Source organism: Dasypus novemcinctus, chromosome 14 (assembly GCF_030445035.2).
Source record: "Dasypus novemcinctus isolate mDasNov1 chromosome 14, mDasNov1.1.hap2, whole genome shotgun sequence".
NCBI classification, from domain to species: Eukaryota; Metazoa; Chordata; class Mammalia; order Cingulata; family Dasypodidae; genus Dasypus; species Dasypus novemcinctus.
The window spans coordinates 20,083,350-20,155,438 of NC_080686.1; the positions used below are offsets into that span (position 1 = coordinate 20,083,350).

The following is a 72,089-nucleotide window of genomic DNA, read 5'->3' on the forward strand; positions in this document are numbered from 1 at the left end:
TTCAAAGACAAAATTGAACTTCTGTTCAGTGGCTTCTAGCTGGCAAGAGAGTAGAAAACAAAAATGAAGGGAATGCATCCCACACTTAGGGGGAACCTGCCACATAGTCTTCCTACAATGTAGCTGGTACTAGGAACTGTGACACTAAGGGACAGAGGCTTGGGTCTCCTCAGGACCACTGCATCCCGCTGTTCACTTCTCATTGGATGTGGGGAAGTGGCGAGGCAGGCAGGAGGGCACACACGGGAGGTCGAAAATCCTTTCGTGGTCTTGGGAAAACTGATTAAAGAAGACCAAATGCTGGGGAAAGAAACTGCAAGTTTGACACACATACTTCCAGCATCTCAAACTTCCGGTAAATAAGGTTTCTTTGTGCGCTCTCTCTCTTAACCTAGTTCAGATCCAAATGGCTGATCCTAGAGTGACTTTCATAATTCCTGCTGGTTTACAACAAAGACTCTCCAGGTTAGATCAATAGATCTTTTGCTTAGACTCTTAATAACCGGCACCGATTGTTTTGAAATTGTGGTTCAGGTTGGTTTTTTTTGTTTTTTTTTAAGATTTTTATTTTTATTTATTTAATTCCCCTCCCCTCCCCCGGTTGTCTGTTTTCTGTGTCTTTTTGTTGCGTCTTGTTTCTTTGTCCGCTTCTGTTGTCGTCAGCAGCACGGGAAGTGTGGGCGGTGCCATTCCTCGGCAGGCTGCACTTTTTCTTTCACGCTGGGCGGCTCTCCTTACGGGCGCACTCCTTGTGCATGAGGCTCCCCTACGCGGCGGACACCCCTGCGTGGCACGGCACTCCTTTGCGCGCATCAGCACTGCACATGGGCCAGCTCCACACGGGTTAAGGAGGCACGGGGCTTGAACCGCGGACCTCCCATGTGGTAGACGGACGCCCTAACCACTGGGCCAAAGTTCGTTTCCCAAGGTTTTTAATAGGAATAAAGAGTCAGCCTTGGAGGAGGCTGGCACCATTCAGGGGAGTCCATGTGTAACATCAGGAGAGAAAACACTATGCAATAGTAGAGGGATGAGAGAGAGGCAAAAAAGGCTCACAAAGGAGGCATTGGCTCAATTGTTTGGGCGAACAGCATATCTTCATTAATGATCATAATACACAAGGTTTTAGAGGAACTTCCAGAAGCAACATTCTAGGGTGACATTTTCCATGTGATCTCCCTATTTATAATAGGGTTATTATGAATCCTGTGACTTCATCCATGGGAAAGTGCTGGAAAAAAGGCCCAACCACAACTAGCAAGAGTGTCTTTTGCATTGTGAAACTACCTTGGTGCTCTCTTTTCTTTTTGGACATCTACGAAACTATGGACAATCTGTGGTTATTTGCTCTGAATGCCTTGCCCTCCCTTCTACAGCTTTCATCCACCAATAGAGCCATGTGCGTAACTTCTCATTCATAAAACCTGCTAGAGCTATTACAAGCCTTTATAGAGAAAAACAAAATAAGTATTTTCTGTTTCTTATTGCAAGGAGTGGGCTCCAATTTCATAGCACACTGATCAGTCTCAGGCCCTTTCATCCCTCTTGACTTTCTCACCTTTCTTCTCCACCAGGATCCTCTGCCTGTTCCATGCCCACCCCTCTCCTTTCCCTACTCCCTCCCTAAATCAGGTACCCATAGACCTGGGTTTGAATTGTTTTTTTGCCATCTAGTTATTTACCTCTTTGGTGTTCATTTTCCTACTTCTGAACTAGAGAAAAGTGTTCCCGTCTCAAGGGTTGACACATTAAATGGGAAAATCCATGTAGAGTGGCGGATGGCGACTGGCACAAATTGGGTTCTCAGTGAGTCGTCTCTGCCCTCCTCTCTTCCACCATCTGTTCCTTTCCAAAACTGCTGGGAGGGAACAGGTGTGAAGCATCGGCCTGCCTCTGTGGATCCCACTAGCTCTGATTTCTACCCTGCTTTCTTGGACTCAAGGGCATGCTTGTCATCCTGGAGTATGCTAAGTTCCCTTCTTATCTAAACTTGGTGATGATAGTCTCATCAGATTTTACATTGGAAGTACAGCATTATTTTTTTTTTTAAATCTGCTTGGATTATAAAAGGCTCATCTCTTAAGACTTCATGCCTTGAATTCATGATTTCAGTTGCTGCCAAACTATTACACCAAGCATGTCTTTTCCACAAAAAGTCATTCCTTGTTTTTCCCCAGGACCTCCTTGTGCTTGAATTTTATAGAAAAGAGGCAAATCTCCCTGACTGTGGGTTTAAAGGCACACAATCACTTGCATTGTGATCATGGTGAACTGATATGGGGGCTCTTCTTTACCCCCATTCTCCTTTACTAGTTTGTTTTTCACATCATAATTGACAGGTTACATTGTTTACTTCCTTATTCGTAGATAGACTTCCCACTTTTAGAATGACACCTTTATCAGGGAAGGGATTTTTTTCCTGGTTTGTTCTCTGCTGTATCTTCAGTACCTAAAATAGTTCCTAGTCCATACTAGGCATCCAGTAAATATTTGCTGGAAGCATGAGTGAGTGACTCTGCCCCTGCTCCAATTCCCTTGTATTTTCAGCTCTAGTCAAACATAATCCCTACCTCTAGCCCTGAACTTGTAGCAAAGCCGCCTTATAGTTCAAGCAGCTTGACCTGTTTCCCACTGGCCCAGTCTATTCCCCTCTGGTTCATAATCTCTTTAATTTTTATAAAATGCATGTACTTTGTTCGTATTTCATAGGCCAAATATATATACATGTGTGTGTGTGTATGAAAAATAATGGTCCCATGCCTCTCCCCTGCTTCACTCTCTATTCTTTTCACTCTCCATTCTTTTCTCCATGGTAAGTTTATATATATATATAGTTATATATTAGATACTGTTATTGGCTTTCAAATTTTCAGTAATCTACTTACACGGGTGCCAGTCGTCCACTTCTTGCTTCTTCTCCATGACAAGGTAAGTTCACAAATGAGAGTGAATTTCAGAAACTCTTATAGTAATTTGGCATTAGTACACTAGTCCAGATCATGTTTATTTTTACTGTACTTTGAAAATGTATTGGCCCATGGTGGGATGAAAATTAAAATCAAAACAAAACATTAACAGGTTCTTTTTTAAGAAAGTTCTAAAGGCACAGCTTTTGGCAGCTGCACAATTGTTCTGTTCTCCTTTCACCATTGTCCTGGGAATTCCCTTCCCTTCCGATTTTGTGCTAGACCTATAGTTTCAGGTTCCATGTATTTCTTATTTTATACTTTTTTGGGGGTGGTGGTGGTGATATACCTCAGTAGCTTTCTGAGACAGGAACAGGAGCATTGGCGATAAACCTTCTTCTAGACATTGCTCTCTGGTATCTCAATTTAACTCACAGGCACGTGATAATTTAGCTGATTGGGAATTCTATTTTCAAAGTCATTTTCCCTAAGATTTGAAGGTGTAGCTATCATCTTCTATCCTATTAAAAAGCTCGATGTCATGCTTATTTCCCAAACTTAGTTTGGGACATACCCTTTTTTTCCTCCTTGGGAACATTTAAGGATTTTTTTTCATCCTCAAGTTTCTGAAATTTCATGACTTAGTCAGCCCCTCCAATCTGGAGGCTTGAGACTTTCAGTTCTAGGTAATTTTCATTTATTATTTTATTTTCAATGATTTTTATTCTTTTTTTTCCTCTAAGATTCCTTTCAGTTAAAGACACTGTATTAATATTTAATTTTTGTACCTTTTTTTTCTCCCATTGTCTCCCTGCTTATCTTGCTCTCCTTTCTAACTGCAGGCTGGAGGGGATCAGATCTCCTCCTTATAGACACTTTCAACCAATTCCAGTCTTTTCAGCCTCTTGCTTCCCTCCCAACTTCGATGGTGTCTTGTGATTCCAGTTCTCAATTCTCAAGACTAATCAGGTTTTGAGAGTTGAATTGCTTGTTTTATAATAGTCATACTATCTGAAAGCACATTTCAGTTGTTTACACTTTGCTAAGTCAGTTTCTACTCCTTTACTTGCTTTACATACTGTAGTTTGAGGTAACAGATATCTCTGTTTTTACTGATACTGGGAATTCCCTTTTTATATTATCTTAAAACCACTAGTTCCTTTTCTCTAGTTCATTTGAATCCAAATCAATGTATCTCTCCTAGGGGAAGCTTTCTTGATGGACTCACATTTTCTCAACACTTCCACATTTTATATGCCCTTATGCCTATCTATCTACACATACACCTACGTCTATACAAATATGGTTTTATTTTAATAATAACAAAACACATGTACTTAATCTTTATCTGCATTCCTGTGGATGGGAATTTATTTGGTGATGTTATTTTACTTGCAGTGAGGCCAATTGAGTCATGATGGTTGCGATCCATATAAATGGAGGAATTTTTAGTGAGAAGAAACTGGAAGCCAGAAGCCAGATAAAGCCACAGGGAGGAGTCAGAAGCTGGAGATCAGTGGAAACTGAAAGAGCAGCCACAAGGAGAGATGTCTGTTTGACAGGAGACAGAGATGCAAGCCAAGGAACTCCCAAGAATCGCAGAGTGCTACAGACTCCAGGGAGAAAGCAGGCCTACCAATGCCTTGATTTTGGGATTGAAAGCCTTTGAAACCATGAGATAATAAACGCTTGCCTTTTTAAAAAAGATCTATTTATTTATTTGTTTGTTTGTTTATTTATTTATTCCCCCCCTTGCAGCTTGTTCCTTTTTCTTTTGCTCTCTCTTCTCCATGTCCATTCGCTGCGTGTTTTTTCTGTATTTGTTTGTCTCCCTTTTGTTGCGTCATCTTGCTCCGATAGCTCTCCACGGCACATGGGCCATCAGCTCTCCTCAGCGTATGGGCCAGCTTTGCCTTCATAAGGAGGCTCTGGCTTTTTAAACCAGCCTAGCTGTGTGGTATTTGTCATAGCAGCCTGGCAAACTAGGACATATGCTAAAACTATTTTATAGTATTCTTCATTTGCCTACCTATAATTTTCTTTCTTCTTTTTCTTTCTTTCCTCTCTCTCTCTTTCTTTTCTTTCTCTCTCTTTCTTTTTCATTCTCTCTCTCTCTCTGTCTCTTTCTCTCTTCATTTAAAAAAATTTTTTAGGAGGTACTAGGGATTGAACCCTGCACCTATGTGAAGCAGGTGCTCAACCACTGAACTACACTCCTTCCCCTGATTTATTTTTAAGCTGCTTAGTAGAGACAAACTAAACTATACTTAACAAATAAACAAACAAAATAACTAGCCGAATTTGTTTGCATACAGTGGCCTGCATATTATACTTCTCTGACAGTGAATGATGCTAATAAAATAATGGGAAAGTGATGTTTTAAATCTCTCTCCTCATCTTCAGTAACTGGATTTCTTTTTAGTACATCTTCTTTTTCCCAGTGAAACTTCTTCCTTATTTGACAAATCATGCTAAAATTCATACTCATAGACATTCCATAGAAGGGTATTAAGAATGAATATTAATAAGATTTAACAATAAAAAATTTTTGGAAAATGCACATCTTTTGAGAAAAATGAGGTCATTATGAGTTTACAGAGCCAAGAAGGACGTACCACTGTCTGTTAATTGTTCAGTTGAATTAGCTCCTCTTTTGCATAAAGGTATTTAGGAGGTACTTTAGCTCTTTTAAGTCACCATGAAACCTGCTAATAAAAGACTGATTTAATGATGAAATGTTCTGTCATTAGAAACATGTTATCAAACACAAGACTCTTAAAATGATCATTGTTCAAGAGATGAGTAGCTGGGAGTACAGCAGTACTGTTTTTCCATTTGAGGGGGAAATTCTTGGTTCATTGCTCACCTGGCAAACACCACTTAAGTAGAAGTACAATTTAAGGGCCATTTCTTGTTTGAAGCCTTTTGTTTTTCCTTCACCTGTGTTCAGCTGACCGTTTCTGCTTATGGACCTCTATATACCTGTCAGTGCTTCACTGGATTTATGAATTTATGAATCCTGTCTCCCCTACTACATGGTAAGCCTTTTGAAGGAAAGGATGATGTGTTCTGATTCTTGTATTCCTAGACCAAGAACAAAATGATCACTTAATAAATCTTTATTGTGCAAATTACGGAAAAATGTCCCAAACAAGTATATTCAATTTATTTACAAGATTACTCCTTTCTTCAGAAGGGAAAGTTATAAATTAAAGGTTAGAACCAAAATGATCCTATTGGAGGTTGGAGCAGTTAGGCCTGCTATTTTTTTAATCATTTTTGTCCAAAATTCCTCAAAGTAATTTACAAGAACAGCTTTTTGATTTCTCAAGTGCATAATAGTTACTGTGGTTAAAGATTTTTCATCTTCCCCTAGGAAGTCTGTTTCCTTTAATGATAAAATCATCAGATCCCTATTGGCTAGTAATCGTGGCTCTATGAAATGAAATATGTGCTTAACTAGAATGAAGACTGAACAAATAATATTCACATATCTTAGAATACTCAGAAATGATGAATGGTAGTCTTGAATATATTACTTAGATTTTGGGTCACTTTCCTCCTTTTGGCTGTGCTTTCTATGAGGCATGGGTTCAAAGAAAATCTCACCAAGTCATATCCCTTGTAATATTTGCTCTGGCCAAGAAACGTTCTGTCAATATATTTTACCAGACCTGTGACATATACCCAAACCAGATTCTGATCCCACTGCCATCAAAGCTTGGGCAGGTCTGCTTCATGCAGATGTATGAAGTTTTCACATAGCATACCTGAGAGCTCTATCATTTACCCCAAAAATACACAGCTTTCTAAACACAGACAGTCATCTCCAAGGCAATAGAAAACTCCTCTAACAATGAAAGCACACACAAGTTATTAGCATTACTACACATCCAATTCTAACCACTTCTTCCAACCATAGCACTTGTGGTTCCAAACAAGAAGGCAGGGCTGAGAATGAAGTAGAAGACATTTTTTAATGTATCAGCATAGCTAGGTGCTATTAAGAGAACTTTTGTTAAACAGACTTATAGGGAGAAGTTGATGGAGATTGCTTGGGTTAAGGGGTAAGTATAGAGAAGATAAAATTTCTAACCAACTTTGAAAGATCTAGGTTATGTTAGGGGAAAGATCCCTCTACTACTGAAGTCTCTGGATGAACTAAATCTCCCTGTTTCTCCTTTGAAGGCAAGCCTGTTGAATATAATCTCTTTTTGCTCATTTTCCATTCCCACTGTGCTCTCCTTTCTTGCTACTAGAACTGCCTCTTCAAGGCCACCTATGTTCTTCCACAGGCTAAATCCAATGGTCGTTTCTCCATCTTTGTACTTTTGTTAACTATCCTCCATTCTGACTGCCCCTTCTCCCTCTTCTAGGAAGCCACTTTCCCCCATGCTCCTTCTACCCTAAAGTTTCCTCTCATTCTCCTCTAGGTTCCTCTTCCTTCATCCAGGATTTTCATATTGGTTCTCTCCCCTGCCCTTTTCTCTCTTAATTTTACACATACCTCTAGGCAAATGGTCCCTAAATTTGCCTTCAGAGTAGAATCACTTACCTTTAAAAAATTCCAATACCTAGGCCACAGCACAGCCCAATTAAATCACCACCTCTAGGGGTGGGGCATAAGTGTAGTTGGAAACACTCCCAGGAGATTCCAACCAGAAGACAAGTTTGGGAAACCATTGACCTAGGAGGGTTCCTCTCCTCTTAATAAACTTCAGATTGCTGATGCCCCATATGCTAAGCTTGTGCCTTGTCCATGGTCACTCATGTCTGTGACATATACTTAGTGATCCCTTCTTAAAACTCGCCAATATTTCTTAACTATTTCAAGATCAAATGAAATATTATCAACAGGACATTCAAAGGTTTCATGGTTGAATAGCTTAACTCTCAATCCCCTCCCTAGACTACCTTGTGCTCTAATTGCACTGGACTGCTCAAATTTCTCTCAGGACTTGATTCCTGCCCTTCCAACTGGAATGGCCCTCTCATCTGGCTAATTCCAACTTGTTCTTGGAGTACTTAGCCTATTAGGAAAACTCCTCCTCCCATATGCACTTAATGGTTTCCTTGATCACAGCTTTGACTCCATGTATACTTGTTTACTGGTCTGCCTTTTCATGGATTGGAAGTTATTTGAATATGGTATCTTTGCTTTTTATTTCTCTACCCAGATGGCATAGTGCCTGGAGCAAACTTGAAGTTAATGATTAATGAATGAATGAATACAAGAATATAATGGCAAATGATTTTTGCCGTGTTCAAAAAAGGTTTAACCAGATTTACTTCTTCAGGGAGAGAGGAATACCACAGAGCCACAAAGCTTCCACGTATCTACCCTGCAGATGCTGGCCTGTTCTTCCCTTCTCCGTGATCCCTCTGCGTCATCTGGAAAGTGGAGCATCTGGAAAAGCAGTACAGGTGGTAAGACAAACTTTCATGACACTTACAGATCTCACTGGACACCTTTTCCAGCAATTAAAAATTCAGCAAGACCTATGATACAGTTAGGGAGCTGTTCCAACAGCAGAACATTACAAGCAACCATCTGCTAGCAATAAGTGTGGAAAACTTTTTGGGTCAGGAAGGGAACTGCAATATATATTTGCCTCAGAGTATCTGAGTGCCCATTATTTACTAGAGACATATGAGATGATTTTAAGAAAAATTCCTATTCTAAGTGAGAGCAAGGGTTTGAACAGTTCCTACAACTATGCATTTCTATAAAGTTAATGTTAAGAACTGTCAGTGAAAACTGACATCAAAGCTACAATTTTAGAAAATAGTTTGGAGGTGACTATTCCACCTTTTTGCCCATTATAGTTTGGAACCTGAAACAAGAAGTTTTAATAGAAAAAATCATGATGAAAATGTGCACTTAATGGTTACAATGGCAAGGCACAATACTTATGAGTCATGGGTGTAGTTAGTGTTTCACCCACTTGTACTTTGTAAATTACCTTTGTTTTTCATATACTTCAGATTATCTTGGTAAATTATAAGTATTACAAAACAGAATATTAGGTCTGATAGAGTTTAGATGTAAGCAACTTTTCTATAATTATCCCACACCAACAAATAATTATAACAAAGAATGGGAGAGCATGGCATGATTTCCTGAATGGTCAACTATTCTGTAGCTACATCTGACTTGTTCTGCTGTTTTCCAGGAAATACTTCAGCCATCTCCAATAACATGTGGCTTCCTAGCCCTCACCATCAGTTAACCAGCTATGGAACATGATGCCATTTGTAGTTTGTGGTATCCTTTCCAAACTTTTTCCTGTTATTGAGGTGGAAAGTGAGATTACTTAAGCTCAGTCCTAATAAATTAATTTCATAAGTTGATGCTTGAAAGCATAAAATACAGGTGCTTATGGTCATAACAGGATGAAAGTTCTATGCTCATGCAGCTGTGCAAACTGGACAGTCTCATGGAGCCCCAACTCAGAGGGGCCACTTGCTTGGTTTAGCGTGACCATGCTCTGTAGTCGCCATCTTGAAAGTCATCATTTTAAAATAAGAGGCCCTACAATTTCATTTTGCACTGGGCCTTTCAAATTACAAATCTGGTCCTGCCTGTGATTCCTCACTAAACATTTTCTTGTGGGTGATATGTGAATAAAATCAGTAGCAAAGGCAGGATGAATGAGAGAAATGTATTGTGAATGGGCATCCTATTACCACGGGGGTGTTTTTGACTACATGAAATCAGCCCCATCTACCTTAACTCAGAAGATGGATTCTTTATTTAGATATGCATATAAGTCTCCTGTGGTTTTGACATCATCCTTTCTTTCTCCCTACTTACAATTTCTTGCCTAACAGAAACACAGGATCCTACATAAGATCCAGAGGGATTAGCCTCATATGCACAGGATGGTAACTTTAAGAGAGAGTTTTCCAGCTCAAAAATTATAAAAGCATGGAAAGCTTCAGTCTGGCTACTTTAAGCATAGAGCTAACATGTGAACATAAAGGCAGAATTAAATAATCCCCTTGCATTATGGTCAAGTAATTCACTGTGAGACTAAGTGGTTTAAAAGTTATTTAATATTTATTTGTGGTTTATTGTTTTCTTTGAAAAATTAAACTAGAATACTGATGTATAAATTTCTGGTTTGGATTCCTTATTACTCTTTACTGACAATTACCTTTGCTTGGAATTTGTACCTGTTTGGTAAAATGAAGATGCAGTTGGAATATGGATGGTCAGATAGATTGCAAAGAAAGAGATAAGAATGTTTTGTAGTTTAAACATTTACTGAATTTTCATTTAGATGAGATAGGAGGAGTCTGAGAAAACAGACAGCGAACCATTTTTTGCTGTAGAATGATTTTGGCTCAAATGGAAAACAAACGTTCCATAATGCAATAGCCTATCATCTTTTTTCAAGTGATGTGTGACACTAATATAAGCTTCAGAATCTATGTATCTTTAAAACTGAACACTTTCAAAATTACTCTACTTTTATGAAAAGGAGCACTTATGAAAAAACGTGTATTCCCATGTCCTACCCAGAATTACTAAATTTGGGACTTCTGCCAAGGATCTTGAGGAGCTGTATTTTAGTTTTTGTTTGTTTGGGTTTTTTTTTTTTTTGGTCTTTTTCCTTTAGGTCTGTATTTTAAAGAGCCCACTCCTTTGTAGAAACAAAGTCAAGTGTGGTCAGCCAAGTGAGGGAAACTCACCTTAGGTCAGTGCTTCTCAACACCCATCGACACAGTTGGAGGGTTTGTTAAAACTGTGCTTCTACCTAAGTCAGGTGTCTGGGGAGGCCCTGAAAATTTACATTTCGAGCAAGTTCCCAGGTAACTCTAGGGATACAGCACTGTAAGAACCATTGACCTCGGGGCTATTTCAGTATCTGCTATTACAACCTGAAAGGTTCAGGTGGCCGTCCGCCCAGAAGTTGTTTCCTCCCTAGTCCTGCTGCTCATCCCAAGCCCATTATATCCTCTCACACAAAGAGTTTATGGTGCTAATCACAGGGTGGGTCCCAGCTTGGTACCCAGAATGAGGACATCCCGTAAGACAAAGATAGTCCTAAGAAAAGTGCCAGCTCTTGTCTGATCCCAGAACACACACAAATAATAAGTATGTTAAGGATGGGGCGGGGCGGGGGAGGGGGGAGTAGTTAATTGTCACACTTGGTTGCAGACAGAGTCAGAGGAGAGACAACAGTCCCCAAATGGCATGGACAGTCTCAGAAGCTTTTGAATCAAACTGTGTTTTTTGCTTTGTTTTCAGAGAGGACATAGACTGGGAGATGGAAAATGGGCATTTCTGTTAGGACGTGTCTCCTTGAGGGAAGTTGTCAGTCCCCATGAGATAAGAGGTCTTCTGCTGGCAAAGAGTGGGATGTGTGTGCTTGCACAGATATGAGGATGGTGATTGACCAAGCCAGATCCTAACAGCCTTTAGTTCCCTCCTTCTTTCTGAACCGTCTCTTTCAACCATGCTTAAGTTCACCTGTAGATGCTGTGTTCTGATTTAAGTCACTTTCATCAGGGATAGTTACTTTTCATTGCCACCAGTCACACATGTGAACTGTGACTCTCCCTCTCTCGGAGCAGCTACAAAGCCTTTGACCTTTCTAGTTACAAGTCTTAATTCTTAAATAAAGCTGTGGTTCTATCACATGGACATGTTAAAACTAAAAGCAAAAACCAAAACCAAAAAAAACAAAACAAAAACAATTAAAAAAACCTGTAGTGTATTTCAGAATCCTAAACAGCATACTTCATAGATTAGCTTTTAGATTATGAAATTTTCAATCTACAGACCAATGATTTGATTTCAATAGCTGCAAACGTGCTTCCAAGGGGTAAGTGTAAAAAGCTGAGAAGCTGTCAAACAAATATTTTGCTTATGCATCATTTTTGTCACGTGGCTGCTTTGTGAGCTAACCAGATGTTTGTTGTACAAATATAGCATGACTTGTACAGTTCACTTGCAGCTTTTGACTGCTGAGTAATATGACAATTTCCTAACAGAAGGCAACAGCAAATGTAAATCCTAATCACAGCAAGTAGGAAAACCAGGATAACTCCATCTATACAGTCTTTGGCTAACAACAAATTCTCTAAGTTTTCCTTTGTCTGAGAATGTTTTTATTTCCCCTTCATTTTTGAAGGATATTTTCACCAGATATAGTTTTTGCAGCTGACAGTTCCTTTCTTTCAGAACTTGAAAAATTCTGTGTGCTTCCCTCTGGCCTCCATGATTTCGGAAAGCTTTGATTGGTGTCCTATAAGTAATGAGTCATTTCTACCTGTCTGCTTTCAAGTCTTTGTCTTTGCCTTAAGTTTCCAGAATTTAATTATGCTGTTTCTTGGTGTGGGTATCTTTGGCATTTTTCTCAGCTTCCTGAATGTGTGGGTCTATGTCTTTCACCAAATTTGAGATTTTTTTCTAGTTATTCTTTTTTTTTCTAATTAAGATTTATTCATTTATTTATTTCTCTCCCTTTCCCCCCTACCCCAGTTGTCTGTTCTCTGTGTCTATTTGCTGCATCTTCTTTGTCCACTTCTATTGTTGTCAGTGGCATGGGAATCTGTGTTTCTTTTTGTTGCATCATCTTGTTGTGTCAGCTCTCCGTGTGGGCGGCGCCATTCTTAGGCAGGCTGCACTTTCTTTCGCGTTGGGCGGCTCACCTTACAGGGCGCACTCCTTGCGTGTGGGGCTCCCATACACGGGGGACACCCCTGCGTGGCACAGCACTCCTTGTGCGCATCAGCACTGTGCATGGGCCAGCTCCACATGGGTCAAGGAGGCCTGGGGTTTGAACCGCAGACCTCCCATGTGGTAGACAGATGCCCTAACCACTGGGCCAAGTCCGCTTCCTTAGTTACTCTTTCTTTGAATTTTTTTCTCAGCCTCCATCTCTTTATCCTCTCCTTCCAGGACTCCAGTGATACAACTGCTAGCTCTTTGTTTATTGTTCCACAAGTCCCTGAAACTTCTCATTTTTATGGAGTTTATTTTTTCTGTTGTCCAGAGCAGGCATATTTTATTGTTCTTTCCTTGAGTTCACTGATACTGAGCTCTGTCATTTCATCTCCACTCTACTATTGAACCAATCTATCATTAAATATACATATATGAACATATATATGCATATCTGTGCTGTATGTGTATGAATACATTTACACATGTGCTATTTGAAATTAAAGCTTTGTTTCTGCTTTAAACAATGTTTATAGCAACATAGTCCAATTCTGTTTTACAGTTATTTTGTGTCCATAGCTAGAGCAAGCATTTTCTACTTATCTCTAGTATTATATAATATTATTTTTTAGGGAAACCAAAAATTGTTCTATGTTCCTATATTAGGGCACTGAAATAACATTTTTATTTTATTTCTTTCTTTGCAATCTCATATTTAAGACTTATGAAACTGAACAACTGTGTTGATTCACATCTAAGGTAGTATTTGACTTGAATCGAATGAATATTTTAAATGCTTTGATTCTATCTTTCCCCCTCTCTCTTTCTAAGGAAATAAATGTGAAAATACATTTGGCTTTTATGTCATGATGTATGTTCCTGCTTAAAGGTCACGGGACATTTAGAATCTCAAAAGATGAAATTTGTACTTTTTCGCTAGCCAAACATAAATCATATATAGACATTTTATTTTGCCTAATAGTTTTCAATCCCAAGAGTAAGGAATATATTTCTGGGTAACTATTCGCCATATAGTTTGTTCCATGAAAGAAAAGAGAGGGGACTTAGGGTCACAACCATTTTCCACTGTCTTACATGATTATATTACATGATTAACATTTGCTTTTTTTTTGTTGGAAATAACACCATAATTCCCTCTCAGGCCTGGTGACAGATGGATTTGAATAGGCCAGTGCGAAGAGATGGTGAAGATAGTGGGGGAGAATCTGTCTTAAATGAGATGGGTGTAGAAATAGGTTTGTGTGAAATTGGACGTGCCACAAAAGGCCTGGCCTGCGTCCAGGCACATAAGCACCTAACGTGACAGCAGGGGCCTTAGAGCTGGACCTCAAGTGAGGAGGCAGCGGTCAAGTTGGGGCTTCTATTCGCAAACTGGTCATTTGAGGGGAGACTTGGGGCCTGCAGTTATGGCAGATGGGCAGGGGACAGGTAATGTGGTTGAAGCTGGGTAGCCAAAGAGGATTGGGGAGGGGGGCGGCAGATGGATTTCTCTGGGAGAAACAAAGAATCTTAATGGTTCAACCAAAAAGTTCATCAGGTCAGAGCAAGACTTTCCTGTCTGAAGCTGAGCTGAGGTCATAAATTGCCTTTCTTCAAAAAACTAACCATGTTTCTAAACCCATGAGAGACTTTTCCTAAAAGAGTCATGGACATCCTTTAGGAGAAGCAGGGACTTCATATGATCAGGAGTTCAGTTTCTTTTTTTTTTTTTTTTTTTTTTTTTTAAAGATTTATTTATTTATTTAATTTCCCCCCCCTCCCCTGGTTGTCTGTTCTTGGTGTCTATTTGCTGCGGCTTGTTTCTTTGTCCGCTTCTGTTGTCGTCAGCGGCACGGGAAGTGTGGGCTGCTCCATTCCTGGGCAGGCTGCTCTTTCTTTTCACGCTGGGCGGGTTTCCTCACGGGCGCACTCCTTGCGCATGGGGCTCCCCCACGCGGGGGACACCCTTGCGTGGCACGGCACTCCTTGCGCGCATCAGCACTGCGCATGGCCAGCTCCACACGGGTCAAGGAGGCCCGGGGCTTGAACCGCGGACCTCCCATATGGTAGACGGACGCCCTAACCACTGGGCCAAAGTCCGTTTCCCAGGAGTTCAGTTTCTAAGAGAGAAGACTTTGAACACCAGGACGTGATAATGAGAGAAAGAGGAGGGATTGGACATGGGTCGTCAGTGGACATTTCAGCTTTGTTCACCATCCTCATTCCCTACTCTTACAGTGTCCTTTGCAAAGTTTAGAATTTTCAACACATGATATGAATAAGTAAATCTTTGTTAATTGATTTTACTATTTCCATTTAAATATAAATATTAAAAAATTCCCAGAATGATGACTTTCTTATTCCAAAACATCAGTTTTTAGAGGTTCCAAGAAATCTTTGTTTTCCCTTTTTTGTGTCTCTCAAATTATCTGTCTGATAATGCATTCTAGAACTTTTCTGGAGAATGATAGACTTCAAGCTGTGGGTTGCATTTTCCATATTTAACTTTTCTTTTTTTCCATGACCCTTCAAAAGTTAAAAATTAATTTCCCATGGACCCATTTGCATACATTTTAGATTTGGAAAGTGTGGCTGGTTGGGTCTTGGCAATTCGATCAAGGTGGTAATATTTTACTATATTATTTCCTATTTTGAATTTCAGTTACCCCTTAACAATATCTGTTTCCATTTTATTATTAAGAAAATGAAACCAAAATACAATTTAAATATAGAGTATTCGTGACATATACAGGGGATAAATATAAAACATTTTCATCCTCTGGATACAAGTTACAGAAAGTTTTTGTAGGTTTCTAGTTTTCTTTAGAATCATCATATTTATTGCATGAGTACTTCTTATGTCAGCTGGAGTTGTCTTTACTCCAAAGATCTAGAATACTTGACTTGGAACCCTGAATTGACAGAAACACAGAATCCTCCCTGGTGATTTCTAAAAAAAAAAAGAGAAGTTTTCTTTCTCTGGCCTTCTGGACTCTTTGCTCTTGTGTCTGTGTCTATCTCTGAGCCATTTTCCTTTGTCCCAAATATGAAACTCCAACTTGGCCTGAAAGAAGTCCCCTCCCTAAAACATTTGAAGTCAGTGAAGACTCTTCTGAAGAGGTACTGCAGGAGGTTAGGAAGATTTGCACCAAATTCCTATCAACAGCATTAATTACTATTCTAGGGCATCAGTATGAAAACACAGTTGAGACCCACTGGCTTCTCAGTTCATCATTTCCTGGCTGGACTTTCATGCCTTCCTCACTGCTACCGCACCTCTCCCTCTTTATCTCTGTCATCACGCTCAAGAAAAAACCATTAACTGCCTCCCTTGGTCCCATGAAGAGAAATTCTTCCCTCTTCTGAGGTCTTGCCATTAGGGACTTCTTGGCTCAAAAATCTCTCCCCTAGTGGGAATCCCTTATACTTTCAATGTAACTTTTCTGTAATCTAAAATCTCTTTAAAATAAAGTTTATTATATTAAAAAAAATGTATCCCCTAGGCAAGCTTTTACTACAGGCACCATCTCACTGGATGAATAACTCTATACTGGTAGAAATATTTATTGAACCAGATTTAAAAATATGTACAGAATACCTAGGGGGCTTACAGATGTCAGAAACCTGAGAAATTAGTCAATTTAAACTATTCTTATTATTTTATTTTCTACAAGGTAAACATTTCCTCTAAGCACCATAACATTTTTAGATTTCTGCACTTTTTTTTTTTTTTGCATCAATTCATGAACACCAATAGTTGATCTTGTTTTCAGGCTCATTCTGTTTGTGTTTTTACAAACAATTAGGTTTTTATATGTCATCAGTTGGTGCATTTGATATAAGGAGTGGAGAACCTCAAAGCTGCATTGAATGTGTGCTCTGTAAATATCTACTGGAGAAATGAATGGCTAAGCTTGTTCATCGACAAAACCACTCACTCTTGCACACAGTCTCAGACCAGGCAGAATTCAACAAACACCAAGTGTCTAACGTCAAGGCTGCCGTTGATGGCTGCACAGGTTGTGCATTGCCCGACTTCATGAGCTGCTGTGTACAACACAGACCTGGTTGTGAAAGGCCCTGCTGGTGTGGCATAGGGCAGGATGCTTTTCTACCACGCTCTTGTCTCTATCCCAGTTAATAGACCTAAAGTTTCCAAATACATTTTGCTTTTTAATAGGGAGGTGGAGGCAGACATGTTGAAAATATTTTTCTCATCACATTTTTCAAGAAATTCACCCTCTTTGAAGGGTTACTATTTTGACCCACTATTTAGTATTTGATTTTTGGTTTCCAGCCCTCATGTCAAATTTTGTCCATATCCTTCTAAAATGTGAGGAAATCAGAGAGCCTCCAGCAGAGTCAAACTGATTTTTTTTTTATTTTAAAAAATTTATTCTTCAATAAAGCAAAATATATATTGAATGAAATTTATTGATAGTCAGCATCTTTCAAATGTCAAATCACAGTGAGGCGCCGCTGACCTTTCCTTAGGGGCTCCACTTGGAATGGCATACAGAGCAAGCCTTCAGCCTCGATTTTCCACAGGGCATCTTCTGACTTCCTTTGTCTGGTTATTCTTCAAAAAAAGAGACGGGGTGGAATCCTGAAGAAGATGCTTCTGATCTTAGAGATAATGGTCATGACTACAAACATAAAACCTGTTTTATCCGTGAAAGTTTTCAATGTGCTATATGGATTATTTGTGCCTTGCTAAATATTCACCCTTTCCATATTTGCATCTCTTTTCTGACTTCCACTCTAGTCAAGATGGACTAACAGGGACTCGATTTATCCTCCTACCTGGTTACAATCAAAGTAACCAGAAAAAAATAATGTCTTCACTTGCCAGGACTATTATGACAAACATCACACAACATTTGGGTTGGCTTGAAGTACATGAATTTATTGTCACACGGTTTTAGGGGCTAGAAGCTCAAAAATCATGGTCTCAACAGGCCATGCCCACTCCTGCTGGTGCTGGTTTGCTGCCCCCCTTGGGGGTCCCGTGGCTTGTAGTTTCTGCCCCAGTCACATGGCAATCTCTCTCCTTGGTTACCTCCTGTGGCTCTCTCTGAATGACTGAGTTCAAATCATATGGAATAAAGCCCAGACTGATTCAATCTGGCCTCATCTAAATGGGATCTATAAAGATCCTATTCACAAATGAGGTCACACCTTACTGATAATACGTGTTTAAAGGTCCTGTTTACATTGGCAGGATATATGATGTCCTGCATCTGTCCCTGTGATATCATTCATGTAAACTATGATCCATGCTGTGCAGCAGTGCTCCAAAATGTATTCATCAAATGCAATGAATGTGCCACACTGATGAAAGAGGTTGTTGGTGTGGGAGGAGTGGGGTGGGGGATAGGGAGTGGGAGTATATGAGAACCTCTTACATTTTTTAATGTAACATTTTGTGTGATCTATGTATTTTTTTTAAAAAGCTAATACATTTGTTACTTATTAAAAATAAGAATTTAAAATGTTCTTTGCAATGCTGCAAAAAATCCAATTTTTATGCCATATCATTTTCTGTTAATGGTATAATTCTTACAGAAGTGTTAATGCCATAAGTCAAAACAAAATATGAAGAAACTTAAAAAAAAAGTTCTGTTTACAAATAGGTTCTCACAGGAGTGTGGATTAAGAAGTGAACATTATCTTTATGGGGGGGCATCATGCAAATATATATGAAACTTTAATTTTCAAGGCAAGTGGCATTAGGTGATAAAAGCTAGTGAACCCTGAGAGACAGGAAGCAAAATAGGTGAGCCTGCAATTGCCTCGCTTTACCGTGCTGAGGAGGTTTCCAGGCCACTGTGCAGGGAGGAGGAATCTCCAGATCCCAGCTGGCTCTGAGTTGAGGGCAGGACGCTGGTGACCAGGAAGGCCAAGGCAGCTAGATGAGCCTCTTTCAAAGAAATCATGTAGGTGGTTCTGAGAATTTTTGATTTGCTAAACTATTTTCTAGCAAAAAATTTCAGTTTAGACATAATGGATAGAGTGTGACAATACCTCATATCATGGTACATTGGACATGTGTTTTGTTTGCTTGCTATTTATGAACTTGTTTGTAATCTTGTGTTTGTTCTCTTTTACCCTATATGTTTCCCTTAAACGTATATACCAACTCTAGAGTTCCTTACTGCTGATATTATTGTAAAATTGAATATTCCCAGAAGATTGGCTAGTTGAAATCTCATAAAAATATAGGATTAGAATCAGTGCTGTTTAGATAATTATTATAATCCTAAATGTTCCAGTAATGGAATGCCGAATAATGTCAGAAAGATTAATAAGTTGCACAGAGTTCATTTCCACAAATAGGCAATCGCCCCTATAATTTAAAGTTTATGACCTGGTATTGGTAGGGTTTTAATGTGAGCCACTTAGATATAAATATCATCTAAATGTTGCCCTTAGTTCCTTAAGCCTAATTCCAGGGCATAATTATATCCTCAAAGCCTGATGTTCAGCATTCATAAATTACCACCAATGTCACTGATGATAAACTGAACAGAAGTGAAAGATGCATAAAGCCATCCATCTTTTCATTCATTCACGCATGAAATCAATTTAACTTTGTGCCTGGAGAGAAATATTGTTGGATAGTACCCTTGGCTTTGCAAGTGGTTCAAAGGTGGCATGTCTCAGACTGGACCTCAGGTTGGTCTTCCCACCCAACGGCAGCTCTTGAATGCTGCTGGGAGAGGGAGGGAATCACGAGAATTAACTCAGCCCCAGCGCATGGGGGACAGTTATTGTCGAAACGTCCCGAAACGGAGCCCGTGCCATCCTGCTCGGCCTTCACGTCACGCCTCTACGTCACAGCCCCTTCTCCGCCCCATGCCCCTTTTCCATCCCCAAACACCCCCTCCTCCATTGCCCGTTGTGGACTTAGCTCACATCTCAGTCCACTATAGGAAGCAGGCAAGGCTTATATGTGCAAAGAGGGCTAGGAAAAATGAAATTAAAACAACAAAAACTGAATGAGCATGCTATCTTTTAAAGATGAAAAAGAGCATACTTTTGATTTTTTTTTCAAAGTGATGGATATTCTTGATCTTCTAAAGCAACTGCCAGGGTATATCTATCCCTTGCGTAGGTCTGCAACATTATTTTTTTCCCTTTCATTTATTTATATTGATTTCTACCCCTTAATTTGTCTCTGCAGCAGCTGTCCCTCCTTTCCTGTCCTCCCTTCTCATTTCTGCATTTCTTTCTATCAAAGCGTCTTCTTTTCTATTTTCTAGCTTCCATTTATCTTTTAATTAAATCACTGGGTGGGGGGAGCCATATCAAAAGTCCTTAGGGGTCCCTTAGAGCTGGGGAAATGGACAATTCTCTTGACTATCAACTGAATGTTAATTTAAACAAAGTTTGAAAACTATTTTCTCCCTAAGGCTTAATCGTGCATTTCTTGTAATATCATCTTTGGCATGTATATTCTTGAGAGATAAAAGTATTTCATAAAACATTTAATATACTATTTCCAACTCATTATCGCAGGTCCCTCATTACTGATTTGAGGGTGTCTAATTAAATAGTGAAGAATGGTCTTTGATTATGAAATCAGAGTTTATTATCCATGGTCCTGATAGTCTCAGTAAATTCCACGTTTGGAACTACCAGCCCTGCGATGTCCGCCTACGCCAAAAATAAAGGACGGTCCACAGAAGTTCCCCCTTCAGTGGTCTGTGCGGGTCAATTAGCATAGATCAAGCGAAAGGCTCATCAGTATGCTGCAGTGTCTCATCGGAGCATCCTCATGCCCAAGTTGATTCTAGAGAATGCACTCTGGTGGCATCCGAGCCGCCCGCACTCCACAGCAACCTGTGCCCAAGCTCTCTCTGGAAGGGTGGGGACCTGAACCATCACCAAGCGAATAATGAGGGAGTGACCTCATCTTAGTCGGAATGGAGTCGACTTTAAATGAGAGCAGAAAACGTACCATCGTCTTTATATTCCACCAAGCCTTCAGCAAAAAGTGCCCAGCACATGATTTACACTCAGTGCTTAGTTGTGGTTTGGTGTCTGCCCCAGAGCTCATCCTCCGAGTCCCAGTGGCAGTGTGCTACCTTCTCTTCTTCGGATATTTCTCCTCAGCACAAGTTGATGGACTTAGTTATGTGGTGGGTGGCTACGTGGGTTAGGAGAACAGGCCAGGCTTTGCTCCTGGACCTGCCACTCTCAGCCACATGAACTTGGACTGAACTTCCTGGGCCAATCTTGGAGAACTGCAGGGACATTAAAGCTGTTCACTTTCTGTAGAGCAGTCTTCCCAGTCTCTTCATGCAGACACCTGTTCTCATACTTCAAACTCAAATTAAAGGGCATTCCCTGACCCAGAGCCCTAAGGAGCCCATGGAGTCACAGACCCGAGTGTCTATGAGGTCAAAAGGCAGCAGCAAATGTAGAGGGTCACAAGCACGGCGTTTAGCTTGCAGCAGACTGATGCTTTAGAAAGAAAGACAACAGATTCTTTCACATCATCCCAGTACCTTTTACACCTCTCCTTTGTGGCCAGAAAGGAGCTACAACCCCAATTAGCTGTGAGATCTTTTTGTGTCTTTTTGTGTCTCCTCCACTGAGTTTATGTTCTGTGAGGGCAGGAGCTACATTCTCAGCTCTGTCCCCAGGACTGGCTTAGATCTGGTGCATAGGAGGCCTTTTAAAACAAATTTGTTGAATGAATCTAAATACCCAGGTATTGGTTCTTGTGAGGGCTACAGAAACCCACAGTTCCTATGGTCATGGCAGATGGAGTTCAATGCTATGTCACTTGGCCCTACTTCGGAGTTTGTGTTCCTGAGTGTGATGGAGTTGGACTCAGATGTGATCTTTGTTCACAAGCCTCTTCTGTCACTTTTACCAGACCTGTGGTTGGAGCTGGGGTGTAGTGTATACTCAGGGGACCTGAATCTCTGGACTGTCTGTGTGATAGCCAGGCCCTGAGCCTCAACAGACTTGCAACTCCTACCCTCTGGTTTATTGGGCTTTCCCCAGCCAGCTAACAGAGAGGTGAAAAAGGTCAACCACCACACCAGGGACACAAGAGTGCCTAAAATTGCAAGCAGGATAATTGTATCCATCATCCAAGTGGAATTTAAACACCCTCTCGATACAGAGGTGGAATGGACATAACCATCCCAGGGTCCACAGAAGGGAGGAATAAAGTATGGACTAGAGAGGACTTACTGATATTCTATTCTGGAACTATTGTGATTAGTAATGGAAGTAAAGGTAGCATTGAGATGAAGAAAGTGGCCATGGTAGCTGCTGAGGATGGGGAGTGGGAAGAAAAGATGTGATGTGGGGGCATTTTCAGGACTTGGAGTTGGCCTGGGTGGTACTGCAGGGACTGTATGTCCTCCCATGGCCCACTGGGTGGACTGGGGGAGAGTGTAAACTATAATGTGGACCATTAACCATGTGGTACAACAGTGCTAAGAGATGTATTCACTAAGTGCAATGAATGTCCCATGATGTTGGAGGAGGTTGTTGATATGGGAGGAGTGGGGGGCGGTATATGGGGACCTCATATTTTTTTAATGTAACATTAAAAATTAATAAAGACAAAGAAATTGAAAAAGAAATACCCTACAGATAAGTTAGTGTCACTGTTCCTGCCTGGTTGTGAGAAAACTGCTCTGATGATAAATCGTACAGCCCAGCTCTCAATACAACCATTTAGAATTCTATGCTTCGCTTGACTAAAGGGAAGCCTTTGGAATCCAGATAACCCTTCCATTTCTCTCCTGATGTTCAAGGCTATTTCCTTGTTGTATGCATGTAGGTATATATATGTATATTTAGAAACTCAAAAAGCTAAGCACTAACCTCTTATTCCAGGCTATATCCATTCCTTTTTTCTGTGCAATGGCAGGAAACTTTGGAACCATGGAATTTGGGGGAAAATGTCTCAAAATATTTTTCCCATTATAGTAAGATATGATTAGTCAAGTGTTGGAAGGCAGGGATGTTGGACACACAGGAGGTTCACTATCACACATGTAGATGTGTCACGATGAGACCAGTCATTTGCACATTGTTAGAGAGAGGAGATAAATCCGAAGAGAAGTCAGAGAAAATTGCTCATTCTTTGCTTAGGTCAGATTTGTCCAGAACATGTGAACAAGTATAAATGTGGTCTAACAAGATGTCCTGTGAATGATTGAACATGTGAAGGATTAAATGGGGCTTCATATGGTTGTGTTGCTTCTGACCCCATCTAGGGGTTCTGCAGCACAGGAGCTAAGTGTGTGTATGGTATATATCCTTTTCTGACACAACTAAAGCTTTGACCTAATTAATAGGTGCTAGGTCTTAGGTAACAAATACAGAAAGCAGAGTTGTTGGTTTTGAAGGTGTTCTCCTATGATGATGCTAGAGTTGCTTCTGAAAATTCTCCTAACTGGCACTGAAAATATTACAGCTTCCCTACTCACCCCTGAAGGTTTCTCGTTCCATCTTACCAAGATGGAAGATTCCTTGCTGCTAATCATGCTCTGTGAGCAGCATGATTGCTAAATGATCACTGTATCCAGGCTACATGTAATAACAGAAATGTGTGGGGGATTTGGCAATTTTTTCCACCTTTTGTTGTGTGTCCTAAATTCTGGTGTCACTCCAGTCCCTTTCCTGAAAGTGAGACATACCTCAAAGCCTGATCTGATATGATTAATGATACTACCAGTGTTAAAGGGTTCAAACACATGCCCCTTTGTTTGATCATTTGAAGCCCCAAATTATGCTTCAAGCCTAAGGACAGCCCTGTCATCAAGTCTTAATTTTCCTCTGTCAACACAATTTAGCGTCACTCTCTGATTTAACAATGTGTGTGGCGAATCCGTTATTTGCAACCAAGAACCCAGACAGTAAACGGAAAGCATCTCTTGACTGTTTGCATGGACTGCAGATTGGGTGCAAACCCCAAAAGGGGCCGAATAGTTCAGGGTGCATTCTTCCTGGAACTGTTAAAGTTTGTCCAACCCAGAGATTAAATTCTCCAGTGTTCCTCACCAGCATTTGGCAGTGCACTAGTTGTGTGCAAGAGAAGTGAAAGGCAGTTCATTCACCATCTTGAACCCAGGCCCTTGCTGAATGCTGATGCAAAATGGAGCATGTATTTTTCCATGATGTCTACAATCTGAATGGGAATATTCATAGAAGACTAACCTGTGATTGGAAACAGGCCAGTAATTTACAGAGGCAATTAGGGGAGATTTTAGGTAGGCTTTGAACATGGTGCCTATTGGATTAGGCAGCTATTGCTAATAATACCAAACATTTGCCTTGCATTTTATGGTTGTCAAAGAGCCTTTAAATGTACCATATTTGTAGATTTTAACTAGGTTCTGTGAAGCTTGTCAGGCAGATAGTATTACCCTAATTAGTAGATGAGGAAAAGAAGGTTTAAAAAAAAAAGAGAGTAAAGGTGAACAAAATTGCCCATTTATGCGTCTAGTCAACTACTACAATAATCAAATCACTATGAACTTAATTAAACTGATAAACAAAACATTATCAAAAAATGAAGAATGTAATATTCATAACTTTAAGCGATTAAAATAATTATTCCTTAAAGAAAAAAAATAAGCCAAAGTTGCGCCTCAAATTTTCCATATAGTTGAGGTTTACATGGGTATGAAATATAAAACTTCAATATTAAGGCTCAGACAAGAATTAATTTTGAATTGTGTGTGGCATGTTCTATAGAAAATAAATGTAAAGTAATGTAATAATAGAAACTGAAAGATGATGAAATAATACTTCAGAGGAATGCAATCAAACTTAAAGAAAAATGCAAAGCTGCCACTTAAAATTAAAACACAGTATAGTTCTCATACCTTAAAAAAAATTAACTCAAGATGGATCAAAGATCTAAATATAAGAGCCAAGACCATAAAAATCTTGGAAGATAATGTAGGGAAGCATCTATAAGATCTTGTATTAGAAAATGGTTCCATGAAATTTATACCCAAAGCAGAGCTATGAAAAAAAAAAATAGATAAATGGGACCACCTCAAAATTAAAAATTTTTGCACCTCAAAGCAGTTTGTCAAGAAAGTAAAAAGGCAGCCTTCTCAATGGGAGAAAATATTTGGTAACCATAAATCTGATAGGGGCCTAATATCCAGCACATATAAAGAAATCCTACACCTGAAAATAAAAAGACCAACAACCCATTTAAAAAATGGGCAAGTGATTTGAACACACACTTCTCCAAAGAAGAAATACAAATGACTAAAAGGCACATGAAAAGATGCTTAACATCACTAGCTATTAGGGTAATGCAAATCAAAACTACAATGAGACATCATCTTATACCCATTAGACTGGGGGCTATCAAAAGACAGTATACAAGTGTTGGAGAAGATGTGGAGGAATGGGAACCCTCATCCACTGCTGGTGGGAATGTAGAATGGTGCAGACATTGTTGGGGACAGTTTGGCATTCCTCAGAAAGCTAAATATAGAACTGCCATATGATCCAGCAATTTCACTGCTGGATATACACCCAGAAGAATTGAAAGCAAGGACACAAACAGAAATGTGCACATCATGTTCATAGCAGCATTATTCACAATTGTCAAAAGTTGGGAAAAACCCAAGTGTCCATCAACAAATGAATGGATAAACAAATTCTGGTATGTACAAACAATGGAATATTACTCAGATGTAAGAAGGAATGCAGTATTAATACACAGGATAACATGGATGAATCTTGAAGACCTTATGTTGAGTGAAGCAAGCCAGGAATTGAAGGACAAATATTACGTAACCTCACTGATATGAATTAATTAAATTGAGCATACTCACAGAGCTAAAGTCTGGAAGACAGACTTACAAGAATTAAAAAAAGAAAGGAGGTTGTGAGTCAATGCTCCTATGGGCAAAATCCATGATAAGGTGTAAGTGTGTAGTTGTGCAGTGTAGAAGCATGACAATGGTGCATTGAAACTTTTGGGATGGGTGGTGCTGGTTTGTCAGGGGGTTAGGCTGGGAAGGGTGGTTTGGACTGTCCATGGAACTGAGGGGAGGTTTGGGTGAGGGAGCTGGTGAACACTGGAGATTGGCAGGTATGTGGTTAAAATTACTCCCCTGGAATTTTCTTTTGACAACATGGCTGGGAAGGGTTACTGGTTTAGGGTGTTGCATGTGGAGGGCATTCAGGACGGAGCGCACCTGGGGCAGGCTTCTAGGGAGTGTGTGAGTGCTCATCCTGTCATAGTGTGTTATATCAGTGGGTGGAGACCCATACAATGTGTGGGGAGGCTTGATGTTCTCAAGCAGAAGGGAGGGTGTCTCTTGGGAGCATGGGTGGCTCCCAGGGGGGAGGACAGACTAGTGTGTCAAGCTCTCAGCATTGTTGCAAGTGTCTATGAATCTTGTCATTCAAGAAGTGAAGCTTGGGTATCACTGTGGGCCCCAATGGGAGGTAGGGAGAGGAATAGAATTGATAGAAGAGGGGGTAGCTGGGGCACAATGGAAGAATTCTGCATGATTGTGCAAGGATTGATTCAGACCATGTTAAATTTCACCAAAAATTTGTAAAAGTGCATAGTCTAAAATGTAAACCATAATGTAACCAAAAATTTATAAAAGTGTACTATCTAAAATGTAAAGCATAAGATAAACCATAATGTAACCATGGTTGGCAGCTATGTTTCAATATTTGTAGATCAATTGTAGCAAATGTAACATCCACATGTAAAAAGAGCATTGCTGGGGAAGGGGAAAAAGGGGGAGGATGTTGGGTATATGGAGACCCCTATATTCGATATGTGACTTTACTGTGATCTAAAATTTTTTTGAAGACATAATAAAAAAATGTAAGACTCTGAGGAAGAAATGGAATAAATTGCCTTGTCACTGTACATACAGGACAACACCCATTATAGTGATAAAAGGCAAAACATCCAAAAATTTTTATGATTTTTTCATTTTTTAATACCTCAATTTATTTTTTACTTTATTTCAGTTTTCCTAAATTACTATGTATTTTATTTCTAATTGTTAAACCTATCATTACTAATTCATTTTCCTATTAATTGAATTTGGAAATACATTCAGCTTCATTTCTGAATAAGTTTTGGATTACAGAGTGATTCAACTATGGCGGGGAGGAACACTGATGTAGGCTGTCATTGTTGGGGGATGCATGGGTGGGGGGAGTGTGCCAGGGCTTGCATATAGGGTATATAGATATGTTCAGATGTTTGTTGGGTATTAACATAGCGGGTAGAATTTCACACGACAACTGAGGGAGTGCTGGGTTTCCATCCTGGGGAGCTCTGTTGCATTCCCCAAAGGAACAGCAACATTCCCCAAAGGAACAGCAACAATCCCCGAAGTGCAAGGGCAAAAACCAGTGAAGAAGGATAATCCAATGAGAATCCCTTGATACTGATGACTATACTTATGAGCCTGTGTGCTTGAAATTTCAACTAGGCCTAGAGCTGCAGGGTGCCTAAGAGTTACCTTCTGAGAGCCTTCATGTTGCTCAAATGTGGCCAATCTCTAAGCCAAACTCAGCATGTAAATGCATTACCTTCCCCCTCAGCATGGGACATGACTCCCAGGGATAAGCCTCCCTGGTGCCAAGGGATTACTACCAATCACCAGCTGGTGATGCAACTAGAAAAAGACCTTGAATAAAAGGGGGAAATGGTAAAAACAAATGAGTTTACATGGCTAAGAGACTCCAAACTGAGTCAGGAGGTCATCAGAGGGGTTGCGCTTATGCATGTCTCAGGATGATGTCAGAGACAGCCAAAGTTTACAGCCCCAGGTAGTGGTGCTCCTGAGGACTATGGAGACATCCAGGTCCTAAGGTCATTGCAGATGGCTCTGGAGTTTGATGCCTTGCCAGTGGGCCCTACTTTGGAATTTATGCTCCTGAGTGTGATAGAGTTGGACTCAGATGTGACTTCTCTAACATGCCTCTTCTGTCACTTTTATTGAAACCATGGTTGGACCTGGGGTAGGGATATGCCCAGGAGGCGTGAATCTCTGAGCCATGTGCCAGCTGGACCCTGAGCCTCAGCAGAGTTGACACACCTACTCTCCAGGTTGTTGGACTTACTCATGTCAGCTAAAAAGGAGGTGAGGGTGATCAACCATCACACAAGCAACTGAGAGAGTCTACAACTGCAAGCAGGAGAATCCCATCCATCAGCTATGTGGGATCAAAGCCCCCTCTTAATTAAGAGGTGGACTGGGCATCACCATCCAGGGTCCACTGGATGGAGGAATAAAATATGGCTTAGAGGGGCCTTACTGCTATTCTACTATAGAATTATTGTGACTCTAGCAATGTAAGAAAGTATATCACTGATGTAGAGACAGTGGCCATTGGCATTGCTGAAGGCAGGGAGAGGGAAAAAAAGGTGTGATATGGGGGCATTTTTGGGACTTGGAGTTGTCCTGAATGATATTACAGGAACAGATGCAGGACATTATACATCCCACCATAACCCACTGAGTGGTCTGGGAGAGAGTGTAAACTACAGTGTAAACTATAATACAGGCTGTGTAGCAGTTCTCCAAAATGCATTCATCAAATGCAATGAATGTACTGCACTAATGAAAGAAGTTGTTGATGTGGGAAAAATTTGGGATGTGGGGAATGGGGCATATGGGAATCTCCTATTTTTTTAAGGTAACATTTTGTGTGATTTATGTATCTTTTAAAATATATAAAAATATATTTACAAAAAGCACTATACATTATGATCAAATGGGATTTACACTTGGAATGCAGGAGTGGTTCAACATAAGAAAATCAGTTAATGTGTTACACCACATTAATAGAATGAAGGAGAAAAACCCCACAAAATCATCTCAATTTATGTGGAAAAGGCATTTGACAAAATCCAGCACACTTTCTTGATAAACGCTGCTAGAATATAAGGACTTGAAGGAAACTTCCTCAACATGATAAAGAGCACATATGAAAAATCCAGAGGTAACATCCTACTGAATGGTGAAAGACAGAAAGCTTTACCTCTAAGATCAGGATTAAGATTCCCACTGTTGGGAAATGGACTTGGCCCAGTGGTTAGGGCGTCCGTCTACCACATGGGAGGTCCCCGGTTCAAACCCCGGGCCTCCTTGATCTGTGTGGAGCTGGCCCATGTGCCGCGCTGATGAGCACAAGGAGTGCCACGCGACACAGGGGTGTCCCCCACGTAGGGGAGCCCCACGCACAAGGAGTGCACCTGTAAGGAGAGCCGCCCAGTGCAAAAGAAAAGTGCAGCCTGCCCAGGAATGGCGCCGCCCACACTTTCCGTGCTGCTGACCACAACAGAAGTGGACAAAGAAACAAGACGCAACAAATAGACACAGAGAACAGACAACCAGGGAAGGGGGGGATTAAATAAATAAATAAATCTTAAAAAAAAAAAAGATTCCCACTGTCACTACTGTTATTTATCATTGTACTAGAAGCTCTAGCCCAAGCAATTAGGCAAGAAAAAGAAATAAAAGGTATCTTAGTGGAAAGGAAGATGTAAAACTTTCCTTATTTGCAGATAACATGATCCCATTGATAGAAAATCCTGAAAAATACACAAAAAAGCTACTAGAGCCAATAAATGAATTCAGTTAATTGGTATACAAGATCAACTCTGAAAAATCAGTTGTGTTTTATGCACTAGTAATGAACAATCTGAAGAGGAAATTAAGAAAAAAATTCCATTGAGCAACTAAAAGAATAAACATCTGAGAAAAAAAATTTAGCCTAGGAGATAAAGGAATTCTACGTGGAAACTATAAAATATTGCTAAAGTAAATTAAAGAAGACCTAAATTTGAGCTACAACCACATGACTCATTACAGAAACAAGGACTATAATTGTTATGAACATTTCTTTTTGTTTTGTTATGAATAAATTTGTATTTATACATAAAGCAAATAAAATATCTTTGTTTTCTTCTCTATAATACCTCTTTATAAGATAACATAATTTGTATTAACTTTATGTCCTAGTATTTAAGTTATAGGAATTCAAGTTTAAGAGTGAATATTACCCAAGGACTTGCACCCTCTTCTGGGGAAAAAATTACAATTTTATGCAGGAGAGTTGAATATCTTCAGTGAAAATATGACAGTTATTGTTTTAATTTAGAAATTAAGTATGGTTTAAGGAGATATTTATGTGTACTAAGTTGACAAAGGGTGTACTGTGATGGTCAAGTTCACATGTCAACTTGGCCAGGTTATGATGCCCAGTTAATTGGTCAAGCAAACACAGACCTGTTATTGTGAGAATATTCTGTGGATTTAAATCCTCAGTTTATTGCATCAATGGCTAATTACATCTACAATCAACTAAGGAGATTGCCCTCAACAATGACAGAAGTCTCATCCAATCAGTTGAAAGTCTTAAAGGGAAAACTGATGATTTCAACAGTGAGAAGGAAGAATTTCCATCTTTACTGCAGCCAGCTTTTCCAGGGGAATTTTTCAAAACCTCTTATTGGAGTTTCCAGTTTGTGCCCTGTCCTGTGGAATTTGGACATGCCCATCCCCACAGTCACATAAGTGAATTCCTTTAATAAATCTCATGATGTTTAATAATACACACACACACACATATCTCCTGTCATTTCTGTTTCCCCAGAACACTGAACAATTCACCTGGCAACTCCACTACTAGGTATATATCCAAAGTTTTAAAAGCAGAGACTAAAACAACTATTTCCACACTGACGATCATTTAGCAGCATTATTCAAACTTGCCAAAAGAAGGAAGTAATACAAGTGACCAATCAACAGATGAATGGATAAACAAAATGTGGTATATCCATACAATGGAACATTATTCAGGTGTGAAAAAATGCAATTCTGATACATGTGACAACATGGCTGAACTTTGAAGACATCATTTGAGTAGAATAATAGCCAGACCCAAAATACAAATATTGCATTATCTCACTGGAATTTAATAATTAAAATATGCAAATTCATTGAGTCAGAAACTAGAATAAAGGTTACTAGGGGTCAAGTGGGGTAGAGAAAAGGGAATTAATGCTTACTTGGTACAGAGTTTGCTGTCATGGAAACATTTGGTCATGGTTAGCTGTGATGGTAGCACATCACCGTGAATGCAATTAACAGCACTGAAATACACATTTGAATATGGCTAAATGGGGGAAAGTTTTGTTTGTATATATGATACTAGAATAAAAATTTTTTAAAGCATAGCCCTGTACAACACAGTGAACTCTAACATACTCTGTGGAGCACAGCTAGTAGTATAATTACAATAATATTGTTTCATCAATTATAACAAATATACCACACTAATGCAGTGTTAATAATATGGAAAATCATGTGCATGAGGGGTGGTATAAGGGAACTCTATATTCTGCATGATTTTTCTATAACCCTACAACTTTCACAATTAAAAAATACATTTTTTAAAAAGTGAATTTAACATATCTGTACATGCTAATTAGGAAACTATTGCACTTACCTCAGATCTATTCAGCTTGGTCCTAGGGTCAGCAAGAACAAAATACCCTCATTAATATGCCCAAACTTGGTTGTTGAGAGAATTACCTACATACTTAAAACATCACACTGTAATACAAATTAGGCTATTTCAGGCAAAGTAGTATTTCATCCTTAACAGCTCCTCTGCTTGGCTTGATGGCAGTGCCTCAGCCTGCCCTGGGATGGTTTTCTCTCCTTCGCCCCTGGTAAGTCATGCGTAGTGCACTTGGCTTTCTTCTGTGTTCTCCTGACTCTGATGGCTTTCAGGATCTAAAATAAGGTACTTTTGCTTGCATCAGTCCTTGTTGATTTTGGCCTTTTAAATTTCTGGAATCTGATTCTGAGCAGATAAAAGTATGAGAGCATTTAACATAAAATGTCATATTTTGCTATCTTAAGTAATTGAGTAGAATAGAACAGAATAGAACAGAACAAAATAGCATAGAATAGAATTTGAATTTTTCCGATTTTGATGTGTCCTAAGCACTTGAAAAGAGCCATGTTGGAAACACTTAGAAATCTTCATACATAAACAACGTGAAGTTGAAAATTGTCCACTAAAGTTCAGAAAGGTGCACTCAACATCTTAAGTGAATTATAGATGCTTTATACAGGTCTCAGGAGTTGGCAACAGCCCATGGCTTGTGGCTTAAGGAGGACAAAGTCCTATAAAGGGTTAATTTAGCAGCCTGCAAAGGTAAATGTGTTATGAGGCAGTTAAATAGTTGAATATTCTTTTATTCCTGACAACAGACATTAGCTGGCAATATATGTATGGAAACATGAGCCATAAATGGGTAAATATGTAACTGTTACATTGTCTTTCCATATTCATCCCTAATACGCACCAGAAAGAGCTGTCTGTCATAATCAACTATATTGGAACAATAAGAGAGGAAAACAAGTGAATTCAGTGAAGTAATGCTGCTAGAGGTATTGGTTTTGCTTTTTACATGTTTTTATTATAATACAATTTTGTTAATTCTGACAAATTGTGACACAGAGACTAGCAAAATAAAAGTGTAGGATTAAAGAAATGCTTCATAATTCAGACCTTCAAATGTCTTATGTTTTGCATACCAACCCAACTATGTCTAAAGTACTTTTGAGGGTGCTCTTTTGGTGGTGGGAGGGAAGGAGGAGTCAAAGCAAGAGGGATGGTGGTAGTTCTCTTGAGTGTATGAGTTGAGGGTGGGGATTGGTGAAGGACAGTTTGGTTTCAATCTTCTGGATAGCTGGATCAATTCTCTGCCTCAATTTCTTAATATAGTATTAAATGCAATGTGACTTTCTGTGTTAATTTTTATAACCATTTCTCTGCTGTTAGATGCAATCATGTTGGCAAAACTGTCTACAACCCATTTTGTGCTGTTCTTTTATAAAGTTAAACCAGCCAGTCATAGCACATTCAGATGTGAACACGGTTTGTAGATTCCTGTAAAGTCATGTATTAGTCAACCAAAGGGGTGCTGATGGAAAATACCAGAAATTGGTTGTATTTTACAAAGTGTATTTATTTGAGGTAGGAGCATACAGATGCCAGGCCATAAAGCATAAGTAACTTCCCTCACCAACGTCTATTTTCATGTGTTGGAGCAAGATGGCTGCCAACATCTGTGAGGGTTCAGACTTTCTGGGTTCCTCCCTTCCAGGTTCTTGCTTCTCTCTGGGTTCAGGGTTCTTCTCTTCCCAGGGCTTGCTTCTTTCTGGGCTCAGAGTTCCTCTTTTCCTGGGGCTTGCTTCTCTTTCCTCTGTGAGCTTACTTCCTGGGGCTAAAGCTTAGGGTTCCAACTTCAAAAACTCTTAACTCTGTCCTTTGTCATGCCTTTCATCTGTGAGTCCCCACCCACCAAAGGGTAGGGACTCAATGCTCTACTGGCACAAGAGGTTTACATAATTACTTAATCAAGTAAACCTATGAATCCAATATAATCTAATATGCCCAGAGGAAAGAATCAGTTTACAAACATAATCTAATATTTCTCTTTGGAATTCATCAATAATATCAAACTGCTACAAATTATTCTAGTTACATTGAAGTAGATGGATAATGACTGTTTGGCTGGACCAGAGCCAGCTGAGGTGAACCCAAATATTGACAGTGTTTGTCTTCAATTCTACATCTTCTTCTGTTCTTTTCTTTTTGTTCTTCATCTTGCTTCCCAAGCCACCAGTCCCAGGAACCAGGATCTGTTTTTTGTGTGTGAGTGTTTGAGGCAGTATGTTATATTTGTTATAATTCCTGAGAGAACATTCTTACTATTAACCATAGTCCATCATCCACAGTGGGGTTCACTGTGTTATACAGTCCCATATTTTGTACAACGGTATCTGATTTTTTGAACCATCTCTTGAGCACAACAGATTGGGCTGTTGAAGTTTCCATGTTTTAGAGAATTGTGCCATCTGGCACTTTGGTGACTCAAGAAAACTTTAGGATGATAAATGTATGGAGTGTCATTCCATAAATTAGCTCCCATCCTTCCTACCTGTTCAGGCAAAGGTTCAAGATTCACGGCATCTAGACTCCAGTCCCAATCACCACTCTCTAGCTGGGCCTCGTAGCTCAGGTGTGTCAAGCTTATTTTCTCACCTGTAAAATGGTAATAATGGATATTTCAACAGATCCTACCTCACAGGGTGTAAAGAAAAAGAAAGAAAAGTCTGAACAAAACTATAAAACTTTTAATAGATATAATAGTAAAGATCAAACAGTATTTAAAATCCTTCCTCTAAGAACCCCACAAGAATTGAGTTATATTGTCTCTGGTCCCCAGAGAACAATTCCTGGCTCTTTCCCAAACCACTAGAAAGCAAGCTACACATTTTATTAAGAGATTATGATCTGGTCAGGAGATAAGGCCAGGATTAAAGGTTTGGCTAAAATGTAACATCAAAATATTTCTGAGTATGAATTCAGTGAATACTGCCTTCTACTCTTTTGTGTGGGTACATCTAGATGAGTAACTGAAGCACAGTTTTCAATGACCGTACTTAAGAGTTTTTCCTTCCCAAGAATTTTCTGGAAGTGTACTGACAGGGCAAGATTTCCCTTAGGATAGAACGATACACCTTGTTCTAGAAACGGGAGCGGTCTTTCACATTACCAGCAAGAGAGGAAGGCTCAAGTCCTATTCCAGGAGAAATAGGGTGGGTGATGTGGGTACTGTGTTGAATAGTGTTCAGTCTCTGTTAAATAAAAAACTTTAAATAGTTTCAGGGGTACAGTGAGTGGGAAAAGTTGGCTGTGGAGATAAAGAAACCAAGCCAAAATGACCTAAGATATAACATCACCTGACTTGCAATAAGAAATGTTAAAGTACATTTAAATAACAAGTCAGATTCTTCTCACGGTTTAAATTGTTCCTTGCATAAAATTTTACACCCCCCAAAAATGTTACTACACTTCAACATCACAATAACTTACAAACACAATGCAAATAAGTCTCTGTCATTTTGCCTGCGTTATATTCCACTGTGACCCTCTATTCAAAAAAAAATAATTAAGCAAATCAAGAATCAAATCACCTTCCTTAAGAATTCAAATAATTGTGATGTTTGCTATACTTCTGGTTAACTGTCTAAGTAAATGACTGATTTTTTTCTTGCATGAATTAAATACAGTGATGCTATATTTTCCTGTGATGCAGGTAAAGCATGTGCTAATCTTATTTCTAAGTTCTTATTTATTTATTTTTTTAGGAGGTAGCAACGATTGAACCCTAGACCTCGTACATACAATGCAGGAACTCTACTACTGAGCTACACCTGCTCCACCATACTCATGTTTTTAATGCTTTTGCTAATATGTAATACAGTCTGATAACCTAGAATCACCAAAAAGTCAAGTGTTTTTGATAATCACAATTTAAGTCCCCAATAGTTGAAAATTTCCGTGTTAATGCATACAAAAATCAGATAGGTTTTCTCAACTTTGCAGATTTTCACCTCCTCTGTTAAGATGCATTTCCCAAGTTTTCCCTAAATTTATTATCATTGTCCCTGGGATCTCTTATTTTCAAAGTCCATATCACTTCCTCATTATAAATAAAGAGCAAAGGTTCACTAACCTTTTCTAGTCACTGGAGATTCAGAGCACAGATTTCATTCATTAAATAAACAGCTGTTGAATACATTTCATGGGATAAGTCCTAGGGTCTAACCCTCTGTTCTCAAGTAGAAAACCCAACGGGCTGGGATAGGAGCATGGGAATGTAGACCAGGGGCTGGGGAACGTGGGATGGGGTGTTCCAGCAAAGGAGACCTGTCCCACAGTTCTGGGGTCAGAGAGGGCCTGCTGTGTGGGAGAAAGGGAAGTGACTCAAGATGACCAGAGCTAGACCCCAAGGCACTGGTGGCAAAAGCTGTGCTGGAGAAATCAACAGGGGCCAGAGTTTGCAAAGACCTCATTAACCATGTTAGAGAATTTGAATCATTCCCTGGGAACTTCGGGGCGAGCTTTGGATTGGACCCACTTTCCACTCAGCTGCCTTAGGGCAACTTATTTATCTTCCCTGAGACAGTTTCCTCGCCTGCAAGGAAGGATTCCAAGATCCGGGGAAGATGAGGCAAGACAAGAGAAGAATTTTAAATAGGCAAATTGACATTGGGGTTTGCAATTTAAGAAAACCACTGTGGTCATGTGAATTCAGAACAGGTTCCAGTCTGATCCTGCTCAAAGAACTGAATGAAGTTCTCAAATCCCAGGACATTTTCATTGAACTGAGATAATATTAATGTGCCATAAAGCACTATCATTTGATGATAAATCAAGTAAACCAAGTCTTGATCCGTCTGGTAGTTTGAATTATCTTCAGATAAGACGCAGCTAAAATTAAAAAAAAAAATCACACACACACACAAAGCAGCTGTCCTTGAGAAGCTCATGGTCTTGATGCAGAGAGGGATGACAGAAAAATATATTATTATAATGTTAGGGCTGTTCCAGGGCTCTGTACAGAAACCCCAGGAAGCAAGGAGGAAGACAGACTGCCTCCTCTGTGGGAGAGTAAAAGAGGACATTTCATTTGAAGGGTTACCTGGTGGGACAGGGAAGAACAGTGAATGCATTTGGCCCACTCAAATAGTGGAGGAGTTTTGCATGGCTGAGCAGGAGGTGCTGGGTGGAGGCTGAGAGGACACAAAGAGTTAAGTCGAGCAGAAAGAATGAGGTGAGACCTAGGAAGCTTCTGGTCTTTATTTTATTAGCCAGCAGGGAACCTCAAGGAGTCTTTAAGGAGGGCAACCCAATATAGTATTGGACCCTAAGTTATGCTGCAGCAACGTGGGTAGAATTGCACCTTCTGACTCTCCAGACAATAGTCTGAGTTTTCTGTGGTCAAAAAAAGTTATGAGAGCCTTAAAATTATAGAACACATCCTGAAGCACATAAAAATAGATTTATATGATTTTAAAATGTCAACATAGGAAAAGGAAATTTGTCGATATTTCTAAATTTTCCTGCCCTCCTCCTCCTGCCACATCCAAAATAAAGTGTCTAGGTGTAAATATAGCCACTGTCATATGTTCTTTGTTGTTATTTATGTCATTATAGTCTCATTCCCTTATATTAAAATAGATGCTCATCTCAGTTCATCTTTTTATAGCAAATATAGAGGGCTTCAGTAAATCTGTGACTATAAACCATAAACCTAAATTATGATACAAATGTGCAAATAGTTCTGAAGTTGGTCCTCTAGCTAAGGATTGAAAATGGTTTGAAAGAGGTAGTAGTTATAAAAACAGTGGGTTTATTTAAAGCCTTCTGAAGCCAGTTTTACTCTCTGCTCTTTGTCCATTTAGTTTGGAAGTCGTTTGGCAATGCCATAATTTTAACTTCTTCTCATAAATACAGCCTTTGCTTTGACACTGCCTTAGTCCTTCCTTGCTTCACATTTTCCAGGCATTTCCTGCCTGCCAAGCCAAATTTTCTCGTGCTTTTTTTTCCTATCGTGGAATTTTACTGCCAGATATCTCTGGGGTTCGTTTACAGTAAGTCCCTTTTTAGGTACCATAACAGTTCTTTTGAGTAACTTTCTCTCTGAACTGTGAAAGAGTAACTCAGAGATTCTGGAGTTCTGGGAAGCGAGTGTAGGGCAGAATATCACCTATGTTATAAATCAAACCGACAGGAAGTTACCGGCGGGGCTCTGGGATGACAGGAAACGTATAACGTTTGGAAAACGTCCTCAAAGTTCCCATCACCTATTTTTTTCACCAATATATGTTCAGAAGTTTGTACTCGAGACTAAAGGTTTAGAAAAAAAATGTTTTGGAACTTAGTTGAACTAAATGGTTCCCAAGCTCTAAATTTCCTCTGGGTGATGGATCGTATGTTTACGGTGAGGAGGCAATGATAGTGATAACTTCAGAAATCAAGAGGGTGTTTGAAAAAAAAATTTTTTTATATTGATTTGTAAGAGATTTTTGTTAAAATTAACCTTCTGTCATACAATGCGACGCAACTCTTTTTCACAGTTTATTGTATTTTGACTTTTGTTTTAGTGTTTTTATTACATAGATATTTTTAAATTCTTGTCAAATTTGCTTACTCTTTCTTTATGGCTTCTGGGCTTTTTGTCAAGGTTAGAAATTATAGGTGTTTTAATATTTTAAAACGTATTCACATCCTTAAGGGTCTTTATAATGATTTTTATATGGACATCTTCACTCCATCTGAAGTGTATTTTATTACAAGGTGTCAGCAGTCCAGCTTTCTTTTAAACGAGTTGACAGTTGAGCCATAGTTTACCTGCTGATTTGAAGCTTCAAAATTATAATAAAAGTTTTCATATGTTCTTGCTTTATTTCCAGACTTGTTTTGGTCCATTGCTCTGCCTCTATATTTCTGCAATGCTTAATTTATCTAGTTACCATAGCTTTATAATTGTGTCCCTATTAATTATTTGGGCTGGCAGTCCTTGTTGCTCCTTTTTTTTTTTTTTCAGATTTCTCCTGCTATTTTTGCGTGCTTATCCTTTTGGTTGAGCCAGCCTTTTGATATTATGTTTGGGATCCCATAGAGTTAATAGACTATTTCATGGAAAATTAACAGCTAAGAAAAGCACTATTGAGTGAGGAAGGGAAGTGATTGGAATTAGAGAAAAGACCAGTGTGTTGAAGATGAGCTAAAGAGAAGGAAGTGTGGCATAGAGTTAAGCCCACTCATTTGAAGTCTGAACTAAAGGATATTTAATGCTCCTAAGAACAACAAAGACATAAATAATGAGAAATATAAGCTTAAAGACCTGGATGGGGCATAAGAAATAACCTAGTCTAATGCACTCATTTTATAAATGCAGAAGCTGAGGCTTGGAAAGATTAGGACATGTGAAATTTACATAGCTAATAAGTGGTAAAATTAAGATTACATCTGATTCTCAGCCCTGATAGAGAGGTTACCTGCGAGCTCATCATAGATTCTTGAGTATGAAAATAACATGATAAAAAATATTAATTTGGCTGCTATGAAACGATGGACTGGAACAATGCAGTGAGGTGGCGCCAACACGGGGACACATTGAGGGGAAATGCTGGCGTCTGACCACGCACAATACACATCTACGTTAGCGTCAGAGGAGGAGAACAGCAGTGCTGAGCGGCCAGTGTGGAGATGCAAGGGCGAGTGCATTTCCTTCCCAATGAAGTCAGACCTGGAAGATATCAGCATGGAACGTGTGATCATGTCTTCCCCAAGAGTATATATGAATCATATTAAGATAAAACTGGGTTAAAAATCCAGCAAGCTATGACATACAGAGTGATGCTTACTTATCTGTACTTTTAAAATCACACAGAGGAGAAACGAGCCTACTTCACATTCTTACTTTTAGAACTGTAGCTAATATTGGGCCAATCTGTTCTTCAAGTTGACCATTTAGAGAAGGGTAAATATCAAAAACAAAACCTAAAGGAAGCCAAAGAATTCCCCACCCCCCCGAAAAACAGTCACTGAGAAAATGTTGCAGGCATTAAGTCTAAGAGTTGTGTTTTTAAAATATGAATTAAAAGATATCCTTCAAGAAAAAAAATTAAAATTGGTGTTGCCTCAGGAATCCAGACCGAGTAATGAAATGGAATATGCCTGGGAACTATGGCAGAAGGATTCAAGAGAAAAGAAAGACAAGCTTTCTAAAATATATATTTACCTGGTGACTGGTGCTGGGTTTTTGAAGAAATAATGGGTCAGATAAAAAAAGAAAAAAAAAGAAAAACAAAACAAAAAAAACATTTCTGCAATCAAGATTTTTCAGGGTTGAGTTCTTTCTCTCGCCTAGAGAATGGAAGTCAGGATGGACCTGGAGGGGTTGTGTGCCTTCCCTTCAAGCTCTTGCCTGTGGCTCTCCTTGTTCTCGTGACTCCTTAACTCCCATACTTGGCGTGGGCTAAGCCCTTCCCCGCTGTCTAAGCTCAGTGCTCCTGAATGCTCCATTCACCCAACCATAGCAGGCACCTGCAATGCCCTTCATGGAGTTGAATGTGGTGACCTTTAGGAAAGATGTTCATAAAAGACAAGTTTCGGCTTTGAGAGACTCCTACCCCGCAAGCTTCCATCCGCCTGACCTTTTCTGTAGAAGTTGCTCTCCCGCTTGCTCCCAGAATCTCAGGTGGAGTCAGAACCCAGCCTGTACTCCCTGGTGAGTGTGAGCCAAGCTATTCCACAGGTGCCTGAAAGATGCCATCTGACACAGCTTTTTAGTTCCTGCAGAACTAGCTGAATGCAGAGCCATTTTCCTGGGGTCATCTTCCCCAGACCTTTGGCGTGCTTGAGTTCTACTACTATAACTACATACAATTTCACGGCTCGGTTACCTTCTTTCTCCTCGAACCCATAAATGACAAGGATGATGGGTCCCTCCAGGGCTGGAGATGTGTGGGGTAAATGCGTGGATAGTGCCTGAAGACAAAAGAGGGAGATGGGGAGAATATTAACTTCATAATGATTATGAGAATGCAAAAAAGCAAGGGAAAGGACAAATACTTAATATTTCACAAAGGACTGTGGGACCAGGAAAACGCATAAACATATACGTATATTTGTACACACATCCACACATCACGTGCACATATACATTTATAGAGATAAATGAAAAGCCACTAATGATGTAAATATTAGACTATCAAACTAAAAATTATTTCAATGTTTTATTGTATGTTTTTGTTTGCTTTTAGTCATTTTGAAATCCAAACCCAAAGAAATACATACATTTCCAAAATGTATATGATCTCCAGTGTTTGTTACAAGGAAAAAGTTCCCCAGATTGCTTTGTCAGTATTTTCATAGTAATCAAGTTATCCATGCATGAGTTAATAAGGCAAAACAAGAACCCTTAAAAATGGACTGATTGGGGAAGTGAATGTGGCTCAACTGATAGAGCATCTACCTACCATATGGAGGGTCCAGGGCTCAAAACCAGGGCCTTCTAACCCATGTGTTAAGCTGGCCCATGTGTGACGCTGCCACATGAGAGGAGTGCCATGTCACCCCTGCGTAGGGGTGTCCCAAGCGCAAGGAGTGCGCCCCACAACGAGAGCTGCCCTGCATGAAAAAAGCACAGCCCACCTAGGACTGGTGCCACACTCACGGAGAGCTGACACAGCAAGATGATGCAACAAAAAAGAGACGCAGTTTCCCGGTGCCGCCTGATAATGCAAGCAGACGCAAAAGAACACACAGTGAATGGACACAGATCGCAGACAACAGGGAAAGGGGAGAGAAATAAATAAAATAAATCTTTGGAAAAAAAAAAGAACTGATCGTAGCAATGTTTTTGGTATAGGAGAGACTCTGTTAATATTTGTTCAGAACTTAGTGCTTAAAATAATTCAAATTGGTATAAATTCAACAATATGTGGAATTAAATCTGAGAAGAAGTTAGGGGCAAATTGATTCTCTATAATTATTTACATCTTTTAAGTCATTTCCTGAAACAATGTTAAGCATTTATGTTGTAATATTTGCTAGTAAAGAAGCTCCCACTCATCAGGTAACAGATACAAGTGTTCTGAAACTCGTCCTTGCTCCATCAGCCTCCCTGTCTTGAGGAGCCAGCAAGTCCCTCTGAAGATCTTCTTGGCTGTTGATGCATCACTTCTTTCAACATGACAGATGTTGTCTTTAGAGTGTGTTGTATTGCTATTTGGCAAGCATTATTCACTGGTGGTAGGTTCTTAATACATGAAGATATATATATATATATATATATATATATATGTGTGCATTTATTTGTCACTTTCATATGAAATCTAAGAGTAATAGTATAGTTTGGATTGAATTCACTTGATCTTGTTAAAATAGACTAAAAGATACCATATTCTTTGGGGGCATGTGAATGTTACCTCTGAGAACAGATCAAAATTGATGGCATAAAGGTTGTGCTCTAGGAACCCTACCAAGGAAAAGATGGCATTTATGGAATGCCCACCACATATCCAAGCATTTCCACATCCTATTCCATTTGTTTTTCACACAGGCCTGTGACCTGTGTGTTTTATTCCTTTGGCAGATGAGGAAGCTGAGACTCAGAAGAATGAACTAACTGCCTTGCCCAAGTCGATCCCACAGCTAAATGACAGAGCTGTGATTTGACCTCATATCTCTCTAGTTCCAATGCCTGTGTTCTCTGCTTCCTCGAAGCACATGTGCCTATTAAGCATGCAAATTGTTTGTCCACTCCTCCAGCACCCCTTTGAAGTCACTAATATGGATCTACCCTTACTGAGATGTTAAAAAAAAAAAAGATTCCTTCTATTAAAACAAAGATATTATTATTCTAGCAATGGAAGAACATGTATCATTGATACAAAGGCAGAGACCATCAGAGGTTCTGAGGGGAGGGAGAGGGAAGGATAGGTATAAAATGGGGGCACTTTGGGTGGAATTATCCTGCATGACATTATAATGATGGATACACGCCATTATACATTTTGTCAAAACCTATAAATTGTGCAGGGCAGAATAAAAACTATAATGCAAACTATAGTCCATCGTTAGTAGACATGCTTCAGTATGTTTTCATCAATTGTAACCAATGTACCCTAAAGAAAGATGTTAAAGGGGGAAAGTGTGTGTGGGAGGGTGGGGTATATGGGAATTCCCTATATTTTTGATGTAACATTTATGTGATCTAAAGCTTCCTTAAAAATAAAAATAAAAAAGAAGAAACTACTGCCTAAAAAAAAAGATAATTGGATTTTCATGTTACTTCTAGAAGTTCGAGAGTTTATAAGTGCATGGTGGTCATTAGTAATGGACTCTTTGAGCTTAAATGAGCACAGAGAAGCTTTTCATATGGAAGACAGCACCCAAGTAATCGATCTCTTTATTCACCAACTCTTTAGTGCATAGGGAACTTAATACTGGGAAGTTCCCCAATTAACCATATCTGTGAATGAAGGACAGTTACTGGGGAGGAGTAAGGGATGGGAGAAGAAGAGACCAACAAGAAGGATCTTGGAAGTTGTCTTTGCTATTAGGCCAAATTCATTTTTTCTTAGAAAGTGTGTCAATCAACTCTATTTTACAGTTTTTTGGCCTGTAGACAGCATCATTTTCACAAAGAAAGTATTTGATGAAGAAGCAAAATCACATGTCCTTATCCCTGTTAGCTGGAGATATTAGGTGTACATATGACCAAAATCTAAAACATCAACCCGTAATTACGTCATTCATGTAGATACTATTCTGATCCCCTCAAACAGATATATGTTATACCCTTCTATGAAAGGGGTATTCAAAGATTATATTAAAGATATTCTGCCAGTTCCATTGCTAATTTTTTCCTCACACAACTGGGAAATTTCCCTTTTAATATCTACAACACCTTGGAAAATATATCTGGTGCTCACAGATATTGTAATATTTTGAATTCTCATTCTACAAAGCAGCATGGTATGGTCAAAAGGACTCTGGATTTGGTCTTGAGTTGGAGTTCTGGCACTTTTTAATCATGTCACCTTGAGCATGCCTCACAGCCTTTTCAAAGCCTGTTTTCTAAGCCTCTATCTTGATCTGCTTATTCATGAGCAGATGCCTGAACTCTACCTTCCATAGCCTCTCAAGAGATGCCACAGCATAGGATGACCAAGCATGTGGTCTCCAGAGCCAGAATGCCTGGGTTCTCTTCTAGACCCACCAATTACAAATGGTGGGCCCTGTACCTCATTTTTCCTCATCTGTAAAACAAGCCAATATCGGCTGCATTAGAAGGCTGGCACGAGCTTCAAATGAGTTACTATTTGATAAGCGCTTGGACAAATGCCTGGAATATAGTAAGTGCTCCCTGAGTGTCGGTTAATAACTAACTTCTGTATCTTGACCCATCTTTCCCTGCCTCTCTTTTCCTCTTCTTCCTTTCTCTGTGTTGTATCCAACCTTGCTGCTTCTCTTGTGTTTCTTACCATAATCAGTGGCATCATTTTAATTCGCAACCCTAAAAGTCATTCTGTAATTTTTCCATTTTATTATTTTCATTATCCACTTGTTCTACCAATTCCAATTCTGAACCCAATGCACCTCTTATCTCAATCACCACAGCTTCTGCTTTGGCCAAGGACCTCCTCAAAGCTCATCAGTTTATGGCCATAAGCTAATTTTAGTTTCTTTCTTTCTCAAACCATTGTCCTCACTGCCACCATAATTATGTTTCTGAAATCATAATATTTGCAATTTTGACTGGTATAACTTGGTACACTATGCTTCAGAGTTTGAATTGCCATAAAAAGCAATGGAAAGTCACAAAATTACTTAAAACAAGAAATGACATAATTTGATGTATGTTTAAAACAATTTTACTCTGGTTGCTGTCAGGAGAGTGGGTTTGAGGGTGCCAAATGTGGGGCATGTACCAGCTCAAAACTCTTTCAATGGGTAGATGATGGTAGTGGAGATAGAAAAGAGATACAGTTTCAAAATAATAAAGCCTGGACAACATAGTAGCAATGAAAGGCCTATGATTGATTGATTAAGGAAAGCATCAGATTAACCTGCTAAATTTTATGCAAATGTTATTTATCATTCCCTGGACAGTCTTAAAGAAAGTGTCAGTTGAAGAGTTAATTTTAACTTCTATTTATTGTGTTCGATACATACCTTAGCATACTATAATTAATTTTTCTGCATCATCTCATCTCCACCACAGCATTTCTCATGCTGGAATATGTTCCAAACAAACATGTTCCAAAGAATGCTGGAAAAAGCCATACCAGGTTGAATTTCCAAGAAAAACCTTTAAAAAGCATACAATACATGCCAGCTTCTGAATGGAAAGCATGTACTTTTTCTTCTTCCTTTCCCTCTTTATGGTAGGAGATGTCTGCACATGGAACATCAGGTGAATGGATGGAAAAATGTCTTACATTTTACATGTCTAGAACCAAAGATCCCTGAATCTCCACAAAGCATCAGAGGAGACAGTGTATCAGCAAGCATTTTCATTCAGAAGGATGCCAGCCCTCATGTGCGTTGGAATGGATGCAGCCCTTTTCACACGTGGTACATTTCAAATGTAGTCCTTCAAGAGCCACTGTTTGTCCAATTATCTCTGTATGTCCCCTTGTCTGCGGAGAATTCAGCTTTATGGGAGCAACCCCTCTCTACTACATTCAAGTATTTCTTTTCCTTCCCTCAGAGTCAAAGGCTCTACATAGTAAGAGTGGACACATTATTCAACGAAACACCACTTTCTTCTTTCTGCCCATGCTTTCCTATATCTGTCCCATTTCATTTCACATGCTTTGCCACCACCCTTTTTTGAACATCCTCAAGCCTCCACCAGTTTCCATGAGCATGGAGTGTGGATGGATGATCCCTCAGGATTTTATTGTTGGCAATTCATTAGAAATGATTTTCTTTATTCAGTCAGTGATGATGCATAGGCTGAACGAGCCACCGTGGGGAAGCTAAGATTTTCTAAGCTTCAATTCCTACTTTCAAGGCATGTGGAGGTCACTAAAGGGAAAGATCACCCCAACAAGGTGCCATAAGTCCGGTGCAAATACTCTCCCCCAGGAGCCCACAGAGCCACAAGATCTGAGAAGGACCAAGTCTTCATGGAGGAATTTGAGCTGGGCCATGAAGCACCGGGACACCCAGAGATGAGAGCGAAGGAGAAGAAATGAGTGAAAGACATAAGGAACATAAGAGAACATGAGCTGATGCATAGGGCCTATTGAGTCTAGGAGGCCTATTAAAAGGCATATTTCTTCAGTTAGCGACACACTTTATGATCAGTTTTTTTGCACTGGCCCCATGAGAGGAATTTGAATCTACACATGGTGGCCATTTGGGTTAAAGCACTTATGTCCTCACTGCTTATATAACATTTCATCATGAATTTTCATTAGTTCATATCTTCACTGAGACCCTATAGACACAAAGCAATACTGCCAAAGAATGTTTAGACATATGATAACGACAAAATGAGCACTTTCACAAATCTTCTTGCTCAATGAACACAGCCTAGTTTTAAATGGTGGCACATCTCAATTTTGTGAGAGGGTTTTCAGGAGGGACTTTACTGAAATATTACAGAAAAGAGGAGTGCTGTTCCACAATTACATTTCGTCTGTTATGGAGAAGCTGGACCTGTTAAGAGCTGAAATGAGAGGAGAAACACCTGTCAAAGAGCAAGGAAACCAACAAGAATCCGTTTATTCTTGAAGTAGAATATTTCAGACCAGGAAAATTTCACTTCCTTTTGTTTTAAAAGGAAAACAGATATATATGCTTGAAACATTATCTATTTCCACTTTTTTCTTTTTTTTTTTTTAATTAAGGACTGCGCTTTCATAATTATGTTTGTTTTGACCTGCCACAGCAGTGGGAAGCCATGGTGCAGGTCTCATGTGGGCATCTGTGGAAGTATTTTTAATTTATATGCAATATTAGTTGAAACATATCCATATTAAATTAATGTACTTTTACTGGCATTATTTGAAGAGCTTGGAACATTAGCTTGGCAAATATCACAGAACCAATCCCACTGCATGAAAGCCTGGATTGTGTGGGAGAAACACTGAGGCAGGATGATTCTCTCCTGGTCCTAAATCTGAATATCATCTGCCATTTTTGTCCAGCTTCTCCCAGGAGCCCCGAGAGTTGCAGCCTTTCACCTGGGAACAGCAAAACAAGCTGGCAGACGGTCAAAGGCTTGTGGCAGTACCAAGAATACCTCAGGCATGAAAACTTTGGCACCATAATCAGGTGATGATTTTTATTTAGGGTGACACAGATTATAAATATTTTCCTATTTTCCCCCTATTTTTCCTATTTTTTTCTTATTATAACTATTTTATGCTATTTTCCTAGCCATTGTTTACTAGTACTACCCTTCACTCTCAAAAGTGCTCTAATATGTATAATAAATTATATAGGGTCATCCTAACTCCAGGGTCATTTATCTTCTGTTGAGGCATCTTCAGGGCTATCACTGGGAAACGTTCAGATGTATGAGACTCATCACCTCAAGGTAGCTGTAAATTCCTACCTCTCTTGGGGGTGTGTAACCTGAGTTTGATCAATCAGAGTTCCTGCCTGAGACTTTAGTTTTGAAGTGAAGAACTGGTGGCTGGCGCCTCCAGGAAGAAGCCGGCGGGGACGGGGTGGAAACACTGCAGGGTGCAAAGTGGCATCACGTGGTAGCGAGCACAGCAGATGTAGAAGTCCGCGCAACCGCGGTGGAGCTTCTCATCAGGTTGGTTCTGAGGTTTGGGATTTAGACATGCCGTGGTAGGTTGGCCTCAAAGATGTTCTCCAGTCCCCCCGATAACTCTGTGTGCTATTCAATATATTTTAATAAATGTTTTTTTCCCCCTAGCTAATTAGCCTGTTTCTGTTGCTTACAGCTAAGGACCGTGACTGAGCCATGGGCGAAGCTGAACTTTTTGAATTCATAGGACACTTCAACTGAATGCTTGGCCTGCAGGACCCACATCCAAAATGAACATCTTGTAGTACCGAATTCTCCATGCAAGCCTCTTTCAAAGAACAACGTCGTTCCTGAAAAAGGACTACTTATCTGTTACAAAGTTATCCAACGACAGGAGTTAATGTTTTTTCAAAAGATAAAATGATAAACTTCCTCCAGACATGTCAAATGGAAAGAATGTCAAGCCTGGCATTTTTAATCTGATGTTTTCTTTACTGGCTTCAGTGTTTTTTCCGAAATGTTGTGCTCTCTATAATGCCCACTGTGACAATCAACCAGATGGCCTCATTGTCAATAAAACTACCTGAATAGTGTTTAATTAGCTTTCTTCCCACTGCCAACTCACTCCTGCTTTGATGAGCTCATTAGAGAACGTAAACAGCAGCAGCTCATAAAGCTAGTTAAAATACACAATTAAATTCTTTATAACAGACTTCTCAAAGATCTCAGGTACCTTTCAATGACCAACAGATGCAGCCCATGACAGGGTGGTAGGGACAATATTACAATTTGGAAATTGTCATCATGTTCAGATCTAGAATTCTTTATCGACCCTATGATATAGTCTTTTTTCCCCCTGGGTACTTAGTAGTTGTCACTTTAAATGAGCATAAAAATCTGCACACATTTGGGCAAATGTCTTCACACTTATATTCCATTCTTTGCTATGCAATGACATTTCTCTTCGATAATAATATGCATGGGAACATACCACAGTGAATGACAAAATGTTTGAAGGCCAAGAGAACTTGGTAAATTAGAAAAACAGTGACCATCCCTAGTGACAGCACAGAGTGGTATCTGGTCTCCCATGGACGTGTCGCGATACCCTGTCTGGCGGTGATCAGGGCTTTCCACCCTTGTAGCTTCACCAGGGCCACGCTTACCCTGGACGCTGGTTTCTTCACCTCAGTGATCATGTTCTCATTGCCCGTGTAAGCACAAATGTACATGGAGGTGTTTCTACTTAAGGAGGCATGAGTTCCATTTGAGTAAACAAAAAAAAATGAGATTTGCGTCTTTAACAAAAACTGGCAATGGAGAGAATTTGCAAACATTAGCCAAGACTGTTCATAATTTCCATTATTCTAATGAACACGTAAAGGGACTTACTTTTCTCTGAACCTGGTATCTGAAAGCCCCAATCCCCCACGGTTAGGTCTTGAGAAAAACTATGATCAACTCGCAGAAGAAAACCGTCTCTGGCTTGACATCATTATTTGTTTTCATCTTTCTCCTGTTTCCCATTGCCCTACTCTACTTACCCATTAATTCCTCCATTTTCATAAAACTTCTAGTTACCAACATCTCACAACCTTTGAGTATTACCATTTAAAAAATTCTTTGTACTCTTTTTAAAAGTTATGGGATCCACAAAATACCTAACTTGGAGATCTGTGCTTGCTAGTAGGTAATATTTATTGAGGAGTCTCTGTGTCAGCCAATATGAATTCTTTTGTAGGATAATAAGGCCATCCTTACAAGGAAGGCATGGCTTTGAACATACCCATTTGACAGTTGAGGACATCAAGTCTTGAAGAAGATATAACAGTTCTGCCAATGTTCACCCAGGGAGGAAATGGCAAAGCCATAATTTAAGCCAGCACACAACAGCACCCATACAGCACCCGGCACAATTAGTATGAACTCAATAATAACAATGAATCCAGTGCCATGAATCGTAAAAGCACAGCACTGGAAGAAATCTTCAAAATGAACGAGGTCTTTCACCTATCTTTGTTAAGGGATACAAAAATCCCAACCTCATACAAAATGCCTCTTACTACCTTTGATAAGTGATAATATCTTTCCTAATTATTTCTGGGCTACCTTGATGAAGACTTTTCTTCCCATTGCAGGTTGAAAATAATAAGTAGAAGAATTATTTCAACTTTATGTGAAGGACTTTATCTTTACACACCAGAATACCCCGAACTATCTTTTAAATGTGGGATATGATTTTAGGGATTTATGAACTTTTAAACTATATTTTAGGAAAAAGGTAGAAAGTAAAGTCAATGAAACTTTTCTTGTGGTGATTTTAGGTTATATTATGGGAAAAATAATCATTCTTAGAACTTAATTATTAATTTTTAGTGTATTTAACCGGCTACTTAACACCGCATTATGGTGTTTTTGTTCAAAACTGTTAAAATTGAGAGCTCTGGGAGCAAATAGTTTAAAGAATGAAACTTTCTTTCAGCTGTCAAAGACATACAATTTTGCCTTCCCAGAATTTTGAGGCTGAAATTCACTTCTCTCGTGGTTATGGTTTTTTTTTCCTATATAACCAGAAATGCCTAGAATAGACGTCTTTCTAAAAGCGACTAGTCCCTGGGTACACAGCTGCTATGGTTGTTGATTTTTCCTCCTGCTACGTGCTGAAATAGTGCTTCTTTCTTTCCACTGACTCACTCTCTTGGAAATTACGAGAGTAGATAAAGGCTGAAGAAGAGGATGGGTTAGCAGAGTGTATCTTAAGTTCAGAAAAATCTGTGGCTGGGTTTTAGAGAGGTTTTTTGGAGTTGACATTTTTACAGTGCAGTCAGAAGATCTTCCAGGTGAAATAAAGGCTCTGAGAAAGCCACACTGTGTCAGAACTATTTTCAAACATTTACATTTTGTGGGTTCTGTCTCTTTCCACTCTCCTCCATCTGCTTATTTCAGATAAAGTGGACAAGCTACAGTAAACAGGGGAAGCCTTCCTGGATCCTATGTTTCTCTAAAGTGCTTTCTCTGCATAGTAGAAACATACTCTTAACAAGAACAAGTTGTCCACATTAAATCTGATCATTCCTCCTAACAATCATCAGTTTAATCATGCCTTAATAGGAAAGAGAGGTTTTTGGACCTTTGACATATGCCACGGAGGTGCATTTCTTGTAGTAGAGAAAAGGTGAGCATTTTCCTCTGTAATAAATAACAGAACACCCACAAGATAGTGAGGTGCAAAGACTGCATAATTCATCCTAACTGTTATGTTCTGAAAGAAATAACTGAAACTTCCATAATGAAGTCTAATTTTTCTCCTTACCAGAATAGGATTTTTTTTCCCGGTGAGAAGGAGTTTTGATAAAAACAAAATGTGTAATCTTAGACTTTACCCTGAAATTGGTTTTCTATTTTTGCTTTAAATATTCAAGCATTGGTGAAGACATTATATCAATCTTAAATTTCAAGTCTTCCCGACAGGAAGATCTTTCCTTTTAGATATTCTTCAGTGGAGTCTACGGTACCCATTTTTCTGAGACCATCTATATTTACTAGGAATTTTAAATTTTTTTTGAGACATTTCCACTACAATTCCTGGTCATTCGAGTGCAGAGTCAGGGGTTTCTTCTAATTCACAAGCAAAAGCAACAAAGTTGGTTTAATGAATTATTTCAATATGTGGAATTTTGTTTTTCTTAATCCAGTAAACAGATAATGAAGAAAGTTATTCTGATAGTTGATTTGCTTCAGTGAAGTTTAATCAAATGCTTATTCTCTGTTCGAAGCTCCATTTTTGGCATGGAAGATTGTGATCCACCAAATTTCTGACTCAAATTACTGCAATGGGGAAAAATGACCTCACACAATTTAAGGCAGAAATGTGTGCCCAAGTAATTTTCTCTGAATTCACAGTTCCTCAGGGTGATGAGCAGTCTACCATGGAAGGCCGGGAAATGTTTTTGGAATAAGGCTCAATAAGAATGCAAAATACTGTTTAACACAAGGGAAAACAGATTCAAACAAATACAAAATTAGTCCAGGAACAAAGTAAACTTTGCCCTGTGTATATCAGAACAGCGCATATTTAGCCAAGTGGATTACCACTAGCAACAGAATTTCTCCATTGGCTCTAACAGTCTTGGGACTAACACCTTTTTGTATTCTAAATCCAGATAATTTGGAAGAGGAAATACCAGACACAAACTTCTATACTGTCAATCTGCTTCTCTGACAATTTATTCCTAAATGAGTACCAAATCTCTGATGACAAATGATGTAAGTGACAAATGATGTAGTGAGAAGTATGTTTCTTTAATGGTCAGACCATTGGATTTGAATCTGGGGAGAACTGAAACCAGCATAACTGCTTATCCCTGAGTAAAATAATAGTGGATGTAGATATATATCTAAGTCCCTACTTTAAAAAACAGCTTAGCTGCTTACTCTAGGAAATACCTGCTCCTAGAGTTAAGACTGTGAACCAACTAAGCAGCTTACTTAAGACTAATATATTATTCATTAAAACTTACTTCAGGAAACTAGCTTTACTGTGTACATTGACTTCTTTTGGATTAATTGAACATTTTTTTAGTATTCCATTTTTATCTCCTTCATTGGTTTATTTTTATCTTTTGTTTTTATTTTCTTTTTGTGGTTGCTCTATTCGTCTCCAACTTATCACAGACTGCTGTCAAATAGTATTACACCACAGCATGCAAAACATAATAACCCTACAACCTTTGTGCTTTGTCATATATTTTACTTATAAACCTATTATAGGTCATACAATATATTGTTACCTTTTTAAAAAAGAATAAATCTCTGCTATATTTTATCACATATTTACAATTTCCATGCCTATTCATTCCATTGCACATATCCGAGTTTCCATTTGGTGTCATTTTCCTCTGCCCTAAAGAATTTCTTTAACATTCCTTTTGTAGTGCAAGTACAATGAGTTATTTCAGCTTTAATTTTCCTGCAAATATATTTATATCACCTTTATTTTTGAAGAATGTTTTCTTGGGATATCGTGGGATAACATTTTTTTTTCTTTTCTCAGCATTTTAGAGTTGTTTTCCCATTATCGTCTGGATTTCTTTGTCTTTGATAAGAAATAATTCTTATTTTTGTACATCTGTATGAAATGTATCTTTTTTCCTCTGACTTCTTTTAAGATTTTTTTATATTATTGATTTTCAGCAAATAGAATATGATATATGGTTTAATATTTGTTTACTTCTAGTTAGTGTTTAAGTTTCTTAGATCTGTGGGTTGATATTGTTAATAAAATATGAAAAATTGTCAGCTGTTTTTTTCACTCCCTTCCATTCTTGGACTCATAGTAAAATAGTATATTGGATTGTCTGCTATTGTCCCACAGATCATCAAAGCTGTTTATTATTTTTCAGCATTTTTTCTCTTTGTGCTTCAGTTTGGAAAGTTCCTAATGCCTTGCTTTAAATGTACTGAACTGTATATCTGATCTTTATTAAACATATTTAATAATTTTTTTAAAAATTTAAATATTGTAATTTTCAGCTTTAGAAGTTCCATTTGGTTCTTTTTATATTTTTCCTTTCTCTTATAATTGTAATCACATTTCCATTTAAATCTTTGAATTTAATGGTTTTATTAAAATTCCTGTCTGCAAATTCAATCATCTCTGTCATCTCTAGATTTGTTTCTATTGACTGTTTTTCTTCTGGTGATAGGTCACACGTTTCTGCATCTTTGCCTGTCTAGCAATATTTGGTTGGTTGCTGGCCATTATGGTAACTACATTGTTGAATGCAAGCTTGCTCTCTTCCTTTAGGGAGTGTGGGACTTTATTCCTGCCAGTAGTTAATTTACTTACCAAACAGCTTGACATGTTGGAAACTTGTTTTGAATTTTGAGTGTGTAGCAGTTTGATATTGTCTATGAATTCCAAAAACAGATACTGGATTATGTTTGTAAACTGGTCTGCTCCTCTGGACATATTAGATTATATTGGATTTGAGGTTTCACTTTCACTGATTAAATAATAGTTTAGGCTTTGATTGGGCCATGTCAGTAGGATGCTGTGTCCCCACCCTTTTGGTGAGTGGGGACTCACAGAGAAACTGCACTGCAGAGAAGGGAGTTAGAGGTTTGATCCTTAAGCCTGGGAAGTAAACACACAGAAAAGTAGAAATGTGAGGAAGGAGAGAAGGCTCCATTAGACATAGCAGAGGCCCCAGGAAGAGAGATGAGCTGTTTGCCTCATCATCTATAGCAGGCCTTGTGGAAAGAGCTGAGGAACTGAGACCAGAGAGAAAGGAACCCCAGGAAGAGAGAGACCCAGGAAGCCTGAGCCCTTGCAGATGTGATGTTGGCAGCCATCTTGCTCCAACACATGGCAACAGACTTTGGTGAGGAAAGTAACTTAGGCTTTATGGTCTGGTAACGTAAGCTTCTACCCCAAATAAGTACCCTTTATAAAAGCCAACAGATTTTTGGTATTTTGCATCAGCACCCCATTGGCTGACTAATAAAGAGTGGTTCTAGAATAGATTTTAATTTAACACTAGTTTTTTCCTTACAACTGGCATATGACACTTCTGGGGTCTGTATTGAATGCCCCAGTTGTTTAATGAGGTCTCTTCTCTCTGGCTTTCTGGAACTTGTTTTAGTTTCTTAGCTGCCAAAACAAATACCATACAATCGTTTGGCTTAACAACAGGAATTTATTGGCTCATGGTTTCAGAGACTAGAAGGCTTTCTCCCTCCCAAATTCAGTATCTTCTGGCTGGCTGGCAATCTTTATGATTCCTTGGCTATTCTGTCACATGGCAATGCACATGGAGGCATCTTCTCCTTTCTCTTCTGGGTTCCATCGGCTTCCAGCTTCTTGCTTCTCCCACGGCTTCTTCATCCATGTCCAATTTCCTTTGTTATAAAGATTTAAAGCCATATTGGATTAAGGTCCACCTTCATTCAGTTTGGGCATATCTTAACTAACAAGATCTTCAAAAGTCCTATTTACAAATAGGTTCACAGCCACAGGACCAGGGTTGGGACCTGAACTTGCCTTTTGTGGGAGGTATGATCCAATCTCCAACAGAACTCCTGTATCTCCCAGCCTTGCGCAAGCTCCAGTGGCTTTTCAATTTATGTTATCCCATTGTTATTCTTTTCTTTATAATTGTTCTTTGTCCAACTTTGTTGAGTCTCACTCCATGTATGTATAACTTAGTATTCAGTGAAAGACTCAAAATATCCATATGCAGAATTCTGGAGCTCTTTTTTGTGCATAGTTCCCTCATCTCTGGTATTTTGCTAGGCAAATTCCGGCTGATTCAGTCTCTCCAAACTTTTATCTCTATCTTCTCAACTCAGAAAATCTGCTGAGCTCATTCTGGTTTCCCTTGCATTGTGATATGGAAGGTGCCTCCAAGCAGGGGTTGATTGTAGGCCTGGTATCATTTATTTCCATTCCCGTAGGGATCACGGTTTTGCACTGACTTTTATCCAAAGCCTGAGTACAGTTATTTAATATATTCTGTTGAATTTTATAGTTGACTACAAAAGGCAAATTTGGTACCAGTTACTTCACCATCGCCAGAAGCAGAAACTCAAGACTTAATCATTATTTTTTTAAGTTTTAAAAACTTAAAAATTTCTTTCTCCCTTCACTAGAAAGTAAGTTTCATAGGAACAGAGGCTACTTTTATTGTCATATGTCCAGTTCCTGAAATAACGTTTGATATACAACAGGCCTTCAATAAATATTTGATGAATGAATGGCGACAGGGAGTCTAATCTTGAGGCATTTGGGAGCACATGAAAGAAAATTCAGCTAATAGTGGCTTAATCAAATAGGAGCTTAGTTTTTGCACATTGCAGGAAGTCTGGAGATGGGTAAGTCTTGGCTCTGGTTCAGCTGCAGAGAATTTTCATTAAGGACACAGCCTCTGTCTTGCCACTCCATCCTTACAGGTTTTTCCTGTGCTCTTCGTGTTTGTAGCTATATGATTGTGGAAAAAGAGTATTGGTTCTTGGCATCAATAAAGTATATGTGCTGTGTTATTTGAGTATATTTAATTCTCTATATGGAATAAGGAAAGCTTATTCTTGTGGACGGATATGATTTACAAGAAGTATTAAGTATACATTTTAGTCAAGTGACTGTGGGTCATAGGCAGAAATATATAGATATAAGACATCTCAGACATAGCATAAATGGAACACTCATGATTGATCACAATTAGAAAGAGCAGAACAAAGAATGTTACCTATAGATAGAAATACCAACTAAACCTTAAATATGCATAAGGTTTCAACCATGCCACTTCCAGTTTGAAAGCTGTGCTGTTCCTAGATGAGCTCCCCATGGGTACCACCCATTCTGACCCCACCTGTCCTCCGCCATGGCATGTTTCTAAGACCTGCTCTCCAGGTCCTTGGTGAATGACCGCCACAGGCAGGGGTGTCACTGCATCGCTGCCTTAGAGCTTCATGTGTGTGGCTGAGCCCTCCTCAGCTCCACTGCTGTAACCACACCAGGGAAGCATGAAGGCTGAGGTGGTCGATGGGAGGCCAGGTGAACACGGCGTGCTGACGCTGGACCACGCAGCGGGGTCTTCCATCCCCCTTACAGCCTGCGCTACTCCTCCCCTTTCCCCTTGCTTCTCGCTGTAGGTTTTTAATTGATTTAACACTGTGTGGGGTTCGAGCATTTTAGCATAACCTGTGAATTCCTTCTGCTCCCTGACTTTAGAGATAACCATCTTGGCGGCGTACCTGGAGGCCACCTTAGCAGCAGGATGAACTCCCACAGGCAGCAAAACATCCACGTTGCAGGTGAGAACAAAGACGAAGGGGCAGGGCCAGCCCTGACTTTTTTTTTTTTTTTTTTTAGAAGTTAAAATTTTCTTCAAAGCTTCCTAGCAGTCTTCCCATTATATTTCCCTGGCTAGAATTGTGTCACCTGGACCGCCACCAGCCTCCCAGGGAGGCTGAGCTGGGTGGAAAAGTTAGGGATGAATATGGAAACAGGCAACCAATGGTGCCTGCCCCTGATTGATACTGACTCTGAGGCTCAGGTTTCTTGCCAAAAATAAACACAGGTCCCTGTTGGATTTTTTGCAGTGGAAAAAATAATTGTTGTCTATAAGATACCTCGTGTTGTTTCTGGCACACCAGAAGTGCTCAAGCAATGTTCGTTTTATTTATTCCATCTTCTCTGCAGGAAAACTAGATGTCTTATCATATTTTTAAACTGGATCAAATTCCTCCGAATAATCCAGTCCCTGTCTATCTTCTCTCTCGTCTCTACGGCAGCCCCGACTAGCAGGGTAAACATGCCCATCTCCCAGCACTCCCAGGACTGCGCCGCCTCGGGGACGCAGCGGGTCCTGCATGTGTCCTTGCACTTGGCCAGGCTCCAGACCCACTGCCAATGCTACATCCTCAGTAAACCCCCCGCCCTCTTCCAGGCAGAGTGACTTTATCCATTCTCTGTTCTCGCTGCTTTACTAAAGCAAAGATTGAAATATATTCAAAGTAGCCTTACAAGGATCAGCCTGTATCATCAGAATTTTAAGTTCTTTGAGCAAGACTGTCCCCTAATACAGGGCCTAGAACACAATACAATACGGGCTCCCGATATGCTTTTTTTTTTGTATCCAATATGTTTATGGAATGGTATCCCACTCATCTTCCTTCAGGGTGCTCTTCGTGCTGCTTCCGTCTGAAGAAGCATCTTCAGTAAGCCTTGCTTTTCCTCCAGCAGGTTAGCAGAGGACAGTGGAGCAACCCATATACAAAACTCCTGCTGGGGCACGGCTGAGGACCGTGGGCATTTAATAGCATCCTGGGCACTTTACATTCGTGAAGTAGGAACTGGGGTACTACGGCAGGTGCTGCTTCTCGGTTTCCTCTTTGTCTCTGCTGGAGAGGGAGGTCCTTTGCGAGAGGAATGTTCTCGTGGAGAAGTCAACACAGCCGGAAGAGGGGGATAGGGTTTTAAAGTATTGTTGGATTGGGAAGGGCTTCCCAAATGTACACAGTGCCCAGCTAAATATTTTCACATCTCTGTGCTTTAAAGGAAGTCCAAATATACACTGCCAGACACTTAAAAGTTGTTTTTGTTCTCTGAGAGCCCCATTTCAGATTGATGGGCAGGAAGGACTCCATCCAAAATGTCCTCAGGGCCACGTTGTTCCCTCCTGGATGTGTGGCACTTCAATTGATGCCGACAGGAGCTGTTTCCCCGGAGCAGAGAGCAGCAGGGGATGTCAGTTCTGGAAATGAATTCAGCTGAATGCTCCTTGCTTTGGTTTGGGGGCACATTTAGTCGGCATTTTGAGTGAGCAGAGGCATCCTGTACAAAAATTACTACAAGCCTATATGAGGGAGGAAAATCTACAATGTCAGAGTTACTGGAAAAATTAAATGGGCTCTGTGTCTCCGATTACATGAAAACAGGAGGGAAACAAGTCTGGGTTGGCCTGCAGGTGGGTTGGTTTAAAAAATAAAATATATCTAATAACGCAGCTTCAAATTAAATGCCCAAGCAGAGGTAATTTGATCCTGCATAACTAGGTCTATCTTTTAGAATTCAGACATTGGTAATGAGTCATCATTTCTGTGGCCCTAGTAAAATACGTTTCACCGAGCCGTGATGTTTTCCACTTCAGAAATTTTTTTCAAATAGTAACAGAATTTTCCACATGATGGCCCTCAGTTCATCAAAAGAGGCATAACTATTTCCCACAATCTTGGTCTGAGTTCCTTATTTGCAAGAATATGTGATGGCAAAGAATGTTTAAAAAGAGAAAACACCTTTGAACTTAGATGAAAGGTTTGGTAAACATTTTCTCTAATTCATTTTTACTTTGAAAGAACTCATGTGATTTAAACAGCAAAATAACATTTCAAAATAGTTAAAATAGATACATTTTCAAATAAACCTATATTGAGCTTATAAAAGATTTTACTTTGATAAGAGACATCACAGGTAATTTATTTTCATGATAGCATCTTATAATAGGACACTTTTAGGATTATAAGATATTTAAAATGTGAAGCATTGGATATCGATCAGCTCTCTTTTATGTTCTTCACACATCCCAGAGAAAAGCATAGGAGTTTAATATAATAGGGTTTTGTCATTTCCATTTGATCTGATGATAAATATATTTATAACTATTTTTTTCATTCCTTTGAACATTACAAGCTCATTTAAATAACAACAGAAGAAAAGGGATAAAGGATAACTAGGAAAAAATGCTAATTTCCTATTTGAGTCCACAGAGAATTTATTTTAAGCAGGTAAATTCGAATGTTAATAAACAGATTTCAAGAACAAATAATTTCTAATTTATTTGTTATTGCAAGGATTCAATTCAATGAATAGTTTGTATATTGATTCTAGGCAAGGTTATAGGTGATGGGGAAATTTTTCGCTATTACAAGGAAAATTGTCATGTGTGAGTAGTATGCTCAATGTTGGTCTCCAGCTCCGGGAAGTCAGGATTAGAACAAACTTCAGAAAAATGGACATTTAGAGAAGCTAAAACTTGCCACTTCTTCATTGCATTTCTAGTCAAAATAAGGTAAGCAGACAGGCAACAGAGATTCAAGATCTCTTCACTCCCAGAGACGAAGATTCCTTTTGTTCTCACAGTATTTCTAATTGCCACTTTAAAATATTGTTTTTAGGTGGTGTACAAATTAGAGGTAACTGGGTTTGTGTTAGATCTACTTATAGATATGGATGGGAAGTGTCTGTTTTATCCATTTTATTTTTGGACATTATACTGTATTTAACAACATGGGTGGAATAGGATTGAAAGAAGTTCTCTTTAAAAAGATGTACATTTTCCCCTCTCTTCTCTTCTTTTTTATCTCATTCTCAATCTCATTCTCTCAATCTCAGTTGTCTAATCTTTTTCCCAGTGAAGGGTATTACAATGGTATGTGAAAATCAAATATTTCAGGGAGTTTTGTGAAATAAAGGCAGGTTGGTGACATAAAAGATATTAAAACTCCCAGGAAAGAGTTTCTAAAATAGGATTGCTTAAAAACTCCTCTGTTGCCCCTCAACCTTAGAGAGCCTGTTTGAGTCTGATTTCATAGAACAAATCACCAAATTTTGCTTTCCAAACCCATCTTCCGTCAGGAGCTAAAGAAATATATGTCAAGTTCCCTGGCATTTTCTGTAATTTAGTTGTACAATTGGAAGTAGTTCTAAAGGAATGACTTGTATGATGAAAAGTTGCAATATTTCTACTAAGTATCTGCCTTCATTCTAGAGATTCTTGCTCTTTTATCTATCTTCAGTTCAGACCCAGAGGTGCTCGATTAATGACAAAAATCTGAATTATTATTAACTGAGGTTGACAATATTCTTGTTTGCTGGCACATAAAATTCAATGTGACCTCACTTTGAAAGGCAGAGACTAACTCTTTTTATTACGTGTTTCCTCCTCTATGACTCATCAATGTAGTCATAGGGAGATCTAAGCTGGGGAGTACATGGATGAAGGGAACTAAGTCCTTTGCAGTTTGCATTTCGGTCATCCTTGAAATAGCCCTCGTCAGAATGGTCACAACTGAAGAACACTGCTGCCTCAGAGGCCTCACAGCTGAGCTCCAGGATTGCTCAGAGCATAAGGAGCTGCAGCGAGCTGATCCTGCTCACTCAGGCTTTAAGAGAACAGGAAGTGAATGAGGACCAAGCCAGGACAAGACGGTCCACATCTCAGCCCAGCCCCCTAGGCTTGGGATGAGGATGCTTTGTGCTTGCACCATCCACTTCCAGGTGTGGCGTTGAGGGATGGTGTAGAACTGGGCTTCTTCCTTCTCACCCTTTCACTCTAGCCCTGGCCTGTAGGTAGGGTGGTCCACAGATCCTGTTCAGGAACTAGCAGAAAGGGCCTTCCAAGTGCCTGCCCTGGCAGCTGGGACTCTGAGGTAGGTAGAAGCCCTAGCAGCCCAAGAGCAGGAATGCTGGCCATGGAAAGTGAAGAGTCCTGGCTGCCCTGATCTCAGGCTTCCAGAAAGATTCTGCCAACTGGGTAGGCCCATCCTGCTGTTCCTTCCTTCCTTCCTTCCTTCCTTCCTTCCTTCCTTCCTTCCTTCCTTCCTTCCTTCCTTCCTTCCTTCTTTCCTTCCAGTTGTATGAGTATCAATAAACCAATATGTTTTAGAAGCTAAAGCCTTGTAACTACCAATATATAAGACCATGTGAGCCCTAAGGATCCTTGGTTCTTGGCCAAGGACTAAGTCATAGAAAAGAAAAGTGGTAGTTAGGTAGAAATTCCACCGGCATTACAAATTTGGGGCCAGGCATTCAGATGGAAGTCTTCTAAGATGGCCAAAACCTGGGGCCAAAATGATCTACTGGGAACTCCCTTTGATTTACACCATGAGGAAATTGACAACCTTATTTCCTTGATATCCTAATCATTAAATGTGGTTGTCTTTCTTCCTTCCTTTTCTCCTTCCAGCTGTACAAGTATCAATAAATCAATATGTTTCAGAAGCTAAAGTCTTATAGTATATCCTATAAAAGAACTAAAGGGAGACAAGTAAAGGTGGAAAAAATATTCCCCAGATGGTCTCCTGATGGTGACGATGAACCCAGGCTTCAGAAGAACCATCAACACTGGCTACAATCTGTGAATCATCATGAGTTCTAAGGGGAATACTTGACTTCTCAGGATGACAGAAGCCATCACAGAAACACTAGGACTATAAACAGGTCATTGATCAAGCCATGTTTTCCTCTTGGAATTTTATACCAGCTGCAAAACCCATGCAAATTCTTCATTTTGGAAAAGGTTCCAAAGAAAGACAATCCAGGCCGTGGCTTGGCAGTGCAGTGGGACTTGGGTAGGGGTATAACCAGAAAAGAGGGCTGACCCAGGGCCACCACTGGTGACCTTCCTCAAAGATAGCAAGGGTTGAGGCCAAGTCCACTTTGAGGAATCCCGAACAAGGCAGGGGGCTAGAGAAGAGACAGATGTTCTTGCCAAGGACACTCAATTTCTCTGTTGGTCTAAGGGATTTTGTTTTGTTCTCTATCTCCAAAACTTTCTAACTGTTAATGCATTGTTGAAGTCAATTAACTGACAATTCATATAAAACTTTCTTTGACATCTATGTTCAAGATGGGTTGGCATTTTTGTTTTTGAGCTATTTTTGTTAAATGTTGAAATCATGACTAGAAAACTTTGTGAGATCAAGTAGGGAGTTTTTCATCTTATTCTGAAATTTGATGATGTGAAACAGAGTGTGTGATACTGGAATAGACTGTTCATAGAGGGTTTGAAAGTACTCATGGGATAATCTATAGATTTCAAAACAAACAAGAATACCATCCACTGGTATTCCTTTTTATATAAGTTTCCATACCTGGCTTCTTTTTCTTGAAGTACTGCAGGTACTTAAGGTCAGGAATTTGCTGTAATTCATGATTTGACTTAAACTTCAAAGTTGGTAACATTGAAAATCCTTATCATAGAATATCTTCCAAAAAGCTTACCACCACATTGTGAAAAAGTAAAAGGATATTACATGTAATACCAAGCTCCCAGTGAACACCAGAGGGGACAATTAGAATTAGAAATTTCAGGCCTTTATTAAAATGCATGCTATGTATTGTCAGATTATGTAAGTAGCATACGTTCATTGTAATATACCAAATATCCAAAGATATGTACAGAAAAACTGTCAAAGAGGACATGAAAATCACCCATTTTCTATCCATTTAGAGAAAACCATTAGTTACAGTTTAATATGCTTCATTACACATGTAGCTTCAAAGGTAATGGATTCTATCTCTTTAGCCTAGTTCTGGGTATATGGCTGTCCATTTCATCATTCTTTAAACCTTACAGCATATCTGATACGTTTCATCAAAAAAAATTTTTAAATAAAACAAACAGAAATTTGATATAAAAAAGAAAGTATGAAGTGAGAAGATAGAGTGGCAGCTGGAGAGATGTCTGAATAGAGGGTAGGAAGACCTTTCTTCCCCCCTAATCTTTTATCTCTTTTGCCATTATGTGGATAAATTCTTTGTTTACATCTTCAGCTCACCAGTTCTCCCTTCAGCTTCTATTTATTCTATGTTTTTAATTTTACAGTTCAATAATTTAGTTTTCAGTTCTGCAAGGTCTTTTTTTTTTTTGGCATTACAAATGTTTCAGTTTTGTTTTTTTTTTTTTCTTTTCTTTCTGTTCCTTCTTGATTTTTGGGAAGACTTTTTATGATGAAAGAGAGGATCATATTATAGGGTGCTTGGAAGAAGATCAAGGAAAGGACACTGAAAATACAAGGTGCTCTAAGAGACCAGCCCAAGGGTTAAGAGCAGTAGAAGCAACATATTTGGCACAAGGAAATAAAGATGGAGTAAATATACCTTTCTTTTTTGCCCATAGGAAATTGAGATAGTACATGTCAGATGGTTTCAAGTTCTCTGTGAGTTGGGGACAAGGTTATGTTCCAAGAAGTGAGGCAGTGGTGATTGTAGAGGACACAAGGGGTGAGATGAATGGCTTGTGGGGACACCAGAAATCTCATGCTAGGGATGCTGAGAGCCCAGCTGAGATTGTGAGGTCCCAGTATGGCCGCCGCACTTTCCACATATTCAAGAGATTTCCTTCAGCGTCCTTCCCAGCAGCATTCGAAAGCCTGGGGGTGGGCGGAAGGAAGCCTGCCAACTGCCTTTGAGACAATCATTGGGTCAAATCAAGATGGGGAGATTTGAGGGAAGATGTGTTGGAAAGACAAACATGTGAGGATACTGAGGGTGAAAGCAAGGCTGAGGAGAAGAGAAAGGAAAGCCATAAAGACTTGGGTTGAGGTGATGGAAGGAAAGAAAAACAGGTGAAATGAGGCCAAAGTGGCAGGACAAAGCATGATCCGTGGTGGGAAATCACAGACCCTGGTCCTTATCAGCCATCAGGGGGCACTCTGAGCTCAGTGTGGCAGCAGGCACTGCCGCTGGGTCCCCTAGGCCTAGCCTACAGGCAGGTCCTGTGAGCAAAGGGAGACTGAGACTTAGAAGAGTGTAGATGATTATATTCCATCAGGGGGTATTTCAGAATAAAAATACAGTGACGGAGCAAGGAGGAGATGAAATGCAGGCAGTGGATGTGACAGGATGGCTACAGAAGTGTGAGAAGACAACACTGCTGGAGTTATAGGCATGGAGCAACTCTGGGTACGTCTTTGGAACATTTCATTCTTTATGTGAGACGATTAAACATCTCACAGTGAAGGGTCTCCTGCAACCCATATACAATTCTTCCGAATTGCTTGGCGTAGTGCTCTTACTAAACAATCAGTTCTGTTTATCTGGACAGCTGTTTCTTTGTGTGTGTTCATTCTGGAGTTTTAGTAAAAACACTTGGTCAAGGTGACGGTCGTAGGTGAGTATGCTCCATAACGATGTTCTCGGCATTTTGGTAGGCACAGAATCTTCTTCTTGGAACATCCAAGATAGACTAGAACATACAGAATTTTGGGCTTCTCTTAGGCGCACTCCTAATGGGCCATATTTCGCCTGGTATTGCTCATAAAGCAAGCCTGAACAATGAGCGGCCCTTTTAATGGAAAAGCAATTAAAACCGTAGAAATTACCATTTGCACAAGTCTCTTTCCTCTGCCTCAATTCTCCAAAACATCTGGAAAGTAGTTGTTCCCTTTGCTTATTTCCTGATCCATCAAAAGTGACAAAAACATTTACGGAGCACCTTCTATGTGCGAGGCACTCTGCTCGGAGCTATTTGGAAAGGGACGTCAAGTAAAGTGTTACTGCCTCAAGTAACCTAAGGGTTTAAAGGACAAATAAAATATGTCCACCAGTAGCTCCGTAATAAGTCAGGGTAATGAAGGCAAGAATGCCACCAACTGCAATTCATCCGCCAAACTGAAAAGATAACACTCCAGAGAATAATTATAGCCTCCTTATAAGTCGCTGGTGGCATTACAAATGATACTTTACTTTGGGAAAAATTAATTTGGCAATGTGTGTCAAGGGACATAGAAGTGTGTTCCTGTCTAATACTATTCTGAGGGAGGGTAGAACCTGGAGGATCATGCCTTCCGGCAAAGGGTCCTGGGAGGAAATGGGAAGAAAACAGAGCCTGAGGCTACCAGGTAAATCACCTGCAGGAGAGAGTGTGGTCCGAACTCATCAGAACTGAAAAAGGAATGCTGACGGTATTGTACTATAGAACTATGGTAACTCTAGCAATAGAAGAAATTGTATCACTGATGTGGAGACAGTGGCCTCAGTAGTCGCTGATGGCAGAAAAAGGGAAGAAGAGAGGTGAAGTGGGGATATTTTCTGAACTTGGAGTTGTCCTAAATGATATTGCAGGGATACACGCTGGACATTATATATCCTACCATAATCCTCTGAATGTACTGGGGGAGAGTGTAAACTACAATGTAAACTACTATCCATGCAGTGCAGCAGTGCTCCAAAATGTATTCACCAAATGCAATGACTGTGCCACAATGATGAAAGAGGTTGATGATGTGGGAGGAGTGGGGTGGGGTGGAGTGTGGGGTATATGGGAACCTCTTATATTTTTTAATGTAACAGTTTTTGTAATCTATGTATCTTTAAAGAGCACAATTAAATAAATTAATTAAGTGATTGAGGTTTAGGATACGAAAGCTGGAAAAAATTAAAAGAAAGGTAAAGCACACTTATTTACAGATATGATTTTTAAAAAGGAATGAGATTTAGTTATGACCACAGGTTTTCTTTTCCTTGACAATTAGCTCTCTATTTTTAGAGCCGTACCTGTGGATTGTCAAACACATGTACATGGAAGAATGTTGCTGTACTTTTTTGTTTTTAAGGAGGCACTGGGGATTGAACCCAGGACTTCCTACAGGGGCAGCAGGCTCTCCACCACTTGAGCTACATCTGCTCCCCTATTGCTGTTACTTTTAACATAATGCTAGGTGAATTATTAATAGAAAAATTGCCCTGACTTAGGAAGGAAATTTTGTCATTTTCATTGGAATACTGGCCATTTCCAGTGACGAACTTGAAGCATTGACTTAATTTGCAGGATGGGGCTCATATAAAGATTCTCTCCTGGAATCAAATTCATCCAGATGGATGATCTTGCTTTCACCTTTATGATGGGCCAGAATTCCTTCATTCACAGTATCAGGTCACTGGAAAGTGTGGCATTTCCCTTCCCAAGCCCTCACCTCTGCTTCACTCATGTGGTGACCTTGAATCGTGGCAAGGTGTCCTTGGCCGTTCCTGGACACCCGTCATCACTCATTCTGGTCCTCCTCTTTCCTTTTCTCCCTCCCTCCCTTCTCTCTTTCCTGCTTTGCCCTTACCCCATCCTTTCCATCTTTATTGAAGATAAAACAGATCAAGTACATGGTGCCTGCTCTTTATTGCCTTACAATCCAGGCAGAGAGACTATCAGGTAAACAGGTTAGTACAAAAAATGTGATTTAATGCTATAATAATGACTATTTTACAAGAGTGATATTAGCAACTAACTTTTCTATGCCGAGGGAGGCGAATATTCCAGAAAGGCTTCTTAGAGGAGATACTGCCTGAACTCAGCATTGGGCACAGGTGGAAGCTTGACAGGTACACGGGGCTGGGAAGGGCATTCTTGAACTCTCCTCAAGTTTGTTTTCTTCTGTCCTTAACCCACTCCACCCATATGACCCAGATATCAAAGGTTCTGCTTTCTGGATCAAATGTCTTTCACATTCTTTCCTCAACAAGGTGTTTTTCTTCACTCTCACAAAGAATATATTCAAGCCCAAGATTGTCATTCTAGAAGACCATTGGTGATTAACCACCAGGTGTGCCTAATAAATTTCTCATATTCATATTGATTATGTCTACACTCCTCCAAAAAAGCTTAGAGAACATTAACTCTTTTACAATTGAAATGATGACATTTTCATATTTCCCGCTATCCAAAATCTCTAGAGAAACTTCAGGTTTGCCGAGACGCCTGGACTAATGTATAAATGTATGACAATGCTAGACTATTATCTTCAGAAAATTTTAGCTGTCAGTAAAGGAACTTCCTTGAAGGCACAAACATTTTTGCTTATTATTTTACAAGCTTCTCTAATCTGACTTTTAAAGCCATTTGCCAATGGATGTAACCTAGTGGAGGTATAAAGGCTTTGCTTTTATACCTCCCTTGGCCCCCCTTGGTTGCCCAAAGAGGGGAATTGACGTATGAATCCATTTATTCTTTGACATTTGATGCTAGTATAACAAAGAGTTGCTGTCTAATGCGGTTTTGAAATACCTTGACTTTATCAAGGCTCATTCTGAGTCAGACTCTGAACTAAGTGCTTTAGGTACTTTATTTTACTTAATCCTAAAAGTAATTTATGAGGTGCATAATATTATTTTACAGATGAGGAAACTGAAGCATAGATAAATTGAATAATCTGTTGAGGGTCAAACCTAAGAATCAGTGAAATTGGGGTTCAAAACCAGATGGGTTTGACTTCAATACCTCCACCGGGGAGTATATGTTCTCACAAGGTCTTAAAGCAGCGTCTGGCAACTTGAGAGAGAAAGAATTAAAGGGCAAAGGGAGAATCAGAGAGAACATGGGTGTTTGTCCCACGTTCAAAGACAGAGACACGTAAAACCTAGTCATCCTTTTTTCCTGGTTTATGTTCTACTTTTGGACAATTTGCCATTTGTTTGTTGCAATTAACCTTGGCTTGCCACCTGCCATACTCTTTTCTAAAATAAACTGGTACCCGTGTTGAGAATGTTTGCGTTGGAATTATATATTCATATCCTCAGACCCAGGCTAGAAAATTAAAGTGCAGTTCATACCTCAGTCATCAGCGAGCGCCCAGGATGCCGTTGATCATCTGGGGTGGGGGTGGTGAGGGGGTGAGATGGTCAGTGCCCCCAGCAGACAAAAGCCATTTGGTTACTCAGTAAATCCTCACGATAGCAGCCATAAGAATACGGATGTGATAATTTTACATTCTCATGGCTATCATACTGATCCTTTTATGAAGAGTTTTGTTGTTTTAATTTTAACCCAGACCTTCTTTGGCTCATACACATAAAATCATTTTATGGTTGGGTGAATGGGGTTGGGATAGAAGAGCAGAGGAAGGAGTGAGTTGCTATAATTGTTTCTGCTTTACAGAGAGGCTAAGTCACTCATGTGTTAATAAAGTCAAACAGCCTTCAGTGAGATTGGAACTATAGATGAAATTCAATCTCTTTTGGTGCATGCTGTGGACTTTTCCAATTAAAGAGCAGGAAAACATTTTCTTCCAACTACTGGGTTTAAAATAGAGCCAAAGAAAACCATTTATACGGTATTTAAAGAAAAATCCAAGTAATATTAAGGCTTAAGAAGCAAGAAGGACCTGGGGTAAACTGAAATACCAACTTGCTAGCCCAGAGCACAACCAGACAAATAAAAACTGTACAGTCTCACATATACCGTATAGGGGACTCCCAAATACCCAACGTAAAACCGTTTCCCCCTTCCCCAGGACTGTTCTTTTTACATGTTCATGTTATATTTGCTGCCGCTGATGTACAAATATTGAAACATAGCTACCACACATGATTTTATTTTGGTTTACATTATGGTTTATATTTTAGAATGTATGCTTTTCTAAATTTTTAGTTACATTATGGTTTACATTTTAGACTACATACTTCTATAAATTTTTGGTGAAATATAACATGTCCTATATCCATCATTGCACGAGCTTGTGGAACACTTCCATTGCCTCTCAGTTACCCCTGCTTCCATCTTTTCTATTCCTCTCCCCCTCCCCTCAGGGCACACAGTGACAACCAAGCTTCACTGCTTAAAGGACCTAATTCACATATACTTGCAACAATGCTGAGGGCTTGACACACTAGACTGTCCTCCCTCATTGGGAGCCACCAATTCTCTCAAGAGACACCCTTCCTTCTGTTTGAGAACATCAGGCCTCCCCAGGATGGGGATACTCCTTCCCACTCATGATATGGTTCTCCACCAAATGATATAACACACTATGACAAGATGAGCACTCACACACTCCCAGAAGCCTCCCCCTGTGCCAGGTGCCACCCATTAAGCACCTTAAACAAGTAACCTTTCCTTATTATATTTTCTAAAGAGTCTTCTCAACATTATAGTTTGAACCACATACCGGACAATCACCCATGTTCATCTGCTTCCCCCAACCTTCTCCCCAATTCCTTGGGCCATCTGATCCATTCTCACAACCCTAGCCCTCCTCAAGCCTGCAATGCCCCTCCCAATAATATCCCTATGCCCCCATCTTATCCCTTCACAGCACAACTACTTACCTTCACTTTATCATAGGTTTCACCCATGTAGGCAAGGGCTCACAACCTTCCTCTCCCCCCCAATTTCCTCTAAGTCTATCATCCAGTCTCTAGCTCTCTGAGACAGCTTAGTTTGCTTATTTCATATCAGAGAGGTCATGTAGTATTTGTCCTTCAATGCTTGGCTTGCTTCACTCAACTTAAGGTCCTCAAGATTCATTCATGTTATCCCATGTATTTGTACTGTATTCCTTCTTACAGCTGAGTAGTATTCTATTATATGTATATACCACATATGTGACTTTACTGTGATCTGAAACTAGACAAAATTTAAAATTAGGGGAAAAAAGGATGTAGTCACTGATGAAGAAATGAAAGAAATTGCCTTGCCACTGTACATACAGGGCAATACCTATTACAGTGATGAAAGGCAAAACATCAAAAATAAAGAATTCTGGTCTTTTTCTTTTTTTAATACCCCAATTTAGTTTTTACTTTATTTTAGTTTTTCTAAATTAGTATATATTCTATTTCTAATCTTTAAACCTATCATTATCATTTCATTTTCCTACTAATTGAATTTGGCAATATATTAGGTTTCATTTTTTTAAGAAGTTTTGGACCACAGAGGGGTTCAACTATGGTAGTGGGGGAACACTGGTGTGGGATGTTATTGATGAGGGACACATGGTTGGGAGGGAGTTCTCCAGGGCATGTATATAGGATATATAAAAATGTTCAGATATTCGTTGGGTATTTTCATAGTAGTTACAGTTACAAATGACAACTGGGGGAGTGGTGAGTTCCTAGCCAGGGAAGCTCTGTCACATTCCCCAATGGAACAGCAACAATCTCCCAAGTGCAAGGGCAAAGACCAGTGAAGAAGGATAGTCCAATGATAAGCCCTTGATACTGATGACTATGCTTATGAGCCTGTGTGCTTGAAATTTCACTAGGCCTAGAGTTGCAGGCTGCTTAAGAGTTAGCTCCTGAGATCCCCCATGTTGCTCAAATGTGGCCCCTCTCTAAGCCAAACTCAGCATGTAAATGCATCACCTTCCCCCCAGCATGGGACATGACTCCTGGGGATGAACCTCCCTGGAGTTGAGGGATTACTACCAATCACCAGCTGGTGATGCAACTAGAAAAAGACCTTGAATAAAAGGGGGAAATGATAAAGACAAATGAGTTTATATGGCTAAGAGACTTCAAAATGAATCAGGAGGTCATCAGAGGGGTCGCACTTGTGCACATCCCAGCGGGATCTCAGAGACAGCCAAAGTAGATACAACCCCAGGTTTATTAGTCAACTAAATGGGTGCTGATACAAACTACCAGAAATTGGTTGGTTTTTATAAAGGGTATTTATTTCGGGTAGGAGCTTACAGATACCAGGCCATAAACCATAAATTACTTCCCTCACCAAAGTCTATTTTCACGTGTTGGAGCAAGATGGCTGCCAATGTCTGCCAGGGTTGAAGGTTCAGGCTTCCTGGGTTCCTCTGGGCTCAACTCCTCTGTTTTCTCCACAAGGTCAACGGTAGACTATGAGGCTCGCTAGGCTTTGCCTCTCTCCACTAAATCAGCTGTAGACAATCAGGGGAACAGCTCTGTCTCTTTCCCCGGGACTCCAGTTTAAGACTTCAGCATCAAACTCAAACATTAAGAACCCTCAACTCTATCCTTTGCTTTGCCTTTTTTCTATCCTTAGCCCTAAGCATAATTTAATCTTGCCCAGGTACAGACCAGATTACAAACATAATCCAATATCTATTTTTGGAATTCATAACCATATCAAAGTGCTACACCAGGTACTGGTTCTCCTGAGGTCTACAGAGACATACGGTTTCTATGGTCATGGCAGATGGCTCTGGAGTTCAGTGTCTTGTCAGTGGGTCCTACTTTGGAATTTGTGCTCCAGAGTGTGATGGAGTCAGACTCAGATATGACCTTACTACACATGCCTCTTCTTTCACTTTTACTGAACCTGTGGCTGGCACTGGGGTTGGTGTATACTCAGAAGACTTGAATCTCTGGACTGGCCATATGCCAGCTGGGCCTTGAGCCTCAGCAGAGTTGCAATTCCTGTTCTCCGGTTGTTGGACTTACTCAGGTCAGCTAATAGGGAGGTGAAGGTGGTCAACCACCACACCAGGAAATCAAGAGTGCCTACAACTGCAAGTACAAGATTCACATCCATCAGCCATGTGGGATCTAAGCCCCCTCTTTTTTTTCCTTTATTTTTTTTTGAATGTTACATTAAAAAAATATGAGGTCCCCATATACCCCCCACCCCCTCACCCCACTCCTCCCACATCAACAATCTCTTTCATCATTGTGGCACATTCATTGCATTTGCTGAATATGTTTTGGACCACTGCTGCCCTACATGGATAGTGACTTTCATTGTAGTTTACACTCTCCCCAGGTCCACCCAGTAGGCCATGGCAGGACATACAAATACAGTGTCCAGCATCTGTCCCTGCAATACCACCCAGCACAACTCCAAGTCCTGAAAATGCCACCACATCATATCTCTTCTTCCCTCTCCCTACCCTCAGCAGCTACCATAGCCTCTTTCTTCACATCAATGCTACAATTTCTTCCATTACTAATCTCAATAGTTCCATAGTAGAGTATCAGTAAGTCCACTCTAATCCATACTCTATTCCTCCAGCCTGTGTACCCTGGGATGCTGATGTCCACTCCCCTGTATATAAAGAGGGATAATGATATTGCAGGGTCAGAATATCCTGCCATAACCTACTGAATGGACTGGGGGAGAGTGTAACTATAATGTAAACTGTAGTCCATGCAGTGCTCTAAAGTGTATTCACCAAATGCAATGATGTGCCACAATGATGAAAGAGGTTGTTGATGTGGGAGGAGTAGGGGAGTGGGATGTGGGGTATATGGGAACCTCTTATATTTTTTAATATAACATTTTGTGATCTACTTATCTTTAAAAAAAGACTATTAAAAAATGAATATTAAAAAACCAACAAAACTGTATGGTCTCCCTCTAAACTATAGAGAGTCTGCTTTCACACACATTGATGGCAGCGGGCTTGAGTGCTGTGCTAAGGGTCTCTCTCCCCTCTCAGGCATGTACTAGCTCACAGTGGGATCCTTGACAAAACTCCTCAGTGATTTGCAGCCTCGGTTTTCTCATCTGTGAAATAAGGGGAGTAGATCAGGTAAAAATCCACCCTGATGTGATTCTTCTAGATCTATATTTAATTTAATCCAGACTAGCTTCCCTTTGGTACCCAGATGTTCTTCTAGGTACCCAACACCCATTCATTATGAACTTAGATAGAAACTCATTTACACATTAACCCAAACCAAGCAAACTGTATTAGGAAAGCAATTATTATGACCTTCAAATTCTTTTTAACTCATACAAATGGTTTTTAGAATGGATACCATGCCTTCTTTTTTTAATTGTGTGAGAAAAAAATAAAAGTTAACTCTCCTGACTATACTTATGCTTAATATAAGGCTAATTCCTACCCAGGAGGAACAGTTTTTTTCTCTTTTTAACATCAGTGTTGTTTCTGAATTAAAAAGGATAATATATGAAGATTCCACCTCATTTTACCTTAGTGATGATGTGGACTGACCTAAGTAGTTATTGTCTTGCAAGGCAGATACATGAAAACATGCTCTTTGTATAACTTCCTTGATTATCTACGATCAGTCTATGCAAAGTGCTGACTTTTCTTCCAGAAATGATGCTAGGGATTGATCACTTACAGAGTTTATTGCTTTCCAAAATATATAAAGCCAGACATTGTAAGACATGTTAGTTCCTTAGCACCTAAGAATTGCTTGGGCAGCTTGTTAAAATTCAGGCTCAAGGGTTCCCTCATAAGCCTGCTACCTGAAAATTCCTGGGAGCAAAGATAAGGAATCTGCGTTTTCAAGAATGCACTAAGTTGTTTTTATATAATTAGCCACATGAATAAAGAGCAGCATTTGGAAGAAAAGAACACATACACCAGGTGTTCTAGAGCAAGCTGCATGACTCAGATCCAAAACTTAATTTCAGTTGCA

General features: G+C 39.6%; 1 long non-coding RNA gene and 1 pseudogene across 1 annotated transcript; one reads left to right on the forward strand and one right to left on the reverse strand.

Moving 5' to 3' along the window:
* The window catches only part of LOC101445106 (ketosamine-3-kinase pseudogene), a 6,232-nt pseudogene extending 4,639 nt beyond the window's left edge, over positions 1–1,593 (reverse strand).
* Positions 1,594–8,222: 6,629 nt separating this feature from the next.
* Positions 8,223–47,317, forward strand: LOC131273248 (uncharacterized). The gene is made up of 3 exons (XR_009180395.1): positions 8,223–8,333; positions 46,164–46,290; positions 46,932–47,317. It is a non-coding gene; the product is annotated as an uncharacterized lncRNA (long non-coding RNA).
* The last annotated feature ends 24,772 nt before the right edge of the window (positions 47,318–72,089 follow it).